At 41.0% G+C, this 69,924-nt stretch overlaps 6 protein-coding genes across 6 annotated transcripts; 1 reads left to right on the forward strand and 5 right to left on the reverse strand.

Annotated features, from left to right (window-relative positions):
• Nucleotides 1-477: 477 nt before the first annotated feature.
• Nucleotides 478-2,280, reverse strand: LOC109403845 (probable cytochrome P450 9f2). The gene is made up of 2 exons (XM_019676743.3): nt 2,011-2,280; nt 478-1,944 (listed from the first exon to the last, which is right to left on the reverse strand). Exons 1-2 carry the CDS (start codon nt 2,220-2,222, stop codon nt 546-548), a joined length of 1,611 nt encoding a protein of 536 aa, XP_019532288.3. The 5' UTR covers nt 2,223-2,280; the 3' UTR covers nt 478-545.
• Nucleotides 2,281-4,382: 2,102 nt separating this feature from the next.
• LOC109426416 (probable cytochrome P450 9f2) lies at nt 4,383-6,199 on the reverse strand. The gene is made up of 2 exons (XM_019701929.3): nt 5,950-6,199; nt 4,383-5,883 (listed from the first exon to the last, which is right to left on the reverse strand). Exons 1-2 carry the CDS (start codon nt 6,159-6,161, stop codon nt 4,485-4,487), a joined length of 1,611 nt encoding a protein of 536 aa, XP_019557474.3. The 5' UTR covers nt 6,162-6,199; the 3' UTR covers nt 4,383-4,484.
• A 5,376-nt stretch (nt 6,200-11,575) lies between these two features.
• Nucleotides 11,576-30,247, forward strand: LOC109426418 (cytochrome P450 9e2). Its single transcript, XM_062856184.1, is given in 3 exon segments — nt 11,576-11,871; nt 11,874-12,184; nt 29,168-30,247. Coding segments are annotated over 3 exon segments (1,587 nt in total). The 5' UTR covers nt 11,576-11,660; the 3' UTR covers nt 30,233-30,247.
• Nucleotides 30,248-38,884: 8,637 nt separating this feature from the next.
• On the reverse strand, nt 38,885-40,887 carry LOC134291978 (cytochrome P450 9e2-like). Its single transcript, XM_062860561.1, has 2 exons — nt 40,378-40,887; nt 38,885-40,317 (listed from the first exon to the last, which is right to left on the reverse strand). Exons 1-2 carry the CDS (start codon nt 40,587-40,589, stop codon nt 38,910-38,912), a joined length of 1,620 nt encoding a protein of 539 aa, XP_062716545.1. The 5' UTR covers nt 40,590-40,887; the 3' UTR covers nt 38,885-38,909.
• A 9,879-nt stretch (nt 40,888-50,766) lies between these two features.
• On the reverse strand, nt 50,767-52,599 carry LOC134289746 (probable cytochrome P450 9f2). Its single transcript, XM_062856185.1, has 2 exons — nt 52,342-52,599; nt 50,767-52,271 (listed from the first exon to the last, which is right to left on the reverse strand). The coding sequence occupies exons 1-2, from the start codon at nt 52,566-52,568 to the stop codon at nt 50,906-50,908; spliced, it is 1,593 nt and encodes a 530-aa protein (XP_062712169.1). The 5' UTR covers nt 52,569-52,599; the 3' UTR covers nt 50,767-50,905.
• Nucleotides 52,600-69,128: 16,529 nt separating this feature from the next.
• LOC134291979 (probable cytochrome P450 9f2) lies at nt 69,129-69,864 on the reverse strand. Its single transcript, XM_062860562.1, has one exon. The coding sequence runs from the start codon at nt 69,815-69,817 to the stop codon at nt 69,365-69,367; it is 453 nt and encodes a 150-aa protein (XP_062716546.1). The 5' UTR covers nt 69,818-69,864; the 3' UTR covers nt 69,129-69,364.
• Between the last annotated feature and the right edge of the window lie 60 nt (nt 69,865-69,924).

Here is a 69,924-nt window from a genome sequence, read left to right on the forward strand (position 1 = left end):
AACAACAATGTATTAAATAAGAATCGTAGCCTACCTAATTCCGGTCAAGATTCATAGCTGGATTCAAAGGCTTGGCTCCTTTCCAGATTCCAAAGAGAAATTCTAGACAGATTCCAGACTGGACAAAAATTCTCACAGGATTCCTGTAAGCGAAATACAGTACTAGAACGTATTCACCGACTCGTAGAACAAACGAGAACTTTTACATTAAGCAAACAGCTCGATAAAATCCAATCAACTTTTAATAATTTTCAAACTGTTTGACTGATACAAAAGACAATAAGAATAAACAAATATAGATAATTTCTTTCGAGCAGATAAGATAAGATGTTACCCTATATGCATATCAGAAAGCTGTCTCCAAGCAAGCAAACAAGTTCACACTCGTGCCGTACAATGACTAGACATTTCCTTTGAAAAACTGTCAGTTAACGCATTACATTACATAACTCTTCGAAAAAATAAGGACATCAAAAGTTCAAGGTTAATAAGACGAGCTTTATTTCAACTTTTCAAAACATTTTTCTTCAATTCTTAGCATTTACTTATCTTAATTTCAATTCCACGTACAATCCCTTCTCCGGGCCCAAATTGGTGAACCCTTTCCGAAGCTGCAGCGGAATCTGGGTGTTCGGTCCCCGAACGATCGAAAACTTAAGCAGCAAGAAATACATAACGGCCTTGACCTCCATCAACGCAAACCGGGACCCAATGCAGTTCCTCGGACCGATACCGAACGGAATGTAAGCTCCCAGATTGATGTTCCGCTTGTTTTCATCGTTGAACCGCTCCGGATCGAACCTCTCCGGATTGGGGAAGTACTGCGGATCACGATGCAGTCCAGCCGCCGGGAACCAAACGCACGTTCCCTTATCGATCGTGTATCGCACACCCTGACCATCATCGATCGTATAGTCCTTAGTGCACAGACGATCCGTAGCCGGTGCCAAGGGCCACAGCCGCAGAGTTTCCGACACCACCATGTCCATGTACTTCATCTTCTGCAGCGCGTCATAGCTCAAGGGTTTTCCGTTGAGCTCTTTGCTCGTCTCCAGCACCTCCTCATACAGCTTCTGTTGAACTTCCGGATTGCGAACCAGCTCATACACCGTGAACATGGCACAGGACGACACCGTATCGAAACCGCCGAGGAAGAACACCAAACACTGCGCAATCATTTCCGCTTCGGACATACTCTTCGACACGTCCACTTTGCCCACGTCCGACTCCTGAACCGTAGCGAACCCTTCCTGATCATCCTTCTCTTCCTGGAACTTCAGCGTACCCTTGCGAGCCTGCAACAGCAGATCGATCATATCGTTGCGAACGACCCCATGACTTTCACGAGCCTTGATCGTCTCCTGGAACACCTTGGTGAAATACTCCGCTTGCTCCGTATCCAGCAGATCAAGGCCCAACCTCGAAGACAATTTCGGGAAAATACGCATGGCCATCAACCTTGCAATCACAATCGGCCTTCCAAAATCCATCATCCTCCTACCGTGGTACAAGAACTCATGATCCTGTTCCTTGAAACAATCCACCTTGATCCCAAACGCGCACGACGCAATAATATTGATACTGACGCGACTGATCATGTCCTTGACTTCGACCTCTACCCGACCCGAAGCCCCCGCCTTCTTCGCGTAATGATCAACCATCGCGTCGAAGCTTTCGCCCATCAACGAGAACATCAGCCGCATCTTGCTCCCGGTGAAGGCCGGACTCAACGTCGCCCGCATCTCCTTCCACCGCTGGCCGGTCATCGAGAACAGAGTCTTCCGGAAGAGGGCATTCGGGTGCTCGGCACTCTCGTCGTCGAACAGCCCGAACGTCGGCCGATGGTCCACAAAGTGATCGAAGTCCTTGATGGCGATCTGCTTGATCAGTTCCGGATCGCGGATCATGAAGAACGGAGTGATCGTTTCGAACATTCCGAATACTCTGGGGTAGACGAAGGAAGGTCAGTTAAACCTCTGATCAAACCCCCCACCGAACCCGCATACTTACTTCACTCCGGGGTACTTGTTGTACAACGTCTCGATAAAATCGGGGAACGTGACCTTCCGCAGCAGCAACGGTGCTGAAACGCCGAAAAACGGCGTAACGGCCATCGACGGGATCGGTTTGTCGTGAAAGTAGCCATTGTTGCGCGTTATCCAACGGTACAGGTAGGCAACTACGGCCAGTACCACGGCCAGGTACATCACATTGACCTCCATTCTGGTCGGAATACGATACGAAACTGCGGTCCAGTGGCGCTGGCTGATAGCGCGAAGAAAGACAATTCAAATGGCGATAAATTTCGAAATTCAACAATTGGCATAAAAGGCAGTCAGTGGCTAGCAAGGGGAGATAGCACGTCCCGTTATGGACAGTGCCATGATAATGGAAATTGATAATCTTGGTGTCTAGATAGTCTGTGTTTGTTTGCCGCTAGAGAGCCACATGCGTATGACATCTTTGTTTTCATACGATATATGGGGAGAAATGACGGGTTGTTTATCAGATAACAGTGTCATCTTCCGCAAACTATTCTTATTTCAATCTTAAGGATCAACCGCTGTGTTTGGATGTGTTCGAGCGGGACCCGGATCGAGCTTTCGCGGAAGGATAGACAATTTGAATATTCAACAGTTGAAAAGTGATTCATGTGCATAATATCAGTAATACATTTGATTACTGGCAACACTGAATTCATCAAATCAAATGATAATCTTCTTTCCAAATCCAACAGTAGATAAGCGAGTTGATGTTCGGTATAGTTGTAGTACACCTCATATTCTATCCATAGTTTAACACTCTATGGCTCTTAATAAATTTGGTAGCTGGCAACACTGTCTCTTTGTGAGACAACATGCTGATTCAAAAAAAAAAAAATGGAAGTTTCGTCTTGTTACTGTGAAAGAGCTAGCTCTATCACTGTGATGTGGCGGCCACGACTGCAAGTGATGTTCACTGTTTAAACCTAATATTCAAAATTAGTTCACTTGGCATCACTGAAATGAAAAAAGACATGAGCACCGTCTTCCACTAGCGGATGCCCAGCCTCACATGGACACACGGAGCATGAACCTGATAGTATGGTCAAAATACTTTTCTTACAACAGCAAAAAATACCATAGCATGTTGCGAGCAGAGTTCAGGGGACTTTCCTGTCATCCCTTAGGATCAGGAGAGTTTCAAAATATTTCGAAGGTTTTAATAGGTTTCAGAGTGCAATCAGGAGGGTCTCGGGAAGGTTTTAGGGGGTATCAGGCTATTTCGGAAGATTTGAGGGAGTTTCAGGAACACTTCATGGATATGTAAGTATAAACAATTTGCACAATACAGTGAGAGATCACTAGTTACGCTCATAGAGTCGGTAACCTGTACTCTATGAAGTGCTGGACACCTTGAACAGTCATTTACTTCACCACTTGACACAACATAGCTGCATAGAGCTGTGTGGGTATGAATTTTGTTCTCAAATCTTTAAAGAATTACTTGTTACTCTTGTAGATCCGATGACCTAGATGACCTACATTTACGGGAGTTCTTGGGGTCCCTTAGGCAATCATTGAACTTACCACTAGGCAAAAGATGGTGGCTTGAGATTTTATAAGTACAAATTATATTCTTGGTGCTTCAAGAGATCACTAACTACGCTTGTAGATCGGATGTTTGATCGGATACTCAAAGAGCTAGTCTCTTTGAACAGTCACTGACTTTATCACTTGACTCAACGTAGATGTTAGAGGTGTGGCGAGCATGAATTTGTTCTCAATTCTTCAAAGGATCACTTGTTACTGTTGTAGATCCGTGAAACCTACCTAGGGAGTTTTCGACGATTCTTAAGCAAGCAGTCATTGACCTTACATCAAGGTGAAACATGGTTGGCCGTAGATTCGATGACCTATACTCAAGGGAGTTCTTGGAAATCCTAAGCAGTCATTGGACTCACCACTTGTCAGAGCATTATCGCATGATGCTGTGGAAAAACGAGCTGTACATTTAATTCTTCCACAGATCACTAGTTACGCTTGTAGATACGATGACCTCTATACAAGGGAGCTCTGGAAGACCCGTACACCAGCTCTTAAGGTCATTACCATGTCTTAATCAGAACCCTAACCCCTAACACCTTCGTAAACGTAACTCGATTCAACGTCAATGCCGCATTCAAGTGGCATTGCAACGGAAACTTTCGGACAGAATTTGATCAATGAGTTGTAAGACCTGAATCAACTTGAACGACTTGTCAATCTTGTTATCTTCTATGTGTTCGACCGATGTATCCGAGCCATTGTTGTCGGTTGACAACATCTTGTCCTTATTGTTAAGAGAAATCTACCTGCGAATGCAGGTACGGCAAATGAATCATGAAGAACAAGGCACGCGTCTTCGATGACCGCTAAAACCGGTTTCGCCTAAAACATATTTATTGAAAGTCTTATCTTATCTAACTAAGCTTAAATTGAAACCACCTTATCTAATGTCGCCGTTTACCGAAGCTTCAGCTCCATGTGCATTCCATTCTCCGGTCCCAAGTTGGTAAATCCTTTCCGTAGCTGCATTGGTATCTGGGTCTTCGGGCCACGTTCGAACGAAAACTTCAGCAGCAAGAAATACATAACGGCCTTGACCTCCATCAGAGCGAACCGCGATCCAATGCAGTTCCTTGGACCAATACCGAAGGGCAGGTAAGCTCCAAGGTTGATGTCTCGCTTGTTTTCGTCGTTGAACCGCTCCGGATCGAACCTTTCTGGGTTGGGGAAGTACTGTGGATCATGGTGCAGCCCAGCTGCCGGGAACCAAACGCACGTTCCCTTATCGATCGTGAATCTCGCACCCTGACCGTCATCAATGGTGTAGTCCTGAGTACACAGACGATCTACAGCCGGTGCCAAGGGCCACATCCGCAGAGTTTCCGATACCACCATATCCATGTATTTCATCTTCTGCAGTGCATCGTAGCTCAGAGGCTTTCCACCTAGTTCCTTATCTGTCTGCACCACTTCCTCATACAGCTTCTGTTGAACCTCCGGATTGCGAACCAACTCGTACGCCATGAACATGGCACACGTCGACACCGTATCGAACCCTCCGAGGAAGAATATCAAGCACTGCGCGATCATTTCCGCTTCGGACATACTCTTCGACACGTCCACCTTGCCTACGTCCGACTCCTGAACCGTAGCGAATCCTTCCTGATCATCCTTCTCTTCCTGATACTTCAGTATACCCTTGCGAGCCTGCAGCAGCAGATCAATCATATCGTGACGGATAACTCCCTTATTTTCCCGAGTCATGATCGTTTCCCTGAACACATGCGTGAAGTACTCCGCCTGCTCTCGATCCAGCAAATCAATTCCGAACTTTGCGGCAAACTTCGGGAAGATTCGCATGGCCATCATCCTCGCAATCACCACCGGCCTTCCGAAACCCATCATCTTCTTTCCGTGGTACAAGAACTCATGCTCCTGCTCCTTGAAACAATCCACCTTGATCCCGAACGCGCACGACGCAATCACATTAATACTGATCCGACTCAACAAATCCTTCATCTCCACTTCCACCCTTCCCCCGGAACTCTTCGCCTTCCCCAGAAAATGCGTCATCATTTCGTTACAGCATTCGCCCATCAGCGAAAACATCTGCCGCATCTTGCTCCCGGTAAAGGCCGGACTCAGCGTCGCTCGCATCTCCTTCCACCGCTGACCATTCATCGCGAACAGCGTCTTCCTGAAAAGCGCCTTCGGATGAGCCGCATGCTCATCGTCCACCCCGAACGTCGGCCTGTGGTCCACGAAGTGATCAAAGTCCTTGATGCCGATCTGCTTGATCAGCTCCGGGTCGCGGATCACGAAGAAAGGCGTGATCGTTTCGAACATTCCGAACACTCTGCGTAGACGGATTGGAAGGTTAGATAATCGAGGCTAGGCCTTCAACCACGACGGCGATACTTACTTCACTCCCGGGTATTTGTTGTACACCTTCTGGACAAAGTCGGTGAAGGTGACCTTTCGCAGCAGGAGAGGTCCCGACGCCCCGAAGAACGGTGTCACGGCCATCGAGGGGATCGGCTTGTCGTGGAAGTAGCCATTGTTGCGGGTTATCCAGCGGTATAGGTAGGCGACAATCGCCACCAGGACCGCCACATGCAGGAGATCCACTTCCATTTCGGGTGAGACTTGATACGAAACTGGACGGGCGCGGTGATAGCAGCGAGTTTAAATATTGTAATCAGTGATAAATTGATACGGCGACGGACGGCGATTGTGCCTAGGAGCTCTGGAATAGGAATCTTTCTTTGCCTTTATTAGAAATGCCATTGTCATGATAATGGAAATTCAAAGTCATCGCGCACGGGAACGAGTGCTACAGGGAGACTGGTTTTTTGATATGCATGTAGGGAAACACCTTGTCTTATCAGGAGCGGGAGAAATTATCTAGGTTTGTTTCTTATTGCTGGGAGTATGTGTTTATTTATCAGTCAAACGGTTTTGAAATTATTGAAATTCTATCGGATCTCATCAAGCTCTTTGGTTCTTCTATTTTAAGAAAAAGCGCAGAAAAAAGTCTTTCGTATTATATTGCTCAACGTTTCTGAGAATTTCCATTTTGGCATAAGTTTCATCAATGTTCATTAGTTACTTTTATTCAGCAACATTGAAGGAATTACTAGAAAGGCTTCTAAAATATTTCTATCAATAAAACACTTATTATGAATTTCTTTAAAATGTATGTAAACACTAAATTTTAAAACCACGAGACGACACTGGACTCGATTTTTTTCCTCTAGCCGCAAGACGATACCGAACACGATCAACACAGGGACATAATCACTATCAACAAAAGAACGATAATTATTTTTTTTAAACAGTTTTGTTAAAATTTATCATATACTGTATATTTTAATAATATGGAACGAGCTCACTAATTATAACCTATCCTAGTATACACTGGAGAACGAAATCAAGACGAACTGAAAGGGTCTCTGCAGTTTGCGGGTGTCGTAGCAAAAACTGGATATTCCGTCCACATACGTAAAACAACGACGCACAGCACGAACAACTCGACCCGGACTCTTTGGGTAGGGTTTCGTGAACTCCAACATCTCACCAGCAATTCCTCCAGAAATTTTTCTAGGAATCTCTGCCGAAGTTTCTCCAGGCATCCCTCTGACTGGAAGCTCCTTCAGGAATTCCTTCCAGGAGTCCCTCTGAGAATTCCAGTAGACACTCTTCTGGGAATTCTACCAAAAATGACTCCGCAAATTACTTCAAGAACATCCCGCGAATCCTTCTGGAAATTTCTCCAGGATTAGCAGATCGACACAAACCAGTTAATGAAACCTCATCATCTCATGAACAGAAATTGTTGTCCTGGGCACATATGTTTTGTGTTGGGCTGTGTCAATTTGCGATGTTTTTTTTGAATTCAACATTTGTAAGGTTCTTTTTGTCGTGATTCGTTGAAACTTGAAAATAATTAACTTTCTTTTATTTTTGTTACACATTCCTCTGAAAATTCTACCAGGAATCCCTGCGAGAATTCTTCCAGGAATGACTCCAAAAATACCTTCAAGAATGATCCCGCAAATCCATCCACAAGTCCCTTTGCAATTTTCTCCAGGAATCCTTCCGTGAATTTCTCCAGCAATCCCTCTGGGAATTTCTTGTGGATGCCCTCTGAGTATTTATATCTTTAGGAATCTCTTCGCCAACCACATTGTTAACCCTCTAATACCCAAAATTTTGATTTTGATCTAAATATCATTTTTCGTCATCTAAAATCGATTTAAACATGTTTTGGAAGGTGATTCTTTTTAATTCGCAATTTTGTGAATTTTGGTTTTAATTTTTCCAATTTTTATTTTTGAACATTCCCACACTTTTATATTTTTCCTGGAAGCCTATTCGGGATACCGAGTTTTTGAGACGAAAACATTTTGAGATTTTACTGTTAAAATATTTTTATTCAATTTTTTTTCATGGAACTTTTTTTTCCGTGTAACTTTAAGGAAAATAATTTTAGAGTGTATTCCAGTTCCCTAAACTCTCCTACCTTATTGGAATGATTAAGAAAATTTTTAAAATATGTTAATTGTTGCGATTCAATACAAAAAAAAAAAACAACGGCATCTGTAAGATGACCTAAACATAATTTTTTCAATGATTTAAAAAAATATATAAATACGCGTATATAGTCACCAAAAACCATTTTGAGATATACAGAACAGTCCTTAATATTAGCCAAAAATATAAAAAATTTGATCGCCCAGAAAAGAAAAAAATGCAAAAATGCTCAAACAACCGTCTAAAGGCGGGTTGGGTATTAGAAGGTTAATCCCTGCGAGAATTCCTTCACTTATACCTACGGAAATTCCTTCCAGAAGGCCTGCGAAGATTTCTCAGGAAACCACTCTGGGAAATCACCCTGGAAACCCTCTGGGAATGACTGAGAATTTCTCCGGGATTTTCTCCTCTCATCCCTACAGAAATTATCTCAGGAATTACTCCAAAAATTCCTCCAGGAATTTCTCCAGAACTCCTTACAGAAATTCCACGTGGAGTTCCTTCGAAACATTGCTCCAGAAGTTCCTTCAGGAATCTATCCGTGAATTCTTCCAGGAAACCCTCCAAGTACTCCTTCAGGAAATTTTCTAGAAATTCCACGAAGAACGAAATCCGAAATGTGTCAAGGAATGTCTTTTCTCTAGGAAATTCTCCGGGATTTCCCTCAAGACCTCCAGGATTTTTTCCAGGAATCCTTCCTGTTCTTCCTCAAGAAATTCTTTCAGGACTCCCTCCGAGTGTTCATCTTGGATTCATACCAGGTATTGCTCCTGAAATTCCTGAAAATATTCCATAAGAAATCGTTTCAGAAATTCCTCCTGAAATTTCTACAAAAACCGCTCAAGGAACTCATCTAGAAATCGCCACTGGTGTTCTTCCAGAAATTTCTCAAAAATACCTCCGGGATTCCTGCCACCAGAGGAAGCTCCCTGAATTCTTCAAGAAATCTCTCCCTTCAGTAATTCCTATGAGATTCCCCATTGGATTTTTTTTTTCTGGCAGCTCTCCTTCTCTTCGAAAATGCCTCCGGGAATTTCTCCATGCAACCCTTCAGATGGTGTCCGGCCATTTGGCCGAATGCCGTTTGGCCGAATGCCGTTTGGCCGAACGCCATTTGGCCGAATGCCATTTGGCCGAAAGGGTCGTTTGGCCGAATGCCGTTTGGCCGAAATATTATCAAAAGGATTTGGAGGCGTGGGCAAACTCTGGATAACATTCTAGCTGCCAATGTGATCATCAGAAATATTTCCTTCTTTTAATCATAGGCTATTCTTTCAAGTTTTACCATTAAAAGATTAGTTGGCGTTGAAACTGAGAATAAGTTTGTCAGAGATTTTTCCTTCTTTGAATCATAGGCTGTTCTTTTGAGTTATACTGATATAGGAAATAGTTGCATGATCACTTAAGTTCATCATACCTTTTTCGGCCAAACGGCATTCGGCCAAACGGCGTTCGGCCAAATGACCCTTTCGGCCAAATGGCGTTCGGCCAAACGGCATTCGGCCAAATGGCGTTCGGCCAAATGACCCGGAACCCCTTCAGATATTCCAAGAGGAATCCCTTCAGAAATTACTCCGGAAATTCCCCCTGAAATTCTACCGGGAATCACTCCAGCAACTCATCTAGGAATCGCTCCAAAATTTTCGAAAGGAATTGTTTATGTAACCTCTCGATTACACTATTGAGGTAATCCTCCAGGAATTCTTTTTAAAATCCCACCTGAGATTCCTCCAAAAATTCCTACAAGGATCTCTCAGTCATTTATTCAGGTATCTCTCTAGGAATCCCTTCTATAATTCTTTCGGGATGTCCTCCAGGAATCCCACCACGGAATCTTCAAAAATCTTTCATGTATTTTCTCCACGAGTTTTTGCAGGTATCGCTCCAAAAAATCCTTCAGGAATTTCTGAATTTCTGAATTTCAGAAATCTCTCTAACTAATTCTTAAAAAAAATCTAAAGAAATTCTTTTGAAGATTCTGTAAAGTTTCAGCATTCTCTTTGAAACGGCTACGCAGTCTTTAATTAAATAAGAAATGTTCATTAACTGCACTATGTCGAAACGTTGGGCAGTTAATAAATATGTTTTTTTTATTAAAAGACTGCATATCCGTTTCTAAGAGATTTTGAAGAAATTCCGCCATGCGAGTTCTTCCAAATATTCCCCCCCCCCTCTGGATATTCTTTCAGGAATTCTGCAGAAAATTTCTCCAAGGATCACTCTGATAATTCTTTCAGTCCTCCCGGAATCCCCCTGGAAATTCCTCCCGGAATCCCTCTGGGAATTCCTCCCGGAATCCATCTGGGAATTTCTCCCGGAATCCCTCTCGGAGTTCCTCAAGAAATCCCGCTGGCAATTCCTCCCGGAATCCCTCTGGCAATTCCTCCCGGAATCCCTCTGGGACTTCCTCCCGGAATCCCTCTGGGACTTCCTCCCGGAATCCCTCTGGGACTTCCTCCCGGAATCCCTCTGGGACTTCCTCCCGGAATCCCTCTGGGACTTCCTCCCGGAATCCCTCTGGGACTTCCTCCCGGAATCCCTCTGGGACTTCCTCCCGGAATCCCTCTGGGACTTCCTCCCGGAATCCCTCTGGGACTTCCTCCCGGAATCCCTCTGGGACTTCCTCCCGGAATCCCTCTGGGACTTCCTCCCGGAATCCCTCTGGGACTTCCTCCCGGAATCCCTCTGGGACTTCCTCCCGGAATCCCTCTGGGACCTCCTCCCGGAATCCCTCTGAGACTTCCTCCCGGAATCCCTCTGGGACTTCCTCCCGGAATCCCTCTGGGACTTCCTCCCGGAATCCCTCTGGGACTTCCTCCCGGAATCCCTCTGGGACTTCCTCCCGGAATCCCTCTGGGACTTCCTCCCGGAATCCCTCTGGGACTTCCTCCCGGAATCCCTCTGAGACTTCCTCCCGGAATCTGGGAATCCCACCGGGAGTTCCTCCAGGAATCCCACTGGGAGTTCCTTCAGGAATCCCACTGGGAGTTCCCCCAGAAATCCCACTGGGAGTTCCCCCAGAAATCCCACTGGGAGTTCCTCCAGGAATACCAAAAGTTCCTTCAGGAATCCTTCTGAAAATACCTTCGGTATCTTCTGAGAACACCTCCAGGAATCTCTCTAGCAATTCCTTCAGGCATCACTCTAGCAATTCCTCTAGTTTGTTTAGAAAACTCTACAGTAGTTCTAACTGTATTTATACAACAAATCCCGCTGGAAATCTTTCTTAGAATTTCTGCATCATCCTCCTCATGTCACATCAGCTAATTGAGCGTAGATTTATAACGTAAGGGCATGTTTAATACTTAAAATCAACCATCGAATCGTTCAATTTATCCGGAGTTCAAAGTTCTATGATTTCATACACGATATAGCGCCTTTTTCTCATAACTACCAAACAAACAGCGGCTCGTGCTTTAATGCCCAAGTATGGCACGCTTATCACCAGACTGATAAGTACTCTCCATTTATGGAAGATGCCAACACAGTCAGCGCTAGAACGCTTCACACTTAATTCCGATTGTATTTATCGATAACGCCAATTTAAGTGACCGTTGTCAAATGCAATTCTATCCAGTTTGAAGCGTGCTCTTGATCGCAATGGAGGTTAATCTGTTCTACTTTGGAGCCATTGTGGCCGTGCTAGGGTCCTTGTACTACCTGTTGACGCGGAAACATGGCTACTTCCACGACAAGCCAATTCCATCGATGGCTGCCATACCAATTCTCGGAAGCGTCGGCGATCTTATGCTGCAGCGGGTGTCATTGTCGGAGTTTATTCAGAAGCTGTACGACAAGTACCCTGGGGTTAAGTAAGTATGCTGCCGGAGTAGGTTCGACGATACGGGATCAAGCAGGTGGGGGTTAAGGACTTCGATCATTTTGTCGATCATGTGCAGGGATTCGGCAACTCGAACTACGATCATCCGAATCTACTGACGGGGAAGACGTTGTTCTCGTTGACTGGTCAACGCTGGAAGACGATGCGAGCAACGTTGAGTCCGGCGTTTTCCGGAAGTAAGATGCGGTACATGTTTGAACTGATCGTGGAGAGCGTCGAGCGGGCGGTGAAGTACTACGAAGAACAGGCAGCGATAAACGGAGCGCAGGTGTACGAGATGAAGGCAGTGGTGTCATCGTGGTTACTCCAAGTTACTCACTGAGTAACCAGCTCTTCAGTTCAAAAAAAAAATTTTTTTTTCAGGATGCAAAATATAATAAAATGCCAATTTTGGTTATTTTGGGTGCACACTGTTAACGCCCTGACCACATCAGTTTTAGTGAATATGGATTTTTAAACAATTCGACGTTCTGAACCGCCCCCTCAGGAAGCGAAATATTATAAAATGCCAATTTTGGTTATTTTGGGTGCACACTGTTAACGCCCTGACCACATCAGTTTTAGTGAATATGGATTTTTAAACAATTCGACATTCTGGACCGCCCCCTCAGGGCATTAACGCTAAGGAGTTTTATTTTAAAGCCAAAAACGCTTTATTTCAAAATTTCCATAGAAATGGGTAATGTTATTATTACCACCAGCTGGGTGCACATCTTCAAAAATTTTCAGATCACTTCACTTCACTGAACTGAACTGAAACATTAGTATATTATATATGGTTAATTCACACCCTGTGTACTCCTCATGCATGTCCATGTTACGTTTGCGATACTGTCGTTGGATTGAAAATGTTTAACTTTTTCTTATAACTTGTATACGGTTGATTTCTTGTGCATACATTTGGGCGTTTAAAATTTGTTTTCCTTGGCAATAATTTCCAATCAGAAAAATGTGTGTACATTTGCATTGTTCCAATTTATACATGTCCTTGACAAATAAAAAACCAGTTGGAAACTTTAGCACACAGTTTTTGTTCCCTGATTCTTTATTTTTATGTATTCACTAGCTGACCCGGCAAACCTTGTATTGCCCATTTCAATTGTGGCTCTTGCACTACGACACTTGGTTTAATCGAGATGGTTTTAAATTTCTCTCTTCTTATAAAGCTTATAAGAATTTCACAGTTTTTCTAATGTTTTTTGTTTATTTTCATAACATTTATTAGTTATTTGTCTACTCATATACATTGGAAGGCCGGCTAAAGAGGCACGTTATTGTGGATTTACCGGCTACTTGTATTCTACCGGTTACTTAAGTAACCGTTACAAAGTAGCCGTTTTCATATAAAAATCAACTTGATTGTCAAAAAATGAATGTCGCTGAGTAGCTAGTGGCAACGAGGAACAGCGTGTACAATAAAATATTTATAAAAACATTTTTAAGTTACTCTTTTTATAAAACGGCTACTTTGGAGGCCATACTGAAGCGACCGGTAGAATACAAGTAGCCGGTAAATCCACAATATCTTCCATTTGGGGCATTTGTTCCCATGTGTTTCATGATTCCATATACTTGACTAAGAAAGGAAGGTCCACTATTTCGTAACAGTGTAATTCGAATGCACAGCCTATTTTTAAAAGAAGGAAAAATCTCATATGAACTATGCAGTTTGGTTGCTAGTAAAACCTTTATCAGTGTAATTACGGAAAAAATCTACCATAGAGTTAACAGTTCAACTGCCATAAGCTACACAACAATGCCACTCGAAAGAAAAACCTTTGATTAACCCGTTTTGGTCATAGTTAGAAATTTAATTTCAGAAAATCGCCGTGACTTCATTTTTCAACCGATATTTACAAAATTTGGAATGAAGACCGCGCTACATCCCTAGTTGCATGGAAAAATATCAAAATGGTTTTTTGGTTCTTGGGGTTTGATTTATTGAAGGGGGGTCAAATAGGATCAAAAATGGACCAACTTCCTTTTAATCACTGATTATTTGTGAGAAACACATGGAAAAAGATTGCAAATGTGTTCAATTATCGTTTTATTATTGCAAATGCATTGTTTAAGTAAATTGGGATTACCTGGTTCTGGTTTCGGATGTTCTGGGTCACGTTTGGGGTGCCTTCAGGAGACACATTTCGCAAGTTCCTGACACCTGACATTTTGCATAGCATAATTCTAAAAAACGCATTTGTCATGTCCCATTCTACATAGTGTCGCAAATCAAGTATTTGGGAGGAATATTCAGAAATTTTTGGACATATTGACCACCATCCCGGATGTTTCGGGAACCTGGGGCTACCCGGAAATAGTGGCCTTTTCCCGAACAATTACGAAACCTGGCTTGCGACACATCCAACATCATGATTTTGCAAATCAAGAGTGTTGGAGGTGAATTCGGAGGTTTTTGGACAATGTGACCATCAGAGGGAACACCGTCAAGCTCGGTATGGAGGGTTTCCGCGATGGTCAATCGGAGACAGCTGCCGGAATTCCAGGGGTTTTGTACCTTTCGTCGCCTGCAATCACTTATTATAACCATAATAAATATGAATATGGTATGGAATTCGGAAATTCCCATAAAAAGTCCAAGAACAATTATTTTCTCTTCGACATTATTTTATTTAAATTTGATCGGAAAACTTATTTGTGAATTCTTTTAGAAGTTTATTCAAAATTCTCGAAATCATTTTTGGTTTTTATTTTATGTTATTTCAACTTAAAGCTAATTCTACGCTTAAATATTTTTTTGGGAAATACTTCCAAGTATTCCTCCAGAGATACCTTTAGGAATTCGTCCAGGGATTCCTCCAGGAATTTCCGCAGGGATTCCTCAAGAAACTTCTCCAGGAATTTATCCAGGGATTCTTTAAGGAATTAAAATTCCTCCAGGGCTACCTCCAGGGATTCCTCCAGGGAATCATCCAGAAATTCCTCAAGGGATTCCTCCAGGAATTTCTCTAGGGATTCCTCCAGGAATTCCACCAGGCATTCCTCCTGGCATTTCCCCAGGAATTCTTCCAGGGTTTCAGGAATTTCTCAAGGAATTGTCCCAGTAATTCCTCCAAGGATTCCTCAAGGAACTCCACCAGCGATTCCACCAGGAATACCTCCAGGGTTCCTCCAGGAATGTCTTCAGGAATTTCTCTAGAGTTCCTTCAAGAATTTCTCCAAGGATTCTTCCAGGAATTTCTCCAGACATTCCTCCAGGAATGCCTCAAGGGGTTCCTGAAGGAATTCCTCCAGGCTATCCTCCAGAAATACCTTCAGGGATTCCTCCTGGGATTCTTCCAGGAATTCCCCCAGGCATTCCTCCAGGATTTCCTACAGAGATTCCGGAAGAAATTTCTCCAAAGATTCCTCCAGGAGTTTCGTCAGGGATTTCTCCAAGAATTTCTCAATGGTTCCCCCAGCAATTTCTCCAGGGATTCCTCAAAAAATTCATGCAAGGATTCCTCCAGAAACTCCTTCAGGGATTCCTCAAGGAATTCCCCCAGGGCTTTCTCTAGGGATTCCTCCAAGGATTCATCCAGGAATTCCTCCAAAAATAACCTCCAGGGATTTCTCCTGGACTTCCTCCAGGGATTCCCCCAGGGATTCCTCCAGAAATTCTTCAAAAAATACCTCCAGGGATTCCTCCTGGGCTTCCTCCAGGGATTCCTGCAAGGATTCCTCTAAAAAGTACCTGCAGGGATTCCTCCAGGAATTCCTCAGGAAATTCCCAAATGGAGGAGAACGTGCCTCTGGAGCCGACCTACTGATACCTGAAGGATTCCTCCAGGAATACCTCCAAGAATTCCACCGGTAATTTCTCCAGGGATTCCTCCAGGAGTTTCTCCAGGGATTCCTTAAGGAATTCCTCCAAGGCGCCTCCAGGAATTTCGCCAAGGGCTCCTCCAGGGGATCCTCCAGAAATACCTCCAGGAATTGCTCCAGGGATTCCTCCAAGTATACCTTAAGAAATTCCACCAGGAATTTCCCCAGGGATTCTTCCAGGAATTTCTCCAGGGATTCTTTAACACTCCCACTGCCATGCCTCCCAAACAGTGGGAACGGTAATTTCAACTTGATATAACTCAGCCGTTTTTCATCCGATTTGCAAAATTTTTGAAGCTATGAATTTTCCCAGCCTTCTAGATGAATATAAAATTTTCAAATTATGGATTTGACCAAAGGTCTATTTTTGAGTACTCAAAAACTCGGAGCAAGTACCTTAAAAATGCTGTTTTTATGGAACCATTCCGAATGTAAATTAGTTTCCACGCATATTTTAATGTTGAATTGCCCATATTAATAAAGCAAAATTATTGCAAAGAAATATATGGAGATACTCATTATTTAAGACTATAAAATCTTCACAAAATTACGTATAATACGGAAAATTTGTATATTCGATTTGAACTTTGTATTCATCGCGACAACCCCTGTGTTTTATTGCTTGAAACCAATCACGTGCACATGAGAAATCTTTTTCCGAACGATTGTGAAAAGTGTGAATCTCAGAAACTACAAAATTTTCATAAAATCACGTATAATACAGGAAATTCGTATTTTCAGTTTGAACTTTACGTCCATCGCGACAATCCCCATGTTATATTGCTTGAAAATAATCACGTGTACATAAGAATACATTTACAGAAAAATGGGGAAAAGTGTGAATCATAAAAACTACAAAATCTTCACAAAACTACGTACAATACAGAAAATTTGTATATTCGATTTGAACTTTGTATTCACCGCGACAACCCCTGTGTTTTATTGCTTGAAACCAATCACGTGCACACGAGAAATCTTTTTCCAAATGATTGTGAAAAATGTTAATCTTAGAATCTACAAAATTTTCATAAAATCACGTATAATACAGGAAATTCGTATTTTCAGTTTGAACTTTACGTCCATCGCGACAATCCCCATGTTATATTGCTTGAAAATAATCACGTGTACATAAGAATACATTTACAGAAAAATGGGGAAAAGTGTGAATCATAAAAACTACAAAATCTTCACAAAACTACGTACAATACAGAAAATTTGTATATTCGGTTTGAACTTTATATTCATCGCGACAACCCCTGTGTTTTATTGCTTGAAAACAATCACGTGTGCATAGGAATACTTTTCAACGCGAAAGCGAGAAGTGTGAATCGTAAAAAATACAAAATCTTCACAAAATTACGTATAATACAGAAAATAAGTATATTCGGTTCGAACTTCACATTTGCCGTAACAACCCCTATGTTTTATTGCTTGAGAGCAATCGCATGTGCATAAGAATACTTTTTCAAAACGAATGTGAAATGTGTAAATCTTAGGAACTAAAAAAACACAAAATTACGTGAAATACTGAAAAATTTGTATTTTCAGTTTTATTAATCACGTCCGTCGCAACAATCCATGTCTCTCATTGTTTCAAAACAATCACATACATACATAAGAATACATTTCCACAGCGATAGGGAGAAGTATGAATCATAAAAACTGCACAGTTTTCACAATTTTACGTATAACATACAGGAAGTTTGTATTTGTGGTTGGAACTCAACATTCATCGCGACAACCCCTGGGTATTATTTTTTTAAACAATCACATGCGCATGATAAGTATGATTCTTGAAAACTACAAATTCTTTAAAAAATTACGTGAAATACAGGGTTTTACTTGCACATGTTTTATCTCTCGCTTCAGCTCTAGCGATTGCTAGCTCGACTTTATTTGTGATAGAAGACGTAAATTAGTGTCAAACGGGCCGCTCCTTTTATGTGCATTCAAGTGAACTTAAATTTACATGGTTTTTTTCTGAGAGTGTACACTTACATTTTGACGACGATGATTCACGATAACTGAAAATTTTCAATGTTGAAAATTGTTTCTTCATTCTTTAGATAAAATCATAAGATAATATTCTTGAATTGGCAATTCCCCGTATGAAAGAACGAAATTCCCCCCTATGGGGGAATTCCCCCCTGGTTGAAAACCACTGCTATAATGCAAGGTAAATGTATTTTAAGTTCGAGCTCAGCATTGATCGTGACAACCTTATTGCTTTTTTGCATGAAAATAATCAAGTACATAAGAATACATTCTCAGAATGATTGTGAGAATGAGGAACTATTAGAACTACAATATCTTCACAAAATTACGTAAAATACAGATATTGTTTTATTTTTGGTGAAAACGTTCGTAGCGGTATCCTCTTTGCAAAATTATTTTGAAATACCCTTCAGTTGAATTGTTCCGAGTACATCCTTGCTGAAATCTCTCTAAAGGTGGTATTATATACCCATATGCACTGCATGCACTAATGTCAGAGCATAATCCTACAGAATTGTCAATGAACGTATTTCCAGAAGGATCCTTAAAAGAATTTAAAAAATCCTAGAGTTTATTCAAAGAAAAATGTTTGGAAGAATTTGAGAAGAATTTCCTGGAGGAATTCCTGGTGCATTTTTGAGAGAAATTTCGGGATGAATTCATGGAAGAATTCCGAAAGAGTCTTTTCTGGGTGAATTCCTGAAGGATTCCCTGGAGAAATGTATGAAAGCACTTTTAGCATGTAAGTATCTAGATGTTTATAGTAAGTCACTGTATCTGCATAATCTAGAACCTGCCCTGCCGTGACTTTTTAGTGGCATTCCAAGCAACACGGAAGATTTCCTGGAGGACTAATGGTCTCGCTTATTGAAAGAATTACTAATGGAATCGCTGAATAAACTTCTGAAGAAACTGCTGGAGGGATTACTGAAAGAATCCTTGGATAATTTCCTGGTTCTTGTATGCATCTTTATTAAATTATCTTCCAATACTATTCGCTGCATAAATTCTGCCAGAAATTGTTGAAGTAATAATAAAATATCAAATAATCCTGGAGAAATTCGTGAATACATCCCTGCAAAAGATGACTGAAGAATTTCTGAAATTTCTGAAGGAACTTCTTACTACATTTTTGAAAAGAACCTGAGAGGAATTTCTGAAGATATCACTTGTAGAATTCCACGAGCAATCCCTGGAAGACTTCCAGGAAAAATGCCGTAAGAATTTCCGAAGGAATCCCTGGAGTATTATCTAAAACTATATCAAGAGGAATTATTGGATAAAATCTGGGAGGAGTCCTTCGAGAAATTTGTGAAGAAATCTCTTGAGAAATTCCTAGAAGAAATCCTATATAAATTTCATGAGGGTTCCTTGGAGTAATTTCTTAAAAAAAACCCTGAAGGAATTATGGGAGGGATCCCTAGAAAAGTTTTTGAAGAAATCTCTTAAGGAATTTCTAGAGAAAGTCTTGGAGGAATTACTGAAGGAACCTCTGAAGAAATTCTTGGAGTAATCCGTGAAGGAATTCCTGGAGGAATGTCTGAAGCAATTCCAGGAAAAATCTCTAGAGAGAATCCAGAAGGAATGCATGGAGCAACTTTCAAATGAATTCCTGGCGTAACCCCCTGAGGAATTCTTGGATGAGACCCAGCAATTCCTGGATAAATACCTGATGGAGCTCTTGGAGCAACTACTGGTGAAATATCCAGAGGAATTCTGGAAGGAATTTCTGGAGAAATTTCTAGAAAAATCCCTTGAGAAATTTCAGAAGGATTTCCCGGAAGAATCCTTAAAGGAATTTCTGGAGGATTTCCTGAAAGAATCCTTAGAGGAATTTCTGGAGGATTCCTGGATGAATTTTCGAAGAATTTCCCGGAAGAATCTCTGGAAAAATCTGAAATGGAAGAATTCCTGAAAAATTCCTGGAGTTATTCCCGGAGGAGTTCCTGGAGAAATTCCTTGATAAAATCCTGAAGGAATCCCTGGAGGAATTCCTAGAAGTATTCCTGTGAGAAGTGTTGGAGGAATCCATGAAGGAATTCCTGGATGAATCTCTAGAGAAATTCTTGAAAGAATTACTGGATGATTTTTTGGAGATATCTCTAAAGGAAATCTGGAAAATTTATTTTTCTGAAAAAAAATCCCTTGAGAAATTCCTGAAGGATTTTCTAGAGGAATTTCTGAAGGGATTCCTGGAGAAATTTTCGAAGGAATTACTGAACTAATGCCTAGTGGAATCCTTAGAGAAATTTGTGAGAAATCCCAGGAGGAATTCCTGAAGCAACTCCTAGAGGAATTTCTAGAGGAATTCCTGAAAGTATCCCTGGAAAAAAATCCTAGAAGGATTTCTGAAGAAATCCCTAGAAGATTATTAGAGGAATTTCTGAACGATTTCCTGGATGATTCTTTGAAGTATTTCTTGGAGGAACTCTGTGAGATTTTTTTGTGAAAATTTGTAAAAATCTTGAAAAGTTCCTGGAGGAATTTCTAGAGGAATTTCTGGAGGAATTCATGAAGAAATCCTCAAGGGAATTTTTGAAAAATCACTGGAGGAATCCTTAGAGAAATTCGTGCAGAAATCCCCGAAGAAGTTTCTGGAAGAATTCTCTTTGCAGAATTCCTGAAGGAATCGCTGCAGCAATTACTGGAGGAAAATCTGGTAAAATTACTGAAGGAATCCCTGGAAAAATTTCAAAGGGTCTTCCTAGAGATAATCCTTGAAGAATTTTTGAAGGGATCCCTGAAGGATTCCATAGAGAAATTCGTGGATGAATTTAAGACAGGATTTATGGAGGAATTTCTAGATCAATTCCTGGTGAATTTTCTGGAGAATTTTCCTGTATTTGAGGAATGCCTGCATGAATTCCTGGAGGAAAAGCAGGAGGGATCCCTGAAGGAATCGCTGAAAAGAACCCTGGAACATTTTCTTCATGAATCCAAGTTGGAATCCCTGGAAAATCCCTGAATAAATTCCTGGAAGAATGCCGAGGAGAATTCGTAGTGGAATTTTTGGAGGAACCCTTGAATAAATTCCTGGAGAAATCTTTGGAGGAATTCCTGTAGGAGTATCTGGAAAAACCCTTGAAGGAATCCCCTGAATAATTACTGGAAAAAAATCCTGTAGGAAGTCCTAGGGAAATTCCTGATGGAATTCTTGGAGGAATCCCTATATCAATTCCTGAAGAAAACTCTAGAGGAATTCCTGAAGAATCCCAAGAAATTCCCAAGAGAATCCCTAAACAGTTCCCGAAGGAAGTACTGAATTTATACCTGGAGGAGTTCCTTAAAGAATTCAAGGAGAAATTCCTGAAGAAATCCTAAGAAAAGTTACTGGGGGAATTTTTAAAATAAGTTGTTCCAGAAAGAATCACAGAAGGAATTCCCGAGTGAAGCCTTGAGGAAATTCCTGGAGGAGTTTCTGGAAGACACCCTAGAGGAAAGCGTGTAGGGATTTCCTGAGGAATCTCTGGAGAAACTCCTAGAGGAATCTCTACAAGAATTCCTGGAAGCATTTCTGAAGGAATTCCTAGAGGAATATGATAAAAAAATTAGAGGCATTTCAGTAGGATTCCTTGGTGGAGTTTTTAGAGGAATCCCTGTAACAATTCCCAGAGAAATCATTGGGAGAATTCTTAGAGGAATTCCTGAACAAATTCGTGGAGAAATCCCATGGTAAATTCCTGAATAAATCACAGATGGAATTCTTGGAGAAATCCTGAAGTAATTGTAGAAAGAGTGGATGAACTTTTGGATGAATCCCTGTAGCAGTTCCTGAAGGAATCAATGCAGGCGTTCCTGTAGAAACCCCAGGATGAATCCTGGAAGCAATCCAAGAGGCATTCCTAAGGGAATCCATAAAAAGTTCCTGGAGAAAGTACTGGATTAATTCCTGGAGGAATTCCTGAAAGAATTCCAAGAGGAAGTTCTAAAGAAATTCTTAAAAGAGTTCCTGGGGAATTCTTGGAGGAATTTTTAAAATTATTCCTGCAGTTGTTCCTGAAATAAACACAGAAGAAATAATCTCAGGTTGAATTCCTGAAGAAATTCAATGAGGAATCTCATAAGCAATCCCATGAGGAATTATTATTTTTTATCTGTATTAACGAGAGTTTTAGCCCTTGACTAGTTCATCTCGGGACCCACGCGTTACTTCCCTTCACTCACATTGTCTGTGTTTTTTCGGGAGTGGGATTTGATCCTAGGTCCTCGGGGTGAAATGCCTGTGCTTTAACTAACCATCACACCAGGTCCGAGGAATTACTTAGGAAATCCCAGGAAAGTTTTCTCAACAATTCTTGAAGAAATTTCTGTAGGAATGCCTAGAAGAAAAAAAAATTGTAGGAAACCATGTTTCCAGTGATCTGTAAATTTATTCTTATATACACGTGATTGCTTTGAAACAATATAACACAAGGATTGTCACGATGAATGTAAAGTTCGAACCGAATATACAACATTTCTGTATTGTGCGTAATTTTGTGAAGATTTTGTAGTTTTGATGATTCACACTTCTCACAAATGCTTTGAAAAAGTTTTCCTATGAGCACGTGATTGTTTTCAAGCAATAAAACACTAGGATTGTTGTAATGAACGTAAAGTTTGAACTGGAAATACGAATTCCCTGTATTATACGTGATTTTGTGAAAATTTTGTAGTTACTAAAACACACAATTTTCACAATCGATTGGAAGAAGTTTTCTAATGTACACGTGATTGTTTCCAAGCAATAAACACAAGGGTTGTCGAGATGGACGTGAAGTTCAAACTGAAAAGACAAATTTCCTGTAATATACGTGATTTTGTGAAAATGTTGTAGTTCCTAAAACACACACTTTTTACAATCGTTCGGAAAAAATTTTCTCATCTACACGTGATTGTTTTCAAGCAATAAAACACAGGGGTTGTCGCGATGAATGTAAAGTTAAAACCGAATATACAAATTTTCTGTATTACACGTAATTTTGTGAAGATTTTGTAGTTTTTTTGAATCACACTTGTCCTTATTTTTCTGTAAATGTATTCTTATGTACACGTGATTGTTTTCAAGCAATATAACATGGAGATTGTAGCGATGAATGTGAAGTTCAAACTGAAAATACTAATTTCCTGTATTATACGTGATTTTATGAAAATTTTGTAGTTTCTGAGATTCATACTTTTCACAATCGTTTGGAAAAAGATTTCTAATGTGCACGTGATTGTTTTCAAGCAATAAAACACAGGGGTTGTCGCGATGAATACAAAGTTTAAATCGAATATACAAATTTTCTGTATTATACGTAATTTTGTGAAGATTTTGTAATTTTATGATTCACACTTGTCCCCATTTATCTGTAGATGTATTCTTATGTACACGTGATTGTTTTCAAGCAATAAAACACAAGGATTGTCGCGACGAACGTAAAGTTCGAGCTGAAATACGAATTCCCTGTATTATACGTGATTTTGTGAAAATTTGTAATTACTAAAACACACAATTTTCACAATCGATTGGAAGAAGTTTTATAATGTACACGTGATTGTTTTCAAGCAATAAACACAAGGGTTGTCGAGATGGACGTGAAGTTCAAACTGAAAAGACAAATTTCCTGTAATATACGTGATTTTGTGAAAATGTTGTAGTTCCTAAAATGCACACTTTTCACAATCGTTCTGAAAAAGTTTTCTCATGTACATGTGATTGTTTTCAAGCAATATAACACAGGGGTTGTCGCGATGAATGTAAAGTTCGAACCGAATATACAAATTTTCTGTATTACACGTAATTTTGTGAAGATTTTGTAGTTTTTATGAATCACACTTGTCCTCATTTATCTGTAAATGTATTCTTATGTACACGTGATTGTTTTCAAGCAATATAACATGGAGATTGTCGCGATGAATGTGAAGTTCAAACTGAAAATGCTAATTTCCTGTATTATACGTGATTTTATGAAAATTTTGTAGTTTCTGAGATTCATACTTTTTACAATCGTTTGGAAAAAGATTTCTCATGTGCACGTGATTGGTTTCAAGCAATAAAACACAGGGGTTGTCGCGATGAATATAAAGTTCAAATCGAATATACAAATTTTCTGTATTATACGTAATTTTGTGAAGATTTTATAGCCTTAAATAATGAGTATCTCCATATATTTCTTTGCAATAGTTTTGCTTTATTAATATGGACAATTCAACATTAAAATTAGCGTGGAAACTAATTTACATTCGGAATGGCTCCAGAAAAACAGTATTTTTTAAGGTACTTGTTCCGAGTTTTTGAGTACTCAAAAATAGACCTTTGGTCAAATCCATAATTTGAAAATTTTATATTCATCTAGGGAAAATTCATAGCTTCAAAAATTTTGCAAATCGGATAAAAAACGGCTGAGATATTAGCAGTTGAAAAATACCGTTCCCACTGTTTTGAGGCATGGCAGTTGGTGTAAGTCACGGGTTCCCAACCGGTGGTCCGCGGCCCCCTGGGGGGCCGTGAAGCCAGTCCAGGGGGGCCGCGATGTTACCAAAAAAAATGTTAAACTTTTATTCTATTCTGTGCAAATTGTACACATTTTTAAATTTAAATACCGCTACCCCCAAAAACCACAATTTGAGGAACACATTTTCAGTATAAAACGCCTTCAGATGAAAAAAAATTTTCGGCTGCGCCGCTATTTTTCAGCTACGACTCAAATTGAATGTACATGACATCATTATCTACGAAATGTGAGTGTCGAATTAAAAAAAAAAACCGATTCATTGATCATCGAAAATCCCTCCCACAGTAAATTTCTGGCTTCGTTACTGTACCCAAAAAACTCGGATTCGTTCATTTAATTCATTTTTTTTTTCTAAATAATTTCATTGGGCCCCAGATGTATTGGCAATTCTTAAGGGGGGTCGCTACCTCAAAAAGGTTGGGAACCCCTGGTGTAAGTGATTTATAGCATGGCAGTGGGAGTGTTAAATAATTTTTCCAGGATTCCTCTAGGAATTTCGTCACGGATTCCTCCAGGATTTCCTCCAGGGATTTCTCTAGGGAATCTTCCAGAAATTCCTCCATTAATTCCTACAGGGATTCCTCAAGGAATTTCTCCAGGGAATGCTCCAGGAATTCCTCCAAGGACTCCTTAAGGAATTCATCCAGGAATTCCCCCAAAGTTTCCTTAAGCAATTCCTCCAGGGATTCCTCCAGGAATACATCCATCGATTCCTCCAGGATTTTCTCCATGGATTCCTTAACGAATTTCTCTAGGGTTTTTTTTTTCAAGTATTCCTCCAAGGATTTTTTTTTTTCATGAATTTCTCCAGGGATACCTCCAGGAATTCCTCCAGGGCTTCCTCCAGGGTTTCCTCCAAGAAATCCTGCACGAATTCTTTCAAAAAAACCGGAGATCGACCAGCCAAGGGCTGAAAATTTCCTTAATAAAGCTCCTCCTCTTCTTGGCGTAAAGTCCCAACTGGGACAAAGCCTGCTACTCAGCTTAGTGTTCTATGAGTACTTCCACAGTTATTAACTGAGAGCTTCCTCTGCCAATGACCATTGTGCATGTGTATATCGTGTGGCAGGCACGAAGATACTCTATGCCCAAGGAAATTTCCATTACGAAAAGATCCTGGACTGACCGGGAATCGAACCCGTCACCCTCAACTTGGTCATACTGAATACCCACGCCTTTATAGCTGTGGCTATAGGGGCCCTGTCTTTAATAAAGCTAATTATCATAATTCTTTCAACAATACCTCCAGGGATTCCTTCAAGCATTCCTACAGAAATTTCTCCAAAAATACCTACAGGAAATCCTCAAGGAAGTCCTCAGGAAATCCTCCAGGAATACTTACTGGATTTCCCCTAGGGATTGCTCCAGGAGTTCCTCCAAGGAATTCGTCCAGGGATTCCTCCAGGAATACATCCAGCGATTCGTCGAGGAATTTCTCCAGGGATTTCTTAAGGAATTTCTCCAGGGTTCCTCCAGGAATTTTTCCAAGTATTCCTCCAGGAATTCCTCCAGGGATTTCTCCAGGGATACCTCCAGGAATTCATCTAGGGCTTCCTCTAGGGCTTCCTCCAGGGATTCCTCCAAAGATTCCTCCAGAATTTCCTCCAGAAATACCTCTAGGTATTCCTCCAGGAATTTCTCAGGAAATCCTCCAGGAATTCCTACAGGAACTCCTCCAGGGATTCCCCCAGGAATTCCTATAGGCGTTATTCCAGGAATACCTCCAGGGATTCCTCCTGGGATTCGTCCAGGAATTCCTCCAGGGATTTCTCTTGAATTTTTTTTAGTTAATCCTCAAGAAATTCTTCCAAGGATTCCTCCAGGAATTTCTGCTGGGAATTCTCCACAACTAGTTGATGAACTTACAGTGAAAATTTGAGAATATTTGATGCCCTTTTCAAAAATTTACAGCGAATTGAACATTTTTTGAAAAGTGAAAATTTTACCTGTCCCAGTTATTTTTTTTTGTAATTTGTAATTTATTATTCAACGTAAACCTGTCAGTTACATAACTTTTACCCAAGTCAAGGACTATTTTGAGTATCCCCTGTACATTTTTACTGTATTGTTGTTGAAATGCTAGATTAGCAAAGAAAATAATTCGAAAACATCAAATATTTGTATGCACAATATCAATCGCATCACTCACGAATCGCATTCGCTTGCGATGCGAATGTTGACGAATGAGTAATTTCTAAGTGTGGCTTTCCACCGTTCGCCGGAGTTTGCTGTCGTCGCTGACAAGCATACACACGAACTAAAGTGACAACCGTTCGCTGCTGACTGTCTTCGAATGTGGAAGAAGATAAAAAGTGGAAATCAGGAACCCTGCTCAGGACATCTGCTTGCTTATCACCCTCAACCTTAATCATTGTCTTTACGGTGGCTCAAAGCGATAGTCGAAACGAAACAAATTTCTTTCCGTACCAGCAATAGGCTCGACCAACCGAACCGACTAAACGAGACGACGAACAGTCGTACCTCACCGACGCCGACGACAACGGCACGGGTTAACGAACCACGACGCGAGTCGTGTGCAATGATAAAGAAGCAGCGTAGGTACTCACTCAATGACGGCAGCAGCAGTCGATCCCTGTTGTGGCTGGCTGGCAGAGAATCCTCGGGAACAGCGTGGAAAATGAAACGCGAGCAAACGAACGGCAGTTCGCTCTTTGCTCTGCTCTCGCCGACGCACATAGCAGCGGCGCAGGTAGCATACACGCAAATAATCCTCGGTCTTCGTGGGGAATACACAGCAACAACTGAACGGCGCACTATTCTCTTCTCACTTGGATGGCCTGTACCACTCAGCCGCAGTGGTCGGGGTAGCCACCACTAAAGACACTCACAAGTGCCGTATCTTCTCTGCTTTCTTTCCCCACAATACACTGGCACTGTACTTCGTGATCCAAGTTGGATCTCCTTCACTCACACACTCTGAAACCTGGCTGAATCTCGTGGAAATTTCTCGGCACAAGATGGCCGCCCTTGAACTTCTCTTTTCTTTCGGTGGCGCTTCGAGAAATTTCACTGCGCAATTTCGGATATCGACCGAATTTCGTCGATTTTGAGCCACTTTCGCACTTTTTTCACCGTTTCTCGCACAATTTTATGTGGAGGATTCAATTTCACTACACCTTGTCGGTGTCAGCCAATCCTTGGCGTAATTTCACAGTAACGAGTCGGACGGATTTGCACTTTTGCATACCGGGAAAACGACCGAACCGAAAATCCGAGCCGAAGGACCATGTAAAATCCAGATTTTTTTCCGGTCCCGGTCACAGCTCACAACCGACCAAATCTCGGGAACCGGCCTTCGAGGGTTTCGCAGCGGACTTCGAATATGGCGGACTTCCAACTCGCGGGGAATTATTCGGACGGGGAGAAATAACGAAAGAACGCGCCCGAACAGCTTTACTGTTTGCAATTAGCCTCTGCATGCTGTGAGATTTTGACTTTTACTGCGAGCACTGTGTTCTAAATTCCTGTATGAGTGAGCAGGATAGCACCTAAACAGAGCTCGCAGTAAAAGTCAAAAGCCAAAGGAATTTTGACAGCATATGCTGTGTGTACACAGCCTAATAGACTCATTTTATTTCTGTTCTGACTGGGTTACACAGGTTGTCTATAGGGCACTGCACTGTTTTGATTTTGTATGGGATTGTGACGTTTCGTGGCCTTGTTGTTTACAAAATTTCTGTAAGAGTGAAAGAGAAGGAGCTAATTTCATGCACTGCCCTATAGTTGTGGTAGTGTAAGTTTACTTGGAAAGGAAAACAAGTTACATCTAGTTCATTAGGGTAATTCAAAGTAGTTAACGTATTAGGGTAGGTCAAATTTTTCTAAGTTAGCGAAAGTTTTTTCTCTTTTGGCCAGTTACTAGAAATCGTTTCAGTTTTCAGTTTTTTTTTTTAATATTATGAGGAGAGCGAACATTTTTACATGTTTGATGAGCGCAATTTTCAAATTATCTTTTTAATATGACAGCAACATTTTTCCAACTAAGTACGCGACTCTTTTATTATAAAGAGCGACGAAGTTTTATATGGCTATCCGATGAGTGAAGTTTAATGAATATAAGATCGCCACCTCGATCGCCGCTTCTATTTTGGGGAGCCGACAAATTAATGTTCTGTTTTTAATGTATGAAGAGCGCAATGGTCTCATCTAACATTCAAACTCGTTTATTTTGTTTAAGTACTTCAAAATTGTCTCAATGTTTTCAATTAGATAAGATATTTTATCATCTTAGATTGCAAATCCTTTATTTTAAATGGGTAGACAGACATTCTCACATTTTTATCAATTTGCGATGAGAGCAATTTTCTAGTATAAATAGAATATAGTTAAATTGAATTAAAATTTGTCACATTTTACTTGATATTATGAGTGCAAGTTTTTCATCTGATATCACCACTAGTTTTTTTTTTATTTTATGAAGTTTCCAGCTATTACACCACTTATCTTTGAATTATGATATGTATTTTTTTCCGACCAACAAATTTGATAAATTGAAAACTTTTACACTATTATTTTTCAAATATGATTTAACTTGTCCAAACAAAATCATATAAATCCGTAATTTCATATATTACATTGTTAATGATATATTTTGTGGGAATTTCTACGACTGAGATCGCAGCTCATTGAAAAGCGAAGGAATTTTCACATTGTTATTGATTTACGATGACAGCTGTTTTCGAATCTGAGATAGCCACTTTATATTTTGGGAACTGAAAAATCTATTATCCTTTTTTGGTATAAGATGAGCGCAATTTTAACATCCAAGACTAACACTTTTTTGTGAGCGGGAAAATTGTCTTGTTTGCTTTATTTTGGGAACAGCAAAATAGTTAAATTGAGCGCAATGCTTGAATTATTTATATGGGGGCGTAGCATCATAAGGGGCGCAGCTATTTTGAAAACTTGGGTAACCAGCTCTGATTTTAGCATGACAGCACTGGATGAAGGATGTGTTTTCGAGGTTTGCAAACGATGTGATCGCGACGTGCGCGTTTGGGCTGCAGGTCGAATCGTCCCGCGATCGAGAGAACGAGTTTTTCGTTAATGGTAAAAAGATGATAGATTTTGGCAGATTAGTCGTTATGTTGAGATTCATGGGACATCAGCTTGCTCCGTGGTTGATGGCATACTTCGGATGGGACGTGACCGACAAGGAGCAGAATACCTTCTTCAAAACTTTGATCTTGGACGCGATCAAGGAGCGGGAACAGCAAGGTATCGTCCGACCAGACATGATAAACCTGTTGATTCAAGCTAAGAAAGGTACTCTAAAACATCAAAAAGAGAATGATCAACAATCAGAAGGGTTTGCGACGGTATAAGAATCGGAAGTCGGGAAATCCACGATCACCACAGCGATGACGGATGTGGAAATGGTCGCACAATGCTTAATCTTCTTCATAGCTGGGTTCGACACGGTTTCGACCTCGCTGCTTTACACTGCTTATGAACTCGCGATCAATCCAAAAGTTCAACAGAAGCTGTACGAAGAGATCCAGGCCACACGATCATCCCTGGGCGGCAAACCTCTGACGTATGATGCGGTGCAGAAGATGAAGTACATGGACATGGTGATATCCGAGGCACTCCGGATGTGGCCTCCGGTTCCGTCGGTTGATCGAGTTTGCGTCAAAGATTACGTACTCAATGAAGGAAATGGAAAGAAGTACACGATCGAAAAGAGATCAGTCGTTTGGATCCCGATTCAGGGTCTCCATCACGACCCAGAGTACTACCCACAGCCGGAGAAGTTCGACCCGGAGCGATTCAGTGACGAATGGAAGGGAAGCATCAATGCGGGAGCTTATCTACCATTCGGTATAGGTCCACGGAACTGTATCGGGTCCAGGTTCGCTCTTGCCGAGGTGAAGACCATTCTGTACTACATGTTGGGAAACTTCTCGTTTGAACGGTGCAGCCAGACGGAAGTTCCGCCAGTTCTTGGGAAAGGTTTTGACGTTATTCCGGCCAAGGGAATGTACATTGAGTTTAAACCTAGACCTCGGGAGTAGTGCAGTTGCAAGGTCTCACCTTAATCTACGCATTGGGGTGAGTAACATGAGAAATCAATTGATAATGGGACGAGAGGTGACCGGTTGCTATGGAAAAGTCCGCCTCCTATGATAACAAGTCTAATCTTATGTGATTACAAATCAAAGCTTACCGGCTATTCAAGGTGGTCAATTTTGGTAAACAAAGTCAAATTTGGAAGTCTTTTCTTCATGTAGGAAGTTCGACTGTGATGTTATAGCACACTAGTTCAGATGGACCATAAAGAACAAAAAGAGCGAATAAACGGGCACTGTAATCAAATGTGTTTTACATGCTATTAGTATTAAATATTCTTTAACTATCTGAAAAATCGTTTCCATCACTGTGTGGAAAATGTTCTACTAGAATTCCTGTTGCGATTTTTTGGAAGTGATTGCTGAAGAAATTACTAAAAAGACTTGTAGATGAATTTCAAAAGGGATTTCCCGAAGAATGGCTGGAGGAATTGCCAAAGGAGTTCTTGGTAGAATGTCCAAAAGAACTCCCAGGTATTCCTAAATATATTCTCATATGAATTCCTGGATTAAACCCCAGGCGAATCCCTCAAGGATTTCCTGGAATTCTTTGGACTTTCCGAAAAAACAATTCCCAAGAGCGTTCCAAAAAGAAAAATCAGGAGAATTTCTGCAGAAATTTTCAAAGAAATTCCCCGAGGAATTTCTGGAGGAATTCTTGGAGAAACTCCTTGAAGAACTCCTGAAGGTATTGGTCGATTAATTCTCAGATGAATTTCTGGAGAAATGCTCAGAGCTTTCCGGAAGATTACCAAGGACTTTCCAAAAATGTTTATGGATCAATTCTCAGAATAATTTACAAAGGAATTACTGGATGAATCCCCAGATATATCTCCATCAGAATTTCTGATGTAATTCTTTGTGCATTTGTGGGGGAATTCTTAGAGGAATTCCTTGTAAAATTTCTAGAAAGAACACCCTAATCTCGAAGGATTCCTGCAGGAATTCCTAGACGTACTCCATGCGGAATTCCTAGAAGAAGTCCTGGCTATATTTCTGGTATAGTTTCCAATTCAATTTCTGGTAGAATGTTCAGAGGAATCTCTAGTGGAATTCCCAGAGCGATTCCTGGAAGAATTTCTAAAGGAACATCCAGCGAAATTCCCAAAAAAAAAATTCTTGGAAGAATTCCCAGAGGCATTCTGGGTGGAATTCCTAGAACCGTTCCTGGTGGTACTTCCAGATGCATTCCTGCTGAAATTCCTGATGGAATTTCCAGATGAATTTTGGTAGGATTTTCCCAGAGGGGTTTCTAATGGATTGCCAGAGAATTTCTGGTGGAATTTCCAAAGACATTCCTGGTGGAATTTCTAGAGGAATTCCTGGTGGAATTCCCAGAGGAACTCCTGGTGAAATGCCCAGCGGAATTCCCAAAGCAATTGCTGGTGGAATTCCTGGTGGAATTCCTGATGGAAGTCCTGGTGGAATTCCTGGTGGAATTCCTGGTGGAATTCCTGATGGAATTCCTGGTGGAATTCCCACAGGAATTCCTGGTAGAATTCCCACATGAATTTTTGTTGAAATTCCCAGAAGAATTCCTGTTGAAATTCCCAGAGGAATTCCTGGTGGAATTCCCAGAAGAATTCGTGGTGAAACGTCCACCGGAATTCCCAGAGGAATTGCTGGTGGAATTCCTGATAAAATTCCTGCTAGAATTCCTAGTGGAATTCCCAGAGGAATTCCTGCTAGAATTCCTAGTGGAATTCCCAGAGGAATTCCTGGTGGAATTTTTGTTGAAATCCCCAAAAGAATCCCTGTTGAAATTCACAGAGGAATTCCTAGTGGAATTCCCAGAGGAATTCATGGTGGAATTCCCAGAGGAATTCTTGGTTGAATTCTCAGAAGAATACCTGGTGGAATTTTCAGAGGAATTGCTTCGATGAATTCCTAGTGGAATTCCGTGTGAAATTCCCAGAGAAATTCCTGGAGGAATTCCCAGAGGAATTCCTGGTGGAATTCTTGGAGGAATTCCTGTTTAAATTCTCAGAAGAATTCCTGTTGAAATTCCCAGAGGAGTTCCTAGTGGAATTCCTGGTGGAATTCCCAGAGGAATTCCTGTTAGAATTCCCAGAGGAATGTCTTTTGAAATTCCCAGAGGTATTCCTTGTGGAATTCCCAGAGGAATTCCTGGTGGAATTCCCCGAGGAATTCCTGGTGGAATTCCCAGACGAATTCCTGGTGGAGTTCCCAGACGAATTCCTGGTGGAATTCCCAAAGGAATTCCTGGAGGGATTCCCAGAGGAATTCCTGGAGGAATTCCCAGAGGAATTCCTGGAGGAATTCCCAGAGGAATTCCTGGAGGAATTCCCAGAGGAATTCCTGGAGGAATTCCTGGAGGAATTCCCAGAGGAATTCCTAGAGGAATTCCCAGAGGAATTCCTAGAGGAATTCCCAGAGGAATTCCTAGAGGAATTCCCAGAGGAATTCCTAGAGGAATTCCTAGAGGAATTCCTAGAGGAATTCCCAGAGGAATTCCTGGAGGAATTCCCAGAGGAATTCCTGGAGGAATTCCCAGAGGAATTCTTGGAGGAATTCCCAGAGGAATTCCTGGAGGAATTCCCAGAGGAATTCCTGGAGGAATTCCCAGAGGAATTCCTGGAGGAATTCCCAGAGGAATTCCTGGAGGAATTCCCAGAGGAATTCCTGGAGGAATTCCCAGAGGAATTCCTGGAGGAATTCCCAGAGGAATTCCTGGAGGAATTCCCAGAGGAATTCCTGGAGGAATTCCCAGAGGAATTCCTGGAGGAATTCCCAGAGGAATTCCTGGAGGAATTCCCAGAGGAATTCCTGGAGGAATTCCCAGAGGAATTCCTGGAGGAATTCCCAGAGGAATTCCTGGAGGAATTCCCAGAGGAATTCCTGGAGGAATTCCCAGAGGAATTCCTGGAGGAATTCCCAGAGGAATTCCTGGAGGAATTCCCAGAGGAATTCTTGGAGGAATTCCCAGAGGAATTCTTGGAGGAATTCCCAGAGGAATTCCTGGAGGGATTCCCAGAGGAATTCTTGGAGGAATTCCCAGAGGAATTCCTGGAGGAATTCCTGGAGGAATTCCCAGAGGAATTCCTGGAGGAATTCCCAGAGGAATTCCTGGAGGAATTCCCAGAGGAATTCCTGGAGGAATTCCCAGAGGAATTCCTGGAGGAATTCCCAGAGGAATTCCTGGAGGAATTCCCAGAGGAATTCCTGGAGGAATTCCCAGAGGAATTCCTGGAGGAATTCCCAGAGGAATTCCTGGAGGAATTCCCAGAGGAATTCCCAGAGGAATTCCTGGAGGAATTCCCAGAGGAATTCCTGGAGGAATTCCCAGAGGAATTCCTGGAGGAATTCCCAGAGGAATTCCTGGAGGAATTCCCAGAGGAATTCCTGGAGGAATTCCCAGAGGAATTCCTGGAGGAATTCCCAGAGGAATTCCTGGAGGAATTCCCAGAGGAATTCCTGGAGGAATTCCCAGAGGAATTCCTGGAGGAATTCCCAGAGGAATTCCTGGAGGAATTCCCAGAGGAATTCCTGGAGGAATTCCCAGAGGAATTCCTGGAGGAATTCCCAGAGGAATTCCTGGAGGAATTCCCAGAGGAATTCCTGGAGGAATTCCCAGAGGAATTCCTGGAGGAATTCCCAGAGGAATTCCTGGAGGAATTCCCAGAGGAATTCCTGGAGGAATTCCCAGAGGAATTCCTGGAGGAATTCCCAGAGGAATTCCTGGAGGAATTCCCAGAGGAATTCCTGGAGGAATTCCCAGAGGAATTCCTGGAGGAATTCCCAGAGGAATTCCTGGAGGAATTCCCAGAGGAATTCCTGGAGGAATTCCCAGAGGAATTCCTGGAGGAATTCCCAGAGGAATTCCTGGAGGAATTCCCAGAGGAATTCCTGGAGGAATTCCCAGAGGAATTCCTGGAGGAATTCCCAGAGGAATTCCTGGAGGAATTCCCAGAGGGATTCCCAGAGGAATTCCCAGAGGAATTCCTGGAGGAATTCCCAGAGGAATTCCTGGAGGAATTCCCAGAGGAATTCCTGGAGGAATTCCCAGAGGAATTCCTGGAGGAATTCCTGGAGGAATTCCCAGAGGAATTCCTGGAGGAATTCCCAGAGGAATTCCTGGAGGAATTCCCAGAGGAATTCCTGGAGGAATTCCCAGAGGAATTCCTGGAGGAATTCCCAGAGGAATTCCTGAAGGAATTCCCAGAGGAATTCCTGGAGGAATTCCCAGAGGAATTCCTGGAGTAATTCCCAGAGGAATTCCTGGTGGAATTCTTGGAGGAATTCCTGTTTAAATTCCCAGAGGAATTCCTGGAGTAATTCCCAGAGGAGTTCCTAGTGGAATTCCAGGTGGGATTCACAGAGGAATTCCTGTTAGAATTCCCAGAGGAACGCCTGTTGAAATTCCCAGAGATATTCCTTGTGGAATTCCCAGAGGAATTCCTGGTGGAATTCCCAGAGGAGTTTCTGGTGGAATTCCCAGAGGAGTTCCTGGTGGAATTCCCAGAAGAGTTCTTGATGGAATTCCCAGAGGAATTCCTGGTGGAATTCCCAGAGGAATTCCTGGAGGAATTCCCAGAGAAATTCCTGGAGGAATTCCTGGAGGCATTTCTAGAGGAATTCCTGGAGGAATTCCTAGAGGAATTCCTGGAGGGATTCCTAGAGGAATTCCCAGAGGAATTCCCAGAGGACTTCTCAGAGGAATTCCTGGAGGAATTCCCAGAGGAATTCCTGGAGGAATTTCCAAAAGAAATCCCAGTGGAATTCCTGAAGGAATTCCCAGAGTAGTTCCTGGTGGAATTCCCAGGGGACTTCCTGGTGGGATACCCAGAGGGATTCCTGGTGGAACTCCCAGAGGAATTCCTGGAGTTATTTCCAGAGGAATTCCTGAAGTTATTTCCAGAGGGATTCCTGGAGTAATTCCCAGAGGAATTCCTGGAGTAATTCCCAGAGGAATTCCTGGAGTAATTCCCAGAGGAATTCCTGAAGGAACTCCCAGAGGAATTCCTGGAGGAATTCCCTGAGGAATTCCCAGAGGAATTCCTGGAGGAATTCCCAGAGGAATTCCTGGAGGAATTCCCAGAGGAATTCCTGGAGGAATTCCCAGAGGAATTCCTGGTGGAATTCCAAGAGAAGTTTCTGCGGGATTTGCATATGAATATGGTAGAATTTTTAGAGAAATTGCTGGTGGAAATCTCAGAGAAATTTCTTGTTGGAATTCATAGATGCAGTATTAGTAGAATTCCTAGAGGAATTCTTAGTGGAATTTCCAGAGGGATTCCTAGCGGAACTCCCAGACGAATTCCTAGTGGAATTTCCAGACGATTTGTAGAGAGATTTCCATAGAAATTTCTAGTGAAACTTCCAGAGGAATTCCTGGTGTAATTATCAGGCGAATTTTTGGTGGATTCCCAGATGAATTCTCAGAGGAACTCCATGACTTACAACCAAAGGGATTCCTTGAGTAACTACTCTCAGATGGATTCCTGGCAGATCTCCCTGAGAGATTCGCAGAAGAACTCCCAGAAAGGCTCCTAAAGCATATCTCAGATAAATTTCTGGAAAAATCTCCCAGAGGGATTCCTTTAGACTTCCAAGATGAAATTCCGAACTTCAAATTGCGATTTGAGTTCGACGTTTTGTGAGATGTTGAACCACCATGAAGTTTTCAACATCCATCTAGTCATCGTTGACCTTTCAAACATGACGTCCGACTCAGGCTACGTCACGCGACGAATCACCGAGCTGGAAAGCGCCCTCGAAGACATGACCCTAACCATGCAGGAAGCGGATCAAGCCGTCGAGAGCCTAGATTCGAAAATCGCAATGCGACGCAGTCGCAATCCCCTGGAACCGATTCCGTTCGAGCTATTCTCCGAGTTCTGTCTCGATTGGATCGAAAAGTGCAAGATGGCCACCGAAACCGTTCGCTTCAAGCTGCGAAAAAGCAGCGCAGAGCTACAAGTCAAGCGACAGCTGGTAGACGAGAAGCAGAAGCTAGCCGGTAGCGACAGCCTTGCGGTGGATCACGAGAGTTTGACGATCCAGAAGAAGGACAACGAACGAAACCTGCAGGACGTGACCAAGACCAGCTACGAGTTGAGGCTGATGGGAGGCGAAGTCAAGCGGGACACGACTCGGGAGAAGATCAAGCTCGGTGAGACGATGCAACAGTACGGGCAGATTGGAGCGGATTGTGTCAAGCTGGAGCAGAATCTGGGCGAGTTGGAGGAGCAGATCGACCGGACGGAGCGGGAGATAGAAGAACTGGAAGCGGTGAATCAAGCTCTTCGGGAAAAGGCACAGCTGTACAAGGTTCCGAGCGTGGTTGATATTGCGAAGAAAATCGAAGAGCTGGAACAGGTCGAGAAGCAGCTGGTGGACGTAGTGAAGGAGAAGGTTGTGAAGTACGGTAAATAGGGTCAGAGATTGGGCTAATGGGTAGTTGATTGCGCGTTGTCAAAATTTTAAAGAATAAACATGATTTTCTGGATATTTGTAATTCTTTTTTTTAATCGTGAATGTGGCCCAATAAAGAAATCAAGAACGACTGGAAATCTAGAATTTCGGAAGGAATTCCTGGAGGAATTTCCAAAGGAATTCCTGGAGGGATTCCCAGAGGGATTCCTAGAGATACTCTCAGAGTGATTCCTGGAAGAACTTCCAGAGGGATTCTTAAAGAAAATCCCCGAGAGATTCCTGGAGGAATTCCCCGAGGGATTCCTGGCAGCAATCCCTGAGGGATTCCTGAAGGAATTCCCCGAGGGATTCCTTGAGGAATTCCCCGAGGGATTCCTTGAGGAATTCCCCGAGGGATTCCTTGAGGAATTCCCCGAGGGATTCCTGGAGGAATTCCCCGAGAGATTTCTGGAGGAATTTCCAAGGGATTCCTGGAGGAATTTTCGAGAGATTCCTGCAGGAAATTCCCAAGGGATTAATGGAAGAATTCCCCGAAGGGATTCCGGGAGGAATTCCCCGACGGATTCCTGGAGGAATTCCCCGAGGGATTCCTGGAGGAATTCCCCGAGGGATTTCTGGAGGAATTCCCTGGAGGATTCCTTGAAGAACTTCCAGAGGAATTCCCAGAGAGATTCCTTGAAGAACTTCCAGAGGTATTCCTGGAGGAATTCCCCGAAGGATTCCTGGAGGAATTCCCCGAGAGATTCCTGGAGGAATTCCCCGAGGGATTCTTGGAGGAATTCCCCGAGGGACTCCTGGAGGAATTTCCCGAGGGATTCCTGGAGGAATTCCCAGAGTAATTCCTGGAGGGATTCCTGGAGGAACTCCCAGAGGGATTCCTGGAGGAACTCCCAGAGGGATTCCTGGAGGAACTCCCAGAGGGATTCCTGGAGGAACTCCCAGAGGGATTCCTGGAGGAACTCCCAGAGGGATTCCTGGAGGAACTCCCAGAGGGATTCCTGGAGGAACTCCCAGAGGGATTCCTGGAGGAACTCCCAGAGGGATTCCTGGAGGAACTCCCAGAGGGATTCCTGGAGGAACTCCCAGAGGGATTCCTGGAGGAACTCCCAGAGGGATTCCTGGAGGAACTCCCAGAGGGATTCCTGGAGGAACTCCCAGAGGGATTCCTGGAGGAACTCCCAGAGGGATTCCTGGAGGAACTCCCAGAGGGATTCCTGGAGGAACTCCCAGAGGGATTCCTGGAGGAACTCCCAGAGGGATTCCTGGAGGAACTCCCAGAGGGATTCCTGGAGGAACTCCCAGAGGGATTCCTGGAGGAACTCCCAGAGGGATTCCTGGAGGAACTCCCAGAGGGATTCCTGGAGGAACTCCCAGAGGGATTCCTGGAGGAACTCCCAGAGGGATTCCTGGAGGAACTCCCAGAGGGATTCCTGGAGGAACTCCCAGAGGGATTCCTGGAGGAACTCCCAGAGGGATTCCTGGAGGAATTCCCAGCGGGGTTCTTGGAGGAATTCCCAACGGAATTCCTGGAGGAATTTCCAGCGGGATTCCTGGAGGAGCTCCCAGTGGGATTACTAGAGGAAATCCCAGCGGGATTCCTGGAGGAATTCCGAGCGGGATTCCTGGAGGAATTCCCAGTGGGATTCCTGGAGGAATTCCCAGCGGGATTCCTGGAGGAATTCCCCGAGGGATTCCTGGACGAATTCCCCGAGGGATTCCTGGACGAATTCTCCGAAGGATTCCTGGAGGAATTCCCCGAAGTATTCCTGGAGGAATTCCCCGACGGATTCCTAGAGGAATTCCCCGAAGGATTCCTGGAGGAATTCCCCGAAGGATTCCTGGAGGAATTCCCCGAGGGATTCCTGGAGGAATTGCCATAAATATTCCTGAAAAATTTCATAAGAAGAATTTTCAGAGTAATTCCTGGTTGAAATTCCAGAATGATTTCTCAAGGAATTATTAGAGGGCTTCCTAGAAGAATTCCCAAAAGGAATTCCTGGAGGAATTCCAATAGGGTTTGTCAGAGTATCTCTCAGAGGGATACTTGAATGAGTTTCCAAAGGGTTTAACATAGAGTGTAGCGAGCTCGTGGTTCAAGAGTTTAAGAATGCATCTTAGTCGTGATACGAATAACTGTAGTTTTACTCAAACCTAAACTTTTATTAAACCAAATCAATTCATTGTAGTTTACACTCAATCTACAAGCGTTAGCATGCTCCTCAATTCCTCAAGCATTTCTCAGTCGCAGTTCCACGTACAATCCTTCGTCGGTTCCCACGTTGTTCATACCCTTGCGTAGCTTCAACGGAATTTGCGTCCTAGCCCCTCGGTGGAACGAAAACCTACGCAGCATGTGGTACATGACGGCCTTCAGTTCCATGAGCGCAAAACGCGATCCAATGCAGTTTCTGGGACCGATACCGAACGGCAGATACGTTCCCACCTTGATGTTGCCTTTGTTCTGATCACTGAACCGCTCCGGGTCGAACCGGTCCGGATTTGGGTAGTACTGCGGATCATGATGAATACCATGAATCGGGAACCACACGCAAGTGCCTTTGTCGATGGTGAACCGAAGGCCTTGACCGTCGTCTAGGTTGTAGTCCTTTACGCACAACCGATCGCCAATCGGAGACAGCGGCCACTTCCGCATGGTTTCCGACACGACCATGTCCATGTACTTCATTCCCTGGAGCGCGTCGTATGTCAGAAGCTGACCTTCAAGTTGCTTATGGGTCTGTTGAACTTCTTCATACAACTTCTGCTGAATGTCCGGGTTCAGAATCAACTCGTGAATCATGAACATGGACGTTGTCGATACGGATTCAAATCCAGCGATGAAGAAGATCAGACACTGCGCGACCATGTCAGTTTCCGATATGACCTTCGTTACTTTCGCCTTCCCGACCTCCGATTCCTGAACAGTGGCGAACCCTTCCTGGGCTTCCTCTCGTTCTTCCTCGTACCTCAACGTTCCCTTCCGAGCTTCCAACAGCAGATCGATCATATCGTGACGAACAATACCCTGACTTTCCCGGGCTCGGATCGTCTCCTTGATCAACTTGGTGAAATACACCGCTTGCTCCCGCGGCATAATATCCAACCCGAAGTTCTTCGCAAATGTTGGGAACATTCTCATGAACAGCATCTTCGCTATCACCAGCGGACTGCCCATCTGCATCATCCTCTTTCCGTGGTACATGAATTCGTGATCAACGTCCCGAAAGCAATCCACTTCGATGCCGAACGCGCACGACGCGATCACGTTGATCCCGTACCGGCTCAACATGTCCTTGATCTCCACTTCCATCCGTCCCCCCGTGCCGCCCATCAACGCTTCGTAGTGCTGCAGCATCCGCTCGCCGCAGTCCACCATCAGCGTAAACATCAGTCGCATCTTCCGCCCGGTGAAGGCCGGACTCAGAGTGGCCCGCATGTTACGCCATCGCTGACCGGACAGGGTGAACAGAACTCGCTTGAAAAGGGCGTGCGGATGCTCCTCAGTGTCTTCTGGTTCGCCGAAGAACGGTCGATGGTCCATGAAGTGGTCAAAGTCCTTGACGGCGATCTGCTTGATCAACTCCGGATCGCGGATCACGAAGAATGGCGTTGTTGTGTCGAACATCCCAAGAATCCTGAACGAATAAATAGGGTTGAAAGTCAAGGTCGATCGGTAATACGAAGGGTATACTCACTTAACCCCTGGAAACTTGTTATAAACGTACGACACGAAATCCGCGAACGTAACCTGCTTCAACAGTAGTGGGGCGGTCGTACCCAGCAGGGGCCAAGCCCGCAGCCAGGGGATCGGCTTATCGTGAAAGTAGCCGTTGTTCTGCGTTATCAAACGGTACAGATAAACGAGCACGGCCAGCACCGTGCCCAGAAGTAGTAAATTCACTTCCATCTCGGTTGTCCGATAAATGGCGACTGATTTGGATACCGGTCTGCCTATACAGTCAGGGTCAAATTTAGTGCGGAGATACTAATGCGCGAGAGGGTATGTGTGCACGCGCTGGAAGAACTGGCTGGCCAATTGGATCAAAATTTTTGGCATGGCGGTCACGGTCGACGATTGGATGATGATGGTTGTTTATTTTTAGTCTCGGTTTCTTGCCACACCCGTTCGGGTTTTATGATGATTGTCTGCTTGATAGGAAGCTATGTTGACTTAACCAATTTAGCAATTCTTGCAGAGTTTTGAGGTGATGGTGTTATTATCATTGTCGTTACAATTAGGCCATCTTAACCTTCATCCAGTCAACATATATTTTTCTCCTTCGGAAAAGCTAAAATATGGTCATAGCTTTTTTGTTTTTCAACGGATTTTGATGAAACAATCACGTCTCCCCGAAAAACTCTTTTAGTTTAGTATTACGAAGACATGGATGGATACTAGGATGAGTCAAAATATTTATGGGAAATTTATAATTGATTAGATTCAATCAGATAATAGTTATTTATGAAACGAGTTGCAAAAAGTTGTTTTTTTCAGCACGAGTCGTACATTTATTCAACGAGGCTTGCCGAATTGGATAAATACGAAGAGTGCTGAAAAAATCGAGTTTTGCAACGAGTTCCATACAAAATTTTATGCAATGATTTTTTTTCATAATGCAACCCATTTGAGTTGCATAATGTTCATAATGCAACTCAAATGAGTTGCATAATGAACATTATACAACTATTTTTCATTATGCAACTCATTACAGTTGCATAATGAGCCAGTTCGGACAAATTGACCATTATGATACCAAAATGAGTTATATAAAATGTAAATTATGATACTGAATTGCATAAAGTTTTTTAGGTGTCATTTGAGGTCCCAAACATCCGTGCAAAGTTTTGACATGATTGGTTTCGCCTGCATTTTGTGCATCGCGATTAAGGCGATTGTGCGATATTCGCCAGAATGCCATTGGGCAGAAAGACATTTGCCAGAAAAAAACCATTTCCCAGCAAAAAGTTTGCCAGAAAGAACCATTTTCCAGAAAACAATTTGCCAGAATGTACCATTTCCCAGAAATTTTTCAAAGTTATCAATCCAGAAGTGCTCCCAATCTAATGATAATTTGAAACTTTCTTATAGAAAAATAAATCTGTTTTTTTTATTTGTTTGGGATCGTTTAGCCCACGATAAACAACGACTGTAAAAATGTAAAATTTAATTTTTGTTGAGATTTATATGCGAAAGATACCTAAATAAATTTTTGGAACTGAGAGCAAACAAGAAATGGTTTTGAAGTAACTTTTAAAGAAAAGCCTATAGTTTGAAGAAGGGCAAATCTCTCTCAAACAAAAAAATAATGTGAACTCCAACCTCCAAACTTTACAATACATTAAATCTTTTATGTTATTTAATTATTTTATTGCGCACAACAGCTTATTTTTTTCCACAAATTTGTGGACAAGTTGATCAAATATTATTCCCGGAGGAATATCTAGATAAATTTTTTGAAGAATTTTCAGAGGAATTTCTCGAAGAATGCCCTGAGGAATTTATAGAAAATTTCGAAGGAATTCCTGGGGAGATGTCCGGAGGAATTTCCGGAATAAATTTCTGGGGGAATTCACGATGGCATTTCTGGTGATATTTCTGGAGAAACTCCTGGAGGAATTCAATAATGTTTTTTATGGAGATATTCCCAGCGAAATTTCTGTATTCGTTCAATGCATTGCCTTCATGCCTAATTTCACCTTCTATAAACTTTCACAATTGTTCGCAACCTAGCAAATACTATCATATCTATCATTTCATTATGCACTTTGATCTCAACTCCCTTGCATTCTGAGTAGAAAATGATAAAGTCACAGCAATTACTTGAATTTAACCCTCTAATACCCAACCCCGCCTTTAGAGGGGGTATAGTTTGAGCATTTTTATAATTTTTGTTTCGTTGACAATCAAAATTTTTATATTTTTGGCTTATATTTAGGACTATTCTGTATATCTCAAAATGGTTTTTGGTGTCTTCTAAAGCATATTTACATTTTTTAAAAATCATTGAAAAATTGATGTTTTAGTCACCTTTCAGAAGTCATTGTATATTTTGTACTGAATCGCTACAATTAACATATTTTAAATTTTTCCCCAATCATACTATCATAGTAGATTAGTTTAAGGGAGTTGAATACACTCTAAAATTATTTTCCTTCAAATTACACGGAAAATAAAATTTCCTATGAAAAAAATAAAAATAAAAATATTTCAACAATTATCATAAAATCTCAAAATGTTTTCGTCTCAAAAAATTCGTCTTTTAAATAGGCTTGCAGGAAAAATATAAAAGTGTGGGGATGTTCAAAAATAAAAATTAGAAAAATCAAAAACCGAAATTCACAAAAATGAGAATTAAAAAGAATCATCTTCCAAAACATGTTTAAATCGATTTTAGATGGCGAAAAATGATATTAAGATCAAAATAAAAAATTTGGTTATTAGAGGGTTAAAATACGGTCGATAAATCAGCCAATTTTTTGGAGAAATCCCTAGAGTAATTTCTTGGAAAATTTCTCGGAGTAATTTGTTGAGTAATTTCCAGAGGAATTTATTGAGGAATTCTCAAATCTATTTCTGGATGAATTTCCAGTGCAATTTCCCGACAAACTTCCAGAAAAACTTCTGGAAGAATTCCTGGATAATTTCTGGAAGGATAACCGGAGGAATTTGTGTAGGAACTCTAGGAGGAATGTCCGAGGAATTCTTAAAGAAACTGCTGAAAAATCCTCAAAGGAATTTTTGAAAAATCCCCGGAGGAATTTTTGAAGGAATTCCTGGAGGAATTTCTGGAGGGCCTCATGGAGAAGTTTCTTGAAGAAATTCCAGAGTAATTACTTGATGAATTTCCGAAGGAATTTCTAAATGGATCCCCAAATCAATTTCTAAAATTCCCAGACAAATTTCTGGAGGGATGGCTGGAGGAATTTCTTGAAGAATTTCTGGCGAATTTTTCGAAAGAATTGCTGGAGAAATTCTTGAAGGAGTTCTGGAGGAATTCCCGAAGAAACGTCTGGAGGAATTCACGAAAGAATTTAAAAAAATCACGAAGGAATTTTTGGAGAAATATCCGGAAATATTTCTGGAGGTATTCCTAAAGAACTTTCTCGATTCCCTGAAGATTTCCTGGAAAAATTTCTGAATTAATTGCAGGAACAATTTCGGGAAGAAGCCCTCGTGAAATTTCTGGAGAAATTACCGGAGGAGTTTTTGGAGGAGTTCCGGAGTTTCTGGAGGAGTTCCCAGAACAAACTCTGGTGGAATTCTCAGAGGATTTTTTGGGGAAATTCTTAGAAGAATTCCCGCAGGAATTTCAGGATTAATTCCCGGAAGAGTTTATGGATGATTTTTCGAAGAATATCTGGAGGAATTTTCTGGAAGAATCTCTGTACGAATTCCCGTCAGAATTGATAGACAAATTTCCGGAAGTAATTTTGGATTAATTCCTGGAAGGATTTTTGGAGGTTTTTTAGAAGAATTCCTTTATGAATTTCAGGAGAAATTCGTGGATGAATTTCAGGAGCATTTTCCGTAGGAATTCAGTAAGGCTTTTCTGGAGGTATTTCTATGGAAATTTTGACCCACAGAATGAGTAAGCTTTCTCTAAGCTTACAGAAATAACGATTTAGAGGAATCTCTGAACTAATCAATGAAATTAATTCTGGAAGAGCGTTTCGAGCTACTTCCCAAGCAACTCCTGGAGCAATTCCTGGAGGCGCTTCTCAAGGAATTTCACAAGAATGATTCACAACAAATTTGGAATCCCTGGTAGAATAACAAGGAATTTCGGAACGAATTTTATGTAGAGATTTCAGGCAGGAATATCTAGAAAACTAATACAAGCCCCCCGGAACATGATCTGCCGAAGCAATGAAAAAATATCTGGGAAACACCTTCTCGAGGAAATGCGTTGCGCACATGGCCAATGGATGAGCTTACGCGGGTTCCTCTGCTCTTTCTGTTGGCAAAATACAAGCTGCACAGTGCATGCACTTTGGTTCATAACCATTGACTATGGTATTACATCAAGAATTTTTATTGTATGGGAAAAAATCGCATAGCTCTAGAGAAATTTTCATGAAATAAACATTTTTACGGATGTTCCGGATGTTCCGGTGCGTTAATAAGTGGCCACTTCGGTCCATGATCCAATTATTGACTACGGTCTTAGTCCAAGAATTTTGATTGTATTGAAAAAAAAAAATCGCATAGTTCTTTCATGATATGAACATTTTTACGGATGTTCCGGATTTTCCGGTGGCCTATGAGTGGCCACATTGATCTATATGAATATTCAATCATTGACTACGGTCTTAGACCAAAAATTTTGATTGTTTTGGAAAAAATCGCATAGCTCTAGAAAAATTTTCATGAAACGACAATTTCTACGGATGTTTCGGATCTTCCGGTGGGTCAATAACCGGCCACTCTGGTCCATAAGAGTATCCAATCATCGACTATGGTCTTAGACCAAGAGTTTTGATTGAATTGAAACAAAAAAAATCGCAAATTTCTAGAGGAATTTTCATCAAATAACCATTTTTACGGATGTTCCGAATCTTCCGTTGGGTCAATAAGTGGCCACTTTGGTCCATAAGAGGACCGAATCATTGACTATGGTCTTAGACCAAGAATTTTGATTGTATTGGAAAAAATCGCATTGCTCTAGAGGAAGCTTCATCAAATGGCCATTTTTACGGATGTTCCGGATTTTCCGGTGGGCCTGGTACTCTTACATCGAAATCAAATAGTCCCCAACAATGTTGGACATTGTCATGCAACTAAATTATACTTCTCCGGTGGGATTTTGGATGCTTGTTATCGAAATTACTGTAAAACCAGAAGCATTTGCTCAAACTAGCAGAAGAATAGGAAAAAAACCCAGACATACAGGGGATGGCCAAAATGTTTGGGATAGGCAACTTTTTTTCTCTCACAAAAAAGTTCAACATGCTATAACTTTTCACTGAGTGCATCAAAAAATCTCAAATTTTGACTATTTGTCAATTTGTGCATCAGTAGTACAAATTTGGGCTCGATTGAATAATGTTTCGCAAAGTTAGAACCGTTCGGGTAAAACACTATTTATTGGACGGCTCATTTTTGAGCTGTCATATCTAGGAAACAAGTAAACCGAATTGAATGAAATTTTGATCGTACACTAACAATATGTAAATGCTTCACAAACTATTAAAACATAGGTACTTTTTAAATGTTGAAAAAAGTTATCATGGATTGACACTTTTTGGATTTTTCTCGAAAAAATGTATTTTTTTACATCAATGTCAATAAATTTTAGTGTTGATATCCAAAGATTTTCCACTTCTTTTCTCAAGTTATCTCTAATCAGATATATTAGAGCCTATTTGGATTGAAGGAAAAACACATTTAATAATTTTTGTGTGGTATTGTAAATTTGACTTATTTTCCTCTATATGGGTAAAAATTTCAACCCGGTATAACTTAATTCGCCGTGAGAAAATATTACATTTCATAACGTCGTATTAAGTATCAATATATTGTTGATAAACGTTAAAAAAATCATTCAATTCAGTTCACTGGTTTCCGATATATGACAGTTCAAAAATTAGTTGTCTGAAAAATAATGTTTTACCCGAACGGTTCTAATTTCGCGAAAAATTAATCAATCGAGCCCAAATTTGTACCAATGATACACATATAATAGGTTGACAAACAGTCAAAATTTGAGAGTTTTTGATGCACTCTATGAAATGATACAGCATGTTAAATTTTTTTTGTGGGAGAATAAAAGTTGCCTATCTCAAAAATTTTGGCCATCCCCTGTACTTCAGGTGCACTATTACATTGTTGAACATTTGAATAGCGTATCTTGCTTCAGATCAGATATATTGAGAATGTTTGAGAATGTTTTATTCTATCAAGTCAATCAGTTCTGGCAGCTACTACAAGTATATTGTGTCATAAAATGTCCTTTCAGGTATCACTCAACGTCTGATTTTTGCTTATTAAATAAACTCCGGTAGTCGAAGTTTTGAATTATCTGTTATAAATTTGTCAGATATTCAAGTTTCGTGGGCAGATTTCGAAGCGTTTCTCGGAAGTCTCATGAGGCTTCCAAGGGTATTTCAGCGATGTTTTAAAGGTGTTTCGTGGGGTTTCTGATGAGTTTTTGAGAGTTTCTGTGAAATTTCAAGGTGTTATAATAGGGGTATCAGGGGGCTACTGGGTATTTCAGGGTGTTTCAAACACTGATGTTTCAGTGGGACTTCAAGGCACATCAAGGCGTTTCAAAATGTTTCAGCGGGTTTATGGAGATTTCAGCGACATTTCAGGGGGATTCACGTGGTTTTAAGCCGCTCCAGGCGTTTCAGCAGATTTCGAAACACCACTAAAACTCTCAAAACCCACTTTAACCCCTTGAGTCTCCCTGCAAAACTTCTTGAACCTCGCTCCTGAAACGCTCATGAATACACATTGAACGCCTTCGAGTCCTTGGGACCCCATAAAGTCCCACGACCTCTTAAAACTCCCTAGAACGTCTCTGAAACTCTCGAAGACTCTTTGAAACCCTTTGGAACGCCCTAAAACGCTTTGAAACATCCTGAAATATTTCTGGAACGCCCTTATAACCCTCTGAAATGCCTCTAACATCCATGAGAACCCCTGGAACCTTTTGAAACTTCCAGGAACGCGCCTCACAGGCTCCTGAAACCCTCTGAGACACCCACTGAACGGCCTTGTAACCTCCTGCAAGTTCCCTGAGACCGCCTGGAATGCCTCTGGTACGCCTCTTTAACTCCCTCACAGCTCCTTTCCTGTATACTCGCCTAAATCTCACCCTAGATAAAGTCTCCAACTGCTTTGGATATAATTGAATTCCATTCAGATAACATTATCAACATATTATTTACATAAAGGCATGTCCATAAACTATATAGTCTCTTAGGGGGAAGGGAAGGTGTCTGGCCAAATAGATCAATATATATTTGGGCATAGCCTGCTTCTCAGTTATTGACTGAGAGCTTCCTCTGTCATTTTGCGTGGGTATATCAGGTGGCAGTTCAACTTATTGGACGCAGTGGCTTAATTTCCCCAGCAGGTGAAGAAAAAAATCATATGGCACTCATCAATATACTCTATGCTGGCCATGTTCGCATAGAGTAACGCAATGTTACATAATACATTGGTTGTCTCACATTCAAGAACATCCCCATCGCAAATTCGGAGAACTCCGTTTCTGTTAAATACTTTCATAGTTTTGCCTCCACTCATCATGTGACACGAAGAAAAATTTCAATTTACAATTCACTGATGATGGCGGTGGTAGTCGTTTGCCTCCAGACAACACTTCCTCGTGAGGAAGTGTGGTTCCGAGTGGAGAAAAAGTGCTCAATAATAGCATATTTTGATATGGAGATCTTTTTTTTTTTTTTGATTGAGACATAAGAGATAAAAGAAGTAAAAATAAAATCAAAAATTTACTCCTGGAACATCATCATCATATCATATTTAAATTTTGTAAGATCTAACCAATAGCAGCGAGCTATTCGTTTGATCTTGAAATATCAAATTTTGATATTATTCAGATGTGCCAAGAAGATTTTGCAGATATTATTTTCGTTTATCTCTTATATCAATCAAACCAATATCATGTTTTGATCGTCAGTATTTCACCTCTATCGCATAGGTACGTGGAAAAGTTCTTCATTCTCGCTTACAGTCTTGTTAGTGAATTTCATTGCAGCACAAACGTTGTGATCGGAAAGAGGGTTGGGATAGATTCACATGTCCAAGGTGTGAAACTAGATACCAATCGAAAATGTCGACGACGATCGGCTTAGTGGGGAATTTTACTTGCTTAGCTGGTTGAATGCTTCAAAAGAAACGGTTTGTGTTTGGGAAACTTTCGTAATTCTATAGATGTTCGTTGATTATATTTATAACTTGGAGTTAAGTCAGCTTTGTAAACTGACAATAATTTAACAAGTGTAAGAGAAATTGTACTGAGAGTTTGTGTAAGCGTTTATATCTCTACTAAAAAACCTTTATAAATAATATTGTTATTTTTTTTTAATTTTCGTTTCAGGTGAGTTCATATCCTTCATCCTAAACCACCAAATCGACGGTCTGGCATTGGTAACTATTGAACTTGGTTGTTTATAAACGGTCTTGTCTTTTAATTTAACTGAACCCAAGCAGCATCGAACCAAAGTTCTGAGCAGAATGGTCAAAGCTCTTAGCAGAATAGACTCAGAATGCTAAACCGGATTTCCTGGAAGTCCTGAGTAGCATTTGCTCACGATCCTGATTGCCTTAGAATGCTGAGTAGCATTGGTTCAGAACCCTCAGAAAAATTGGCTCAAAGTTAAGAGCAGAATTGGCGCATAATCGTGATTTGAATTGGTTTGAATTTCTGCACTGGTTTATGGCTCATAATGCTGAGCACACTTGACTTGGAATCTTGACATAGAGTCTTGACCGGCATTAATTTAGAAACCTGAACACGTTTAATTCAGTCTCAGAGACCTATGGAGATCGTAGCAGGCTGTGCGCGCGAGCGGTTGCGCTCTCGAAACTGTCACGCGTTATTTTGAATATGTGCGAAAAGTGCTTGCAAATTGATCTTCGGTGATCAACATATTTCTCTCAGCTGACAATTCAGTGGATCACGTTGCGTTGGGTAGGATAATTCAACGGTAATCGGCTAATTTTCGCGTGATTTCCGTGTACACTCCGTCCTTAATTTACGTCCACTATCGGGGGAACGTAAACCAAATTGGACGTAAAAAAATCAGAGCACTTTCCAATTTGCATTGAAATACACATGCTAGATGCTAGTTTACCTTCACCATGTGTTCGGCAAAGCTTGAGTACTGACCAAGGGCTATCACATGTGGCCATTCACTATTTGGAATTATGACCGCAGATGGCAACACTGATCGATCTACATAAGACCGTCCATTAACTGGGGGTGTTGCTAGTTCACAATTAAAGTTTCAGCTTCTCTATCTCGGAATCGATAGCAATGAAATAATGTGGTGCACTTGAGGTATACCATAACATTTTCGAACATCGAATGGCTTCTCTCACACCGGATCTGTGATATTGTGCTATATGTGAATTCACATGACCAGTGTTGCTAGCTACTACAAAAATGATGTGTTATTAAATGACGTCAAAAATTTCTGTATTGTAAAATGACGCCAACGATGCCACTTGACTTCTACGTAATCTTAACTGAACTATCGAATTCGATACATCATCTCAAAATAGTGTTGATCGATGCTTAACATTATGCAGTGTTGCCAGTTGCAGAGATAATTTTAAAGGATCAGATTTTACAAAGAGAAGTACTTAAGGTTAATCTAGATGACTACCTGATATTGTTTTACGTTACTTCAAACTACAATGAACATGAACACCATCCCAATTGAAGTGAATTATATTATATCCACATTTTTATTTAGAGTTAAGCAGTGTTGCCAGCTTTACAAAAACGTTCTATGCAACATGAACAGCTTCTGACGTCTACTTAAATTATGCAGAAGAGTCTTCCACATTGCATACATTCATATGTATATATTCAGCAATATATGATTCAATTTGAACATTGTTGCCATCTATCACAAGAAATAATGACATCAGAAGCTACCACTGGTTGGCCATTGTTGTCCATTCGAACATTACAGAATATTACATGTGTATATTAACCAAACTATTGAAGGTTTAGAGCAATGATTGAAATGGACGTTAATCTAAGTTTTGGACGTAAAAATTGGACGTAAATCAATCCGACATAAAATAAACGGAGGTAAAATAAGGTCGGAGTGTAGTTTTTTAGTGATATTGCTACTGAATGTCCGGGAGACGCAAATGGAAGTAAAAAATTTCGCCTTCAGAGTATACTGGAATTCGAATAATTTGGCGAGTCTGTTTCTGTAGAACGTGTTGGTGTCTAAACGTTGACTAAACGTATCCTTTGGACTAAACACTTCCATCAACAACACCCAAATTCCTGTGACACCTAGGTTTGAGGTCCCACAAACATGTTCTCCAAAAACATTAGCTCACACGGGCTTGCGGACAGGGAGCTGAATTTAATTAGTTTATGTGTTTTCATAGAATAAAATTTATTATTTCATTGGTTATTAAAAATCTTACAAAATATATGTATTAACTTAATGAGATATCGATAATTGTACTGTAAAATCATTGATTTCAAGCTCCTGTTAAAGTGGTACCATTTATTTCGGCACCATCTTCAGCACCATACCATTCGCTGCACCCAACGTGGCATATCCTTTCTCGAAGACCGGCGGCACTTCAGTTTTCTCGGTCCTCTCCAGCCGGAAGTTCAACACCAAGTAGTACACCATACACTTCAGCTCCATCATCGCAAACCGCATCCCAATGCAATTCCTAGGCCCAATCCCGAACGGCAGATAGGTGTATGGTTTTATCTCACCCTTACGCTGCTCGCTGAACCGCTCCGGGTCGAATTTATCCGGTTCTGGATAGTAGTTGGGATCGCGGTGAATGCCGTGGATCGGTATCCAAACGCCTGTGCCTTTTTCCAAAAGACACTGCAAACCCTGTCCGTCGTCCAGCGTGTAGTCCTGAACGCACAGTCGATCCACGGCTGGATTCGAGGGCCACATACGAAGCGTCTCCGATAGGACCATGTCCAGGTATTTCATGGTGTTCAAAGCCTCGAATGTAATCGATCGTCCTTTCAGCGACTGATGAATGTCTGCAATTTCCGCGGAGAGTTTTTCCTGAACGTCCGGGTTCAACGCTAGTTCGTACGCCAGGAAGGTCAGAGTCGACGAAACCGTATCGAATCCAGCGAAGAAGAAGGTCCAACACTGTCCGATCATTTCACTCTCGGTAATGGTAACTTTGGGCAGCGATGGTGTCACTTCGGAGACTTCCTGTTGCTGATCATCTTCCTGCTGGTTCGTTACCATCCCACCTTTCCGAAGCTGCATCAACTGGTGTACCATATCCGGACGAATGACATCGCTTGCTTCTCTTGTTCGGACCGCTTCCTTGATCAACCCCGAAAAGTAATCGCTACTCTCCTGACTGATCAAGTCGATCCCGAAACGGTTCATGAACCACGGCGTAAACCAATAGGCGGCGATCTTCAACTGCGTTTTGAAATTCCCAAAAACCATCATCTTTTTCACATTGCGATAGAATTCGTTGTCGCGATCGCTCGACGAATTAAACTTGATCCCGAACGCACACGTCGCGATCACATCGCTCGAAAATCGCTCAAACACGTCTCTCACATCCCACTCCTTGGCGCCTTGCTCCCGGTAGTGCGTCACCAACGCTTCACAGCACTCGACGATCAGCTCGAACATGCCCTTTACGTTCAGTTCGGCAAAGGCCGGATCAACCATCGATCGCATCGTTTTCCACTTCTGTCCGTTCAGGGCATACAACGTTTTGACCGCGATCAGGTTCGGGTGATCGCCGTGATCGGCGCCAATGAGCGGCCGATGGTCAGTGAAATGATCGAAATCGTCGACGGCGATCTTTCTGATCAGCTCGGGATCACGCAGAACGTACAACGGTAGGACGGTATTCATCAAGCCAAATACCCTACAAGTGTGAGTAGTTGAAAATCGATATATTAGTGGCGCCTCCATGTCTGCGTTTCTGTTGTACTTACTTGGCGTCCGGGAAGCTATCGTAGGTGCTTTTGACGTATTCGGTGAAGGACACTCGAGACAGCATCATCGGTTTGGTTGCACCCAGCAGCAGTGGGCCCGGAAGCGACGGGATCGGTTTGTTGCGAAAGTAATCATTTTTACGCGCCAGAAATCGATAGAGGAGTGCCAGCAGTATCAGAAGCAGCAGCGCTAATGCTGCGAGAACGTATATGATGACCATGTCCATGTCCGCGGGCGATGGCAGTGCGTCGTAGACTGATTCCGTTTTCGGTCGGACGGAACCGAGGGGGAAGATTGAAAACACGCAACAGATGTCATTAATTCAGTTGATAGGGTGGGTCTACAGGGGAATTTCGAAAATTTTGTAAATAGGTCTGTGGCTCTAAAATTCATGAATGTATTAAGGACAGACTTGTTAGAATCCCAAAATGGCCGCCACAATGGCCGGCTTTGGCACCTACTCACGATTTCGAGCGCACAAATCTCTTCGTAAACAAAACTAGCGCACCTGATCTTCTTGTTTCAAGCTTATTACAAGTGAGCAAGAACAGAATAATCAAATCCATTGTTATTTGAAGCTTGCCTCTTGAGATTTGTGCGTTTGAAGTTCTGATGCACTTTTGAAGCGGGATTTAAAGACGTTTGTCCTTAAAACATGTTGTGGTCGTCATCCAAATATACATATTTATTTTATTTTTTTTTATGTTTTAGGGAACCACCCTATGCGCATAAGCGAAATAAAAAAACGGAACACAAGCTATTATTCTACATTTGACTGGAAGTGTGGGTGGGGTGGCCTAGGAGTGAGTCACATATTTTATTATTTCTCGCTACGATGCTCCACACCAAACAACTCAACAAGCATTGAAACATTCAACAAGTGAAAGTGATGGGTGTGACGTCTTTCCAGAGGAACATTGGGAAGCCTCCTAGGGTTTATGAGAGAGAAATGGGAGATTGTTTCCCCAGAATTGATAATGTTTCAATAGTTTTTTTATGTATCTTTTGAGCATTGTTTTTCCTTCGTAAAACTTATTTTATATTTCTGTCATTTGCATGATATGGCATACATTTTTGTTTTGTTTTATTTTACATTACACCCAAAAATGTTAAGGGAGCTACAGACTTACCTACTAGTCCGCATTGTCACTATTGGCATTTGTCTCAATCGTTCTGAGCTTATCAATAATAACCTGCAAGCTTCTAAACTTTATCAACACCAATAATCTGTCTCTAACCGACTTCTTAATGTATCGTTAAGGACAGACTTGTTAGAATCCCAAAATGGCCGCCACAATGGCCGACTTTGGCACCTACTCACGATTTCAAGGGCACAAATCTCTTTGTAAACAAAACCAGCGCACTTGAGCTTTTTATTTTAAGCTAATTACAAGTGAGCAAGAACAGAATAATAAAATACATTGTTGTTTGAAGCTTGCTTCTTGAGATTTGTGCGTTTGAAGTTTTGATGCAATGTTGAAGCGGGATTTCAAGACGTTTGTCCTTAAACTCGAGGCCATCCTCCGTTAGATTTATGAAAGCTTTCTCTACTTTGTGTTGCTAATCTAAAGAGTACAGGCATCCGATGATAACGCCGTTCCGCTGCAACGTTGATTAGTCAACTTGTAGGTCATAATCGAGGTTAACTCGTTTGCGATCCAAACGATTGAATTGGAGCCATCACAACACACGTAGGGTAAAAACAATAGACTTCGCTCCCCCAAAATTCTGCCTTTATCTTCGCTACTTTATATATATAAAAAAAATGGGGCAAAGACTAGAGCAGTGGCGAAGTCTAGCGCTTTTACCGGCTTTTACGGCTTTTCGGGCCCGTATGAAGTTGATCACCAATATTAACTTCTTTTCCCGATCAGCCTAGATAGCTGTGTAGTGTCGGTAGCGGTTAGTTCAACTGGCTAAGAATAGCACTACGGACCGCCTGTTCCAGTGGTAGGAATCCACTAATCAGGTGACCCCTAATTCATGGTGTTATGCGGCTTTACGCTTACCGTGCCTAGGAATGAATGGTTAGGGGGGTCTTATAAAAACCTAATCGCAAACGGAGCCTGTGGAGTACCAGGGCACCCTCCACAGTATTTGCCCTTACTGTGCTAACCGGAGCAATAGCGCGGTGGACCTTGTGTTTCTCCGAGACAATCAGCTGCCCTTCTTCAATCTCATACTTGAGACTGAATAAGGGCGGGATTATGAAGATGTTATTAATTAGTTTAGATTTTCACCTATATGGTTTCGCACTATGCGTTTTACACAGTGTATTCTGTGAATCCTCGCCTTTGGCGCACTCAAATCGATACCGATCTGGCTTTATTGTTGCTGTTCTTTTTTGTGCTGTGATTGTTAAGAGTTTAATCTTGCCTAGTTTGGGTAGTGGCTACGGTTAGGATAGCTCAGATCAATCTTCAGCACAAAAGAACAGCAACGATCAATCTTTGTAGACTTATGCAAAATGGTACAGCCCAAGTGGCGTTAGTCCAAGAACCTTACTTTCGTAAGGGGAATTTCTATTTAGGAAACCTTGTGAATCCGGTGTTTGCTACTTTCAGTAAAAATGAAATGGCAAACTCACGTGTCATGCCTCGAGCATGTGTGCTTGTCAACAACGCAATCGTTGCTACACTCATCTCTGAACTAACTACCAGAGATATATGTGCTATCACAATTGATGTATCTGTTGGAAACCTCAACAGGAAATACGTTTATTGTTCGGTTTATTTACCGCATGATGAACCATCCCCTACGGATGCTTTCAAGCAAGTCATTGCATACTGCACTTCAAAAGGCCTTCCGCTAATTGTTGGTAGTGATGCTAATGCTCACCATATAATCTGGGACAGCTCAGACATCAATTTGAGAGGCTCCAGTTTGATGGAATACTTAAGTAGTACAGATCTTGGATTACTTAACATAGGCAACCGCCCAACCTTCATGGTATCTGGTAGAGAGGAAGTGTTAGACATAACGCTTTGCTCTAGCAGAATTAGTCATGAGCTGACCAATTGGCATGTGTCAGATGAAGAATCTTTATCTGACCATCGTTACATCTTGTTTGAACATGTGAATGTTACTTCGCAAACTTTGCGTTTCAGGAATCCCCGGTCAACCAACTGGGATCTCTTTACCGATTTGGTTGCAGCCAAATTTCATGGATACTCACCATCAATTGACACTCCAAGTGATTTAGATGATGCCGTTGATACTACAACGGCCTTCATCATGGACGCTTTTGAAGAAGCCTGCCCTCTGCGGTCTGTGAAGACCACGAGAGGAACCCCTTGGTGGAACTCCGATCTGGCGAAGCTCAGGAAACAATGTAGAAAGAGTTGGAACAGACGACGTTCGGCTGGATCGGAGGCTTTCAGGTCGGCTCGCAAGGCCTACCAGAAAGCTCTTCGGTCTGCTGAACGATCCGGCTGGAAAAACCTTTGTACAAATGTTTCCAGTCTGAGTGAAGCCAGTCGATTGAACAAAATCCTTGCAAAATCTAAGGATTTTCAAGTGAACGAACTTCGTTTGCCAAATGGTGATTTCACTTCCTCTGATGAGGAAGTTTTAGAATGTTTATTCAGTACACACTTCCCCGGATGTGTAGATATTACATCTTCGGATGAACCTGATGTCTTTTCTTGTAGTTATGATTCTTTAGCTTCGGCTCGGAGTATCATAACTTTAGAATCGATTGAATGGGCACTTAATAGCTTTGCTCCTTTCAAATCTCCTGGGGCAGATGGGATTTATCCTATTTTGCTTCAGAAGGGATTTGATCATTTCAAACATGTTTTGAAACAACTACTTGTTTGCAGTTTTGCTACAGGGTATATTCCCAAATCCTGGCGGGATATTACTGTGAAGTTTATTCCGAAAGTGGGTCGCGCGTCGTATGAAGAAGCAAAGAGCTTCAGACCTATCAGTTTGACCTCTTTTCTTCTGAAATGCTTAGAACGCATAGTCGATCATCACATCCGTGATGTTCATCTGGCCAATGTGCCTCTTCATGTGAACCAACATGCTTACCAATCTGGAAAGTCCACTGTGACTCTTTTACACAAGGTTGTTTACGATATCGAGAAGGCATTCGCTCAAAAGCAATCCTGCTTGGGTGTTTTCTTAGATATCGAGGGTGCCTTTGACAACGTGCCTTTCGATGCCATATTGGAAGCCGCACGGGGTCATGGTATATCTCCAATGATTTCCAATTGGATTCACCAAATGCTCAAAAACCGACATCTCTTCTCGACATTGCGTCAAGCGGCGATTAGGAAATTGAGTGTTTGTGGATGCCCCCAAGGGGGAGTCTTATCACCACTTTTATGGAATCTCGTAGCAGATACGCTATTGAGGCAACTCAATAATAGCGGTTTTCCTACTTATGGTTTTGCCGACGACTACCTAACATTGTTAGTCGGTATGTGCATCAGCACCCTTTTCGACCTGATGCAAAACGCTCTTCAGGTAGTTGAGGGTTGGTGTCGCCAATATGGCCTTTCGGTAAATCCGAGTAAAACATCTATTGTTCTTTTCACGGAAAAGCGAAACCGTAATGGTGTTCGAACTTTACGTCTCTTTGATTCTGAAATCAATGTGACTGAACAGGTAAAGTACGTTGGAGTCATTCTTGATTCCAAACTTTCCTGGACACCTCATGTTGAGTTCAGAATCAAGAAAGCTTGTATGGCCTTCGGGCAATGCCGGCGAACCTTTGGTACAACTTGGGGTCTAAAACCCAAGTATATCAAATGGATCTACACAACTGTTGTTCGGCCAATATTGGCCTATGGATGCCTTGTGTGGTGGCAAAAGGGCGAAGTGAGAACGGTCCAATCAAAGTTAGGCCATCTCCAAAGGATGTGCTTAATGGCGATGTCTGGAGCGTTCTCTTCAACTCCCACGGCAGCTCTCGAAGTTCTCTTTGACGTTGCCCCACTACACATTCATCTCAAACAAGAAGCACTTTCTTGCACTTACCGTCTATGGGTACTCGGTTTACTAGAGGAAACTCCTGTGAACCGCAGTTTAACACACACCTCGTTGTTTCCACTTTTGGTGAATTGGGACAAAGTTGTCCTTGCTCCAAGTGATCTTACAATTGCTTGTAATTTTCCATATAGGACATTTTCCACGAAATTCCCTTCCCGGGAAGAGTGGACATCTGGTTATCTGGAGAGAAGTATTTCAGACGGCATCGTATGTTACACTGATGGCTCCCTTCTCGAAGGTCGAGCAGGTGCTGGTGTTTATTCTCGTGAGCTAAGGCTGTATCAGTCTTATTCACTTGGTAGACACTGCACCGTTTTTCAGGCCGAAATCTTTGCTCTTATGTGCGGAGTGCAATCAGCACTTCAGCAGCACGTAATGGGCAAAGTAATATATTTCTGTTCAGATAGCCAGGCTGCTATTAAAGCACTTGCTTCGGCCAACTCTAGGTCGAAGATAGTTATCGCTTGTCGAACTCAAATTGAGGAGCTGAATTCAGCAAACGCTGTTCACCTTGTATGGGTACCTGGCCATTCTTCCATCGCTGGAAATGAATTGGCTGATGAGTTAGCTCGCACTGGAGCATCACATGACTTCATTGGCCCTGAGCCAGCTATTCCGGTATCCAAGTGTTGGGTGAAGCTTCGGATTGACACCTGGGCTGCCACTCAGCACAAACAATACTGGAATAGTTTGGAGTCATGTCGTCAAACAAAATTGTATTGTACTGAGCCATCTCTACGGGTGGCGAAGTATCTAACTAATCTGTCTAAGCAGAATTGCAGCATGCTGGTCAAAGCATTGACTGGCCACTGCCGACTCAGCTATCACATGGCGAATATTCAGCAAGCTGATTCATTTGCATGTGATAGCTGTGAATCCGATTATGGAACTTCGTATCATTTAATATGTAACAGTCCAGTTTTTGCGCAATTGCGTTTCCGAGTACTCGGGAAACACTTATTAAGTGAAACTGACTTCAGAAACCTGAATCTTCAGGACGTTCTGTTGTTCTTGACCCGCTGTGGTAAAGAGCTATAGGCTCTCTTTACGCTTTATGCATTATCACAGTGCCCTTTTCAGGGCGCTGTTCGAACCCATTGTGGCACGCTTATGCGTTATTACAGTGTCCTTTTCAGGACGCTATGTGAACCCATTGTGGTACGCTTTTGCGAGTATGACGATCCTATTCCCTTACCTGTCCTTTCCCATGTCCTATCCTTTTTCCTTCCCTTCTCCGTCAGGTAAATGATGAATAGGCTCGTGTTCATGGCGATGGCACAAATTTCCCGAATGGAGGAGAACGTGCCTCTAGAGCCGACCTACTGATACCTGATACCTACTAGTCCGCATTGTCACTATTGGCATTTGTCTCAATCGTTCTGAGCTTATCAATAATAACCTGCAAGCTTCTAAACTTTATCAACACCAATAATCTGTCTCTAACCGACTTCTTAATGTATCATTAAGGACAGACTTGTTAGAATCCCAAAATGGCCGCCACAATGGCCGACTTTGGCACCTACTCACGATTTCAAGGGCACAAATCTCTTTGTAAACAAAACCAGCGCACTTGAGCTTTTTATTTTAAGCTAATTACAAGTGAGCAAGAACAGAATAATAAAATACATTGTTGTTTGAAGCTTGCTTCTTGAGATTTGTGCGTTTGAAGTTTTGATGCAATGTTGAAGCGGGATTTCAAGACGTTTGTCCTTAAACTCGAGGCCATCCTCCGTTAGATTTATGAAAGCTTTCTCTACTTTGTGTTGCTAATCTAAAGAGTACAGGCATCCGATGATAACGCCGTTCCGCTGCAACGTTGATTAGTCAACTTGTAGGTCATAATCGAGGTTAACTCGTTTGCGATCCAAACGATTGAATTGGAGCCATCACAACACACGTAGGGTAAAAACACTAGACTTCGCTCCCCCAAAATTCTGCCTTTATCTTCGCTACTTTATATATATAAAAAAATGGGGCAAAGACTAGAGCAGTGGCGAAGTCTAGCGCTTTTACCCTATTGCGTAATAGCCTAATCTGTTTTGTCTAAAAATAGCACGGTCAATTACCAACTGAAAAAAAAACGAAATACAGATTGTACATATTATTTTCACTGCACTGTGGTCCACGAACCAGATTTACGAGGAAAGATGCATTCAGCGCCTTAAAATGAGTTTTTAGACAAATATGGTCTTCTACAAAATAAGGCCCTCTTTCCAATGTGCATGAAAATTAGGGTAATCCATATTTTCAAAGAAATTGGAAATTAAACTTTTTTATTTGCAAGAATAACTATATACATTCTTCGGGAAAGTTGTAGATCTATCAATTTTGAGCAAGTTTGCTGAAGACAGTTTTTATGTAGCTTTAAAATTGTCCGATCTAGAGATATTTTTTTGAATAAGCTAAGGGTGGTTCAATAAAAACCGGATTTCTGACATTAACTTTTTCAGTTCCTATTTTTCATCAAAGTCGCCCGAGAAACACTTGTAGAGCATCCGAAGACGTGTCGTTTCGTGCGCTGAGAAGGTTGTTATCTATTTTGGTTCAATAGTTTCAGGTGTTTTTCTTAAAAAATCATAGTTTTTTTGAAAAAGTGATTTGACGGGTTTGGGCAAACATGAAAAAATTCTTTTGCCCGAATTCAGAAGAAGAAATGTTATTATAAAACATATAAAAAATCAGAGGAGTGTTATTTTTGTACTGAAGTAAACAACACTTGAAAGGTGCCTGTTTTTTCTAAAAAAATATCCATATCTTTTGAGCGGAATGACGTAGCCACATTCTCAGCGGACGAAAATGCACGTGTTTTGAAGCTCTAAAAGTGGTTCCTAGACTACTTTGACGAGAAATTTGAAACAAAAAAGATAAAGCAATACAACTCTATTTTTTATATGTTCTATACCAACATTTCTTCTTTTTAATGCGGGCTAAAGATGTTTTTATGTGTGCCCCAACCCGTCATATCACCTTTTTAAAAAAATATGATTTTTTAAGAAAACACCTGTAACTATAGAACCAAAAGGGATAAGGATCAGCTCAGCGCACGAAACGACGCGTCTTCGGATGCTCTACAAGTGTTTCTCGGGCGACTTTGATGAAAAATCGAAACTGAAAAAGTTAATGCCAGAAATCCGTTTTTTCTTGAACCACCCTAAGCTTATTTAGAAAAATATCACTAGATCGGTCAATTCTAAAGCTACATAAAAAGTTTTCTCAGCAAACTTGCTCAAAATTGATAGATCTACATATTTCCCGATGAATGTATGTAATTATTCTTGCAAATAAAGAAGTTTGGGTCCCAAATTCTTTGAAAATATGGTCCACCCTAATTTTCATGTACATTGGAAGAGGGCCTTATTTTTAGGAACAACTTTGTACAAGATCACAATTGTCTGAAAAATCTATTGAAGGCGCTAAATGCATCTTTCCTCGTAAATCTGTTTCGTGGACCATTGTGCACTGCATTGGAAACATGGGCCAATTTTGAGGGATTCAATAATTTTGGGTTGAAAACGTTTTTCAGAATTCTTTCAAAGATTAAATGCTAAGAAAACTTGAAAACAAAATAAGTGCGTACTGTTACGAACGGATTCCAAAATAAGAAATCGAATCCTTGAAAAAAGTCCTAAAAGGACCAAAACGTCGGGCTAAGAAAATATGTAGTTGTTTATGTTTGATCAAATCAGACTGAAATGCCAAAAAATCTAAAGGTTTGACCGTGAAACGTTCGATTATATAAAAAGACATGAACCAAGTGTTAAGTCTGTTGTCTCTGTCATTATTTTATATTAATCAAACTCTATTTATAACAATTTATTTTACTCATAAGAATGCCTACAGGTATTGCTCCAGTATTTCCTTCAGAAATACACATTTCTTCAAATTCAATTATTTTTCCATGGATTGCATCTTTGGCAATGATTTTATTGCCCTTTTTCGGCTATACCAGCCGGTCAGTATGTCTGAAATAGACGTAAGAACATGAAGTATGAAGTATTTTTAGGCAAAGTACTTTTAATTGGCAAATTGAGAGATAAATTTGTGAAAAATTACCATTTGTTTTGGTGGGATTCATACGCACCAACTTGTGACGTAGTTGGAGGGGCAAGGCCTCTCAAAAACAATGAAATACTTTCAAAATCGATGCTGTTCATCCACATCAGGTGTGTTCACCATTAAGCCGATTTAAAGAGCTTGCCCCCAACTACGTCACAAGTTGGCGCATATGGTGAGATACGAACCCACGACTCCGTATCACTAGTCCGGCGCTTTAATCGCCGAATCGTAACTTGTACTGTGGCTAAGTTGGTTAAAGCGCCGGACTAGCGATACGGAGTCGCGGGTTCGAAACCCATAAAAAAATTGTAATTTTTTTCACAAATTTATCTCTCAATTTGCTAATTAAACGTGCTTTGCCTAAAAGTACTTCAGCCCGGGTAGAGGCAAAGAACAAACCAAGGATATAAAAATAACAAATTTTGCCATCATATCTCATTTTATCATTCTTATGTTATTAATAAATAACACTCAATTAATCGCTAAGAACAAAAAACGTTATCATTGCAAAATTTGTTATTTATGAGTTATTAACTGAAAAATAACAAAATATGCAATCATAACAAAAAAAGTACTTCTGAGCATCCTAAGTAAAAAAAAAATAACTCATTTTGTTCCAGCAAAAAAGTAAATAACTAATTTTGTTATAATATGATCAAACCAAGGACAACATATCCCGTAACGTGGGTAGATCACCTTAGAATGGTGCGTTGCGGTGTAAGATCTACCAAATCAAATTTTGATCTTGATATTTACCGTATTTTTAAATATTCCAAGATCAAAGTTTGATGCTCTTCTCCTTGTGTTTTGTAGTATTTGTGTTTCAATGTACTGCTAATTAACATTTTATTTCAGCAGGATTCAGGTACATGTATCGTACGGTATAAATAATATTTTAAAAATATGTAACTGTGGCGAGCGTATCACTAATATGTAGCTTATTTGACGTACGATGTTAATATTATTTTATATTTCAGATTATCAACCGCAGAATCTAGTAGAGTAATGCGGGGCAAAAGTTCGCACGGGGCAAAAGTTCGCAGTGGGTCTTTTTCTGAACACGAGTTAAGAACCCAAACAAATTTGCATGGGTTCGACACATAATCAGGCCGGTTACTCGTCAACAAAAATTGGAAGGATTTCGTTGTGGTGTGGCAGAGTTATGCGAAAAAATGTGTTTCTAGGTGTTTTGATAGATTTTTTGGGCTTTTTGGAATAAGAATTTGTAGTAACAGGAAGAAGAAGAATCTCAAAATCTCTTGATGTCGGAGAATCGTTATTCCACAGTAGTTCAAGAGGTGCACTCATATAAACAATAAACTACTAGTGCTTCTTGCAGAAAGGGACATTGTTAAAACCTTGACGGTGGGGCAAAAGTTCGCAGTAGCTGTGGGGCAAAAGTTCGCACTAGTTTTCTGAATCTAGTACATCAATAAAATTACAGAATCTTTGCAGTAATGATGGTTTCGTATAGAAACTACTATATGTGTATAATATGTGTAGTATGTACCCTGAAATTGTTCTGGCAGAGGGTTTCAACTTTGTTTTGTAAGAAGATCCATTGTAAGGAAAACATTATGTTCACCCATTTAAATCAAGAAATAAAAAATGACTAAAAAAACATTTTAAAACATTTTCCTCGTCATCCTCGTCGTGTCTTATCGTATGTTTCTGAAGGTCATGTTATGTTCTTCTACTTTACCGGGGTCTTTCATAGCTTAGTTTGTAAATTCACAGTTATAATTCATCACCATACACACCAAAAATCGATCGAGGGTTTCAGCAAAATTTTGCTGAATTTTGCCGAGCTGAAGGTTTCAGTAAACATTTTGCTGAAATTCAGCAAAATTTTGCTGATTTGTTCAGTAAACTCTGCTGATCACCAGTAACGTTTTGCTGAAATTCAGCAAACTTTGCCGAAAGTACAGCAAAAAATTTTGCTGAACCCTTCAGCTCGGCAAAATTCAGCAAAATATTGCTGAAAGCGTTTGGTGTGTACTGACGGGGATAATATTCGATTACGGTCCCGTTCAATAGTTTTGCAGCATATTTGATTTTTTTCAATGTATTTTGTGCAACACGTATCTCTATGATTACCCCACAATGTATTTTGATAACTTCAGTTATGCAGGAAAGGACAGCTTCTTGTTAGTAGTTGTGGAAGTCTTCATAAAATACAATGTATTCCAAAGCTGAACACCAGGTCGTATTCCAGTTGGGCCGTAAAGCTAAGAACAGAAAGAAACAGATTTCACGGCTAAAGTGAAAGGACGAACATGAATTACCATGAAATAAATGAACATCACACCAATAAACTATGCTATTTAACGTGCGAACTTTTGCCCCGCATAATGCGAACTTTTGCCCCCACTATGGGGCAAAAGTTCGCATTGGAGTACTTGCATTAAAAATTGTATTACTGAAACTACGAAAAGAACGCGAAAAAATCTAGTACTACGTTTTGAAGGCAACATGATAGGGATCCGTTTAACGAAGAAAAACGATATTATTTTCTTTTCGTTTAATAGCTATTTTGTGAAGTCTGTTAGGTGCGAACTTTTGCCCCGCATTACTCTAACTCAACCAAATGCCAACAAGATGAGTAGGAAACCTGGATGAATTGGGCAGACAACTGATTCGAAGCAGTCTAACAATGGTGTGCCTGAACGTTAACCAAGCGAATCCTTTAGAGTTTACCCTTCCACTAACAACACCCAAATTCCCGTGACACCTAGGCCTGAGAGATCGTAGAGTTGTCTACATTTTTCATAGGTGTCCAAAACTAACCATCCTTTCCCATTCCTCAGCAGTCGCAAGGACGTGGCCAGGACAGTGCTCAACCATTGGAGGATTGCGTCAATCTTGTCTAAGAGTCAGAGATTAGTCCCAAATCTTTGTGCTTTGGTTCGGACGGGAAGGAGGCAACCCTCATAACAGCGGTCTAGAACTGTACCACCTACGAATTTGTGCGACTCGCTTAATGCTAATGCTAATGCTAATATGATCAAACCAAGGACAACACATTTCTGAACTTACACTACATTTTTTTCCATTCATAAGAACAAAATTTACAATTATGATGATCTCTTTGGAAATAACTTATTTTGTACTTACTTTGTTCAAAATAACTCGATAATAACTTATTCACTTATTTTCCATTTTGAAATATTTTGTCCTTGGTTTGTTCTTATAAGGATAACTTTAGTTATTATTGAGTTATTTTTCGGAACAAAATCAGTAATGTTTTTTTTGTTCTTTTAGCTCTTATTCCCAACAAACCAATAACAAATTTTGCCATTCAGCTGTTGATTTCCAATAGCAAAATTTGATCCTTGTTAGTTATTTTCTTCTGCCCGGGAAGTTTTTACGTCGATTGCGTCTTTGATAAAATGCCACTAAAATTTTAAATATTAAGAAGATTTCTTCTAGTTATTTCTGCTAGGATTTCTTTAGCAATGTTGTCTCCAGTAGTTCGTGATCGTCCTGTTCCCGAGATTCTGCCAGAAATGGCGACTGGAAATTTACTTGGAATTTCTCAAATGATTCTTTAAGGAACTCGTTCAAAGATTTTTTTGTTCAAGAATGCTCTCTGCCCGAGCAGAAGAAAATAACAGTCGCATAACAAAATACGTTATTTTGGCAAAATATCTGAGTAATGAAATCAGTTATTTTAATGTTATTAACATAACATATTCTGTTATAAACTTGCGTGTCATAAGCAGCAAAATAACAAATATCATAACAAAAACATGTTTCTGGAAGATCAATTTAATAACATGTTTTGTTTGTGTCAATAACAACTTAATAACAATGAATTTAGAAAATATTTCAATAACAAATTTTGATCTTCAAAAGTTATTGATAACAAACCAAAAGCAATTTTTTTTGGATAGAGTTATCCTAATTGCGTCTTATAACATATAAGTCTAACTATTTCCGAGGATCTACTAATCCACCAAGTATTACAACATTCTGAGATTTTCTATGGCATGGATATGACTATATGTAACTGGATACAAAAAATGATAAAAAACAGAACATAATTTTCGAAGTGTTTATGAAATAATAAGCTGACAAGAATACTGATTGGAATTATTAGATAATATGTACGGAATGCTGTAAAGAACGTAAATCTTCAATGTTGTAATTACAATTTAAAAACTTGTTATTGTTGTGATATTGTTTATCAAATATTTGTACACTCTTAATATTACAATTCAGTAACAAATTTTGAAAACGACGTATGATCAATGGTGTAGCATTGATTATACGTCGTTTTCAAAATTTGTTACTGAATTATAACTTAGTTTGCTCCATAACAAAACATTTTATTTATATGTTGTTTAATGGATGCATATCAATAGCTGGATAATAACAAAATAAGATTGTCCAACAAAACATGTAATGGAAAAGAAATTCCTTGATAAGTTAATAATAACTAAACAAGATATAAAAACAGGTTATGTTATTCTGTAGCTATTATTTTGCTATTCTCTTCTGCTCGGGTGCTATCCAGAAATTCGTATTACGATTCTTCCCGTTTTACTCGCTAGCTTCTGGAATGCCTGCTACAAATGCTCTAGGCCATTTGGCCGAATGCCGTTTGGCCGAACGCCATTTGGTCGAATGCCATCAGGCCGAATGGGTCGTTTGGCTGAATCATGATCAAAAGAAATCAGAGGAAGTTTTTGAATTGCAACTGTCCATATGATCGCCAGAAATATTTACTTGTTTTAATCATAGGCTATTCTCTCTAGTTTTGCCATTCAGGGATTAGTTAGCGTTGAATCTAACAGTACTTTATCAAAGATTGTTTCTTCTTTAAATCTTAGGCTGTTCTTTCGAGCTATACTAACGTGGAGAATACCCGGGTAAAGGTGAAATACTGGCGATCAAATCGTGATATTGGTTTGATTGATATAAGAGATAAAAGATCTGAAAATAATATCTGAAAAATGTTCCTGGAACATCTGAACAATATCAAAATTTGATATTTCAAGATCAAACGAATAGCTTGCTGCTATTGGTTAGATCTTACAAGATCTAATTATGATCTGATGATGATGTTCCAGGAGTAAATTTTAGATATTATTTTCAGATCTTTTATCTCTTATATCAATCAAACCAACATCACTTTTTGATCTCAATATCAAAATATGCTATTATTGAGCTCTTTTCATCTACCCGGGTAGCGGCATGGCCACTTAAGTTCATCATTCATTCTTTGGCCAAACGACTATCGGCCAAATGACCCGGAACTCTGTTTAACGCAGTGCTTTTTGATGAAATTTCTCCAGGATTTAGTCCTCATATTTCTCCAGAAACGTCTACGATTTCTCCCGGGGTTTCTCCTAGGATTCTTGAGAGGATTCCTTCGCTATAATTTCTCTAGGAAATTCTGATAGTATTCCTGGAGGAGTTTCGCCTGGGACTCTTTCAATAATGACTGATAGTATACTTCCAGAAATTTCTCCATGGACTCTTCCCGAAATCACTGCTTAGATTACTGGGATTCCTCCAGAATTACACCCTGGATTTTTCCAAGCATTCTTTCCTGATTCTCCTTTTTGGAAAGTCCTTTTCCTTCCTTTTGGAAAGTCCTCTAGTCTAGTCTAGTCTAGTCTAGTCTAGTCTAGTCTAGTCTAGTCTAGTCTAGTCTAGTCTAGTCTAGTCTAGTCTAGTCTAGTCTAGTCTAGTCTAGTCTAGTCTAGTCTAGTCTAGTCTAGTCTAGTCTAGTCTAGTCTAGTCTAGTCTAGTCTAGTCTAGTCTAGTCTAGTCTAGTCTAGTCTAGTCTAGTCTAGTCTAGTCTAGTCTAGTCTAGTCTAGTCTAGTCTAGTCTAGTCTAGTCTAGTCTAGTCTAGTCTAGTCTAGTCTAGTCTAGTCTAGTCTAGTCTAGTCTAGTCTAGTCTAGTCTAGTCTAGTCTAGTCTAGTCTAGTCTAGTCTAGTCTAGTCTAGTCTAGTCTAGTCTAGTCTAGTCTAGTCTAGTCTAGTCTAGTCTAGTCTAGTCTAGTCTAGTCTAGTCTAGTCTAGTCTAGTCTAGTCTAGTCTAGTCTAGTCTAGTCTAGTCTAGTCTAGTCTAGTCTAGTCTAGTCTAGTCTAGTCTAGTCTAGTCTAGTCTAGTCTAGTCTAGTCTAGTCTAGTCTAGTCTAGTCTAGTCTAGTCTAGTCTAGTCTAGTCTAGTCTAGTCTAGTCTAGTCTAGTCTAGTCTAGTCTAGTCTAGTCTAGTCTAGTCTAGTCTAGTCTAGTCTAGTCTAGTCTAGTCTAGTCTAGTCTAGTCTAGTCTAGTCTAGTCTAGTCTAGTCTAGTCTAGTCTAGTCTAGTCTAGTCTAGTCTAGTCTAGTCTAGTCTAGTCTAGTCTAGTCTAGTCTAGTCTAGTCTAGTCTAGTCTAGTCTAGTCTAGTCTAGTCTAGTCTAGTCTAGTCTAGTCTAGTCTAGTCTAGTCTAGTCTAGTCTAGTCTAGTCTAGTCTAGTCTAGTCTAGTCTAGTCTAGTCTAGTCTAGTCTAGTCTAGTCTAGTCTAGTCTAGTCTAGTCTAGTCTAGTCTAGTCTAGTCTAGTCTAGTCTAGTCTAGTCTAGTCTAGTCTAGTCTAGTCTAGTCTAGTCTAGTCTAGTCTAGTCTAGTCTAGTCTAGTCTAGTCTAGTCTAGTCTAGTCTAGTCTAGTCTAGTCTAGTCTAGTCTAGTCTAGTCTAGTCTAGTCTAGTCTAGTCTAGTCTAGTCTAGTCTAGTCTAGTCTAGTCTAGTCTAGTCTAGTCTAGTCTAGTCTAGTCTAGTCTAGTCTAGTCTAGTCTAGTCTAGTCTAGTCTAGTCTAGTCTAGTCTAGTCTAGTCTAGTCTAGTCTAGTCTAGTCTAGTCTAGTCTAGTCTAGTCTAGTCTAGTCTAGTCTAGTCTAGTCTAGTCTAGTCTAGTCTAGTCTAGTCTAGTCTAGTCTAGTCTAGTCTAGTCTAGTCTAGTCTAGTCTAGTCTAGTCTAGTCTAGTCTAGTCTAGTCTAGTCTAGTCTAGTCTAGTCTAGTCTAGTCTAGTCTAGTCTAGTCTAGTCTAGTTAATATATGTTGTGTTACAGTGTGAAACAAAAACATTGGGAGTGACGTTGCTAAGAAAGTTAATGCCACTCTTAATGGCAGCTCATCGCCCTGGGATGTGACAAAGGAATTTTCGCCTTGTGTCCTGGCTCAAAAGCCTTAACTCAAGCACCACTACTCGCTCTCTGAAATTAGAAGAAATACAATATGACGATCCCTTCCCCAGCTTAACGGAATATCACAAATTCTTAGTTGGATAGTTAGATTCTTATAAGAAAAGGCTATATTTCGATACACGGTGTGCATTTAGTGTTTTGTTTTATTTTTTTCTCGATTTTTTTGAACTTTCGTGAAGTTTTGTTCCTAAGCCACAGCAAACGATATTTTTTTACTGTCTTCATCACCTGAAAAACGTTTGTTGTGAAGCGTGTTTGTTGCCAACATGCATCCTTAAGGACTAAGCATTTGTTCTTGCTCCTGTTGTGTTTTTGTGTACAATTAAAGACGGCTTACGGTTAATATTAGAATTCTGCAGGGTTTAAATCGACACAAAGCCACTAAATTTGTGCAGACTCTGACGTGAATATTAGGAGAGCAGGGTAGGAGTAAATCATAACCAAAAACGAAAATCGTAGGAATAGGTAACGTCAGGCATAAAAAGATAGACAAATGAATGGAACACTTCGTTCGTAAGGACACTAGTTTATTTATTTTTAAATTTATTATAGCAAATTATGATATTTTGTGTTAATCAATCAGATTAAGTTACATTAGTTTCAAATAATCATGCAAAGATTTATGTACCATAAGAAAGTATTAAAAGCTTTTTGGTATTATTTATTTAAGTATCATTTCCGAAATACATTATCTGAACAATTGAATTGCGTTAATACAAAGTACCCGTGGTATATTCCTGGTTAGAGACTTGCTCTATTAACCAGTAGCAGTCATTATCTTGGCACCATTTTTAACATCAAACCATTCGCTGCACTCAACGTGACGAACCCCTTCTCCAGAACCGGCGGTACCATGGTGTTCTCGGTCCTCTCCAGCCGGAAGTTCAACAGCAAGTAGTACGCGATACATTTCAACTCCATCAGTGCGAACCGCATCCCAATGCAACTTCTGGGTCCAATCCCGAACGGCATGTAGGTCCCCGACTGAATATCGCCCTTACGCTGTTCGCTAAACCGTTCCGGGTCGAACTTGTCCGGTTCTGGGAAGTGCTTGGCATCGCGATGAATACCGTAGATCGGTATCCAAACTCCCGTTCCCTTTTCCATGTGGCATCGCAAACCTTGATCGTCATCCAGCGTGTAGTCCTGTACACACAGTCGATCGACGGCCGGAGCCGATGGCCATAGGCGGAGCGTTTCCGATATGACCATATCCAGGTATTTCATGTTCTGCAGGGCTTCGAAGGTGATGGTACGTTTGTTCAATGATTGATTTGATGTCATGATTTCCGCGTATAGTTTTTCCTGGATGTCCGGGTTCAATGCTAGTTCGT

Source organism: Aedes albopictus, chromosome 3 (genome assembly GCF_035046485.1).
Source record: "Aedes albopictus strain Foshan chromosome 3, AalbF5, whole genome shotgun sequence".
NCBI classification, from domain to species: Eukaryota; Metazoa; Arthropoda; class Insecta; order Diptera; family Culicidae; genus Aedes; species Aedes albopictus.

Bases quoted from the DNA above. Each gene is read 5' to 3' on its own strand.
- LOC109403845 (XM_019676743.3), bottom strand. From the start codon at position 2,222: ATGGAGGTCAATGTGATGTACCTGGCCGTGGTACTGGCCGTAGTTGCC. The intron at 1,945-2,010 runs GTAAGTATGCGG...CGTCTACCCCAG, and splicing joins AACAAGTACCCCGGAGTGAA to AGTATTCGGAATGTTCGAAA.
- LOC134291978 (XM_062860561.1), bottom strand. From the start codon at position 40,589: ATGGAAGTGAATTTACTACTTCTGGGCACGGTGCTGGCCGTGCTCGTT. The intron at 40,318-40,377 runs GTGAGTATACCC...TTATTCGTTCAG, and splicing joins AACAAGTTTCCAGGGGTTAA to GATTCTTGGGATGTTCGACA.
- LOC109426416 (XM_019701929.3), bottom strand. From the start codon at position 6,161: ATGGAAGTGGATCTCCTGCATGTGGCGGTCCTGGTGGCGATTGTCGCC. The intron at 5,884-5,949 runs GTAAGTATCGCC...CCGTCTACGCAG, and splicing joins AACAAATACCCGGGAGTGAA to AGTGTTCGGAATGTTCGAAA.
- LOC134291979 (XM_062860562.1), bottom strand. From the start codon at position 69,817: ATGAAATACCTGGATATGGTCATATCGGAAACGCTCCGCCTATGGCCA.
- LOC134289746 (XM_062856185.1), bottom strand. From the start codon at position 52,568: ATGGACATGGTCATCATATACGTTCTCGCAGCATTAGCGCTGCTGCTT. The intron at 52,272-52,341 runs GTAAGTACAACA...TCACACTTGTAG, and splicing joins GATAGCTTCCCGGACGCCAA to GGTATTTGGCTTGATGAATA.